This window comes from Salvelinus namaycush, chromosome 9 (assembly GCF_016432855.1).
Source record: "Salvelinus namaycush isolate Seneca chromosome 9, SaNama_1.0, whole genome shotgun sequence".
In the NCBI taxonomy this organism is placed as follows: Eukaryota; Metazoa; Chordata; class Actinopteri; order Salmoniformes; family Salmonidae; genus Salvelinus; species Salvelinus namaycush.
This window is the reverse complement of record NC_052315.1, coordinates 43,334,082-43,406,170: the sequence shown is the minus strand read 5'-3', so window position 1 is coordinate 43,406,170 and position 72,089 is coordinate 43,334,082. Positions and strand designations below refer to the sequence as shown.

Genomic DNA, 72,089 nt, shown 5'->3' with positions numbered 1-72,089 from the left:
TCAGGTAAAGGGAGTAAGCTAGTTGTCCTCCTCCTTTGTTCCTCGTCAAGCAGATTGTGTTTGGCCAGCATCATATGATCATTAAGAGGAGGAGTAAAGTTTACTGGGTAATGATGCCTTTCTTGGTAATCCACGAACACTAATCAGTGTCCATGTTTCACTGAGCTGAGATATCCCAGCTACAATTTACCTTGTGACACCTTTTATATTTGATAACTTATTGAATGTTTTACTACCAGTGCAGTATGAACAGTTCTGAACGGACATACCAATAATTTGATATCGTTATCTAAATTAGGAATACTATCTATATCTGAAGGTATATTTGATAATTAATGGTTGCATATTTATAATAAATGCAATCAATGTAATGTTTTGAAACTTGAGTAAAGAACATCTTGTGTTAGTACATATCATGTTGCATGTTATCACTGCTCCTCCTTGTCTACAGGTTTATTGTCTACATATCTGTATCTTTACTACTCTGGCCTCCACATGAACTCTCATACACAAACTTGCTACACCTTTCAGGGACATTAGCAGACTGTTCGTGAGGGACTCCTCCTTATGTTAGTACAGAGCACACTGAAGGTTTGAGTTTGTCTTTCTCTTGTGGTGGACGAAGGTACAGCAGACAAATTATATTTCTATTCTTCTGGAGGAAATGTTGGATTGGGTGCAGTGGAATCACAGTCCACATCAACATAATAATTCAGTTTGTGAAATATCAGAGAGTAACACAGAGCAATGACAAACACCTGAATGACCTATTTGTCCCCAGATTTCCTTTGCAACAGTTTGCAATTGCATATACAGTAACAGAGGACCTTTTGTGTTTTCATACTTTAGTTCATACTTAATACTGAAAGCATCTGAGATGATACTTTACCAAACTAGAGCAGTGAGCATGAGGAAGAAAGGCATGCCCACACCTTTTTTGGATGACACATTTTGTCTGTGTGTGTGTATGTGTCAATCATCCCCTCACATTTCCCAGCAGAGAGCTGGTACAATCTGTAAAAATTAACAATGTTTTAGTGTGTGTGTGTGTGTGTGTGTCAACTGTGCATAAGGAATTTCACAGAATGCGCATCTTATTTGAGTGACCCAGATTGGCTTGTGTGAGTGAGATGTGTCAAATTAATTTAATAGAATGTGTGTCTGTGATCATTAGCGAATTGATGTGCGTACCCTGTGTGTCTGATGCTATATCACACCTACATAGTCACCAACATAATCTAGACGTGCTATGAAAAGTCACTTGACTTTTTATAGCAGGGCCATCTGGGACTGCCTCCTGGAAGAATTCAGGTGTGTGAAGGCTACGCGTGCCCTGCATAACTTCATGAGGATGGACACGAGGACCAGGAGGGGATCTGCAGCTCGTCGCCATATGCCAGAGGAGAAGTCTGCTGCTCTGCAGGATGTTTCAAGAATGGGGTCCAACAACGCAGCAAGAGAGGCAATCTGTGTGTGGGAGATCTTCACCTCCTACTTCTTCGAAGAGGGTGCTGTTTCCTGGCAACACCATAGACTACACTATGCACAACCAAAGGCTCTTTTCAGAGCCATTCACATTGCAATACGAGTATTCTTCCCTTTACTTAGCTATGTCAACTGCAGTTATTCAATTCCCATTTTCTCTCACTTTGAATCCTACTTCTCAGGTGAGGGTGCTGTTTAGGTAAGGGTGTGATGTCTGTACAAAAACAAAACGGGCTATTTTAAACCATATTGAAAAAATGTAGAACAATTAGACACCCTATAACCCACACCTACACACTCATGTATCAATCTGATTGATGTATTGTGTTGTTCATTAAGCAGGCTCAGGTGTATAACTGTGGCTCCTTCCACTTTTAAAGAATAGGCAAGAGGGCCAACCATGGAGAACAGTAAGACACTTCATTATTTCCATAACTACGCTATATTGTTTGTCCTCGTGTGTCCATTCATGTTTTTCAGCATAAAGTACTCTGCAGCCACTTAGTGTGGTGGGGACACGAGGTGAGAACACACAAACAAATGAACTCTGTCTCTTTAACTACCTTATTTTCTCAATAACAGACTCTCTCCTTCACTTCATCCCTCTCTGTTCTCCCTAAATCCTCTAGGTTATATCAGCTGTGTCGGTGAACCCCTCCAAATCAAAATCAAATGTATTTATATAGCCCTTCTTACATCAGCTGAACTGGCTACATAGAGGGCACAGCATGATCAGAGGTGAGAGGTCACTTGGTCAGGTCAACAGGAAGTATTATTAAAGAGATGCTTTACATTGAAATACAGATAGAGATGCAGTAGTCCCAGAGTTAATGATCCAAGGTCAGTTTTGCATTTCACCTCCTGATTATTATGATGACCTACAATGTTAGAATAAAAACACAAGGCTTAAACATGCTCTCTTCCCTTCTGTCTCTCGTCTGCAGATATGTTTTGATGTGAGAGAGGATGCCAACCCCCAGTCCCATCACCGCCACCTCACCCACTTTTAAGATAATCTTCGGGCTGTCTAGAGACACTATTATGTAATTGTGATGAACTGAGAGAATATTTGAGTTGCACTGTGATTCATTAATCATATACTGCCTTGAAGTACAGATTGAACTTGTATTTATAATATTTATAATGCTTGTATTTATAACACTTGGATAAGGAACTTCTTTCAATAAAGCATTTCACATTTCCTACTGGTTGAAATTAAGTCTCTCATTTGATGAAATACTACACCTATCCTGTTTATCAGATCAATGCAGATGAAGGGCATTAGATATTAAGATGAACTGGTTTTAGAGTATTTACATGATGCATAGGAAGTGTAGTGTACTGTTTTTAAAAGTATATTTCTGTATATATGAATTACAAATCAGCCTTTATCTAGTTAAATCCTGTTTCTAGTCTATTAGTTACCATGTGTAACCTCTGATGTTCCAGGACCAAGATTGGTAAACACTGTTGAAGTGTAATTGTAATACATACATACAGACACAGCATCATACAAAGACTGGAATGTGATACTCCTGGTGGTATTGGATATGACTGAAAAGTAATCTTAAAGATATTCATACCTGAACTGCACCTTTATTTGCCAAGGTAGAGTACATGATCAATAAATATATTAAATGTACAGGCTACAATGTGGGGATCTCATGCATGGTAATATTTACATGTATATACGACTTGCATCCTTGGCACAAAGTTATATTATATTCTACTCAATCCATAGGCTTCATTAATGTCATTCAGACTTTTGAAGTTGATACAACTGGCTATGATAGCTGAGGTTCATAGCTAGGTTCTGAACTAATATGTATACCAAACATTTGGGTCCATACACAGATCTGCTAGATAGCTAGCTAGACATCCTAAGGCATACAGGTATTGTTATCCTCCACTGCACAATAAGCAAGAACATAGCTAGCTACATTATTTTATCTTTCTGCATTGCATGGCAAATATCAGCAAGGGAAGCTTACAAAATTGTACATTCAATTTGCAGTAAGCGCTTTAGCTAGCTAGATTCTTTGCATCCACTGTTTCACAAGACGACAACCTGGTTTGCTGGTTGTTTCAGGAGTCCCTAAAATAATTACAATTTCATACTCATCATGTCACAACACCCATAAAGCTAGCCAGCTAGCTTGTTAAATCTTGATTTTCGCAAATTAACTTTAATATAAAAAAATATGCATAATCATTTGTCTCTACATTAACTAACATATTCCTGTCAACTGTATATGTTTTGCATGATTTGTTATGACGTTATATTCACTGACATTTGCTTCCATCCTAGTATTTTTGTCAGCCATCTTTGCTGAAGAAAGTCTCCAGCCTTGGGTCGTATAGCATCAAATTCGTCATGGGAACCACTCGATATGATTGGTCATCTCCCAGCGGTCGCCGCTGGTGATTTGCATGAAGTTGGCAAAAGTTTACCTTTTTCACCGCCTCCCATGCCACCTTCGCTCTGCCCAAAGGTCCCCCGCCTTCTCCGCTTCTCACCGCTTTCCTTCCATTGAAATGAATGGGAAGCAGTGTTTCACCGAGCGGCAACCTGTGCTAGTGTATCATGAGGGTTCAAGGCACTGCATCTCAGTGCAAGAAGTGTCACTACAGTCCCTGGTTCGAATGCAGGCTGTATCACATCCAGCCATGACTGGGAGTCCCATAGGGCGGCATACAATTGGCCCAGCGTCGTCCGGGTTTGGCCAGGGTAGGCCGTCATTGTAAATAAGAATTTGTTCTTAAATGACTTACCTAGTTAAATAAAGGTTAAGCAAAATAAAAACTATTTCAACAATCATGTTCCATCTAGCTAGTTGGTCATCTAGATGTTACTAGCTATACATGTGTAGCTAGTAACATGTAGATGACCAACTAGCTAGATGGAATATGATTGTTGAAATTGTATTGCATTCGGAAAGTATTCAGACCCATTGACTTTTTCCACATTTTGTTACATTACAGCCTTGTTCTAAAATTGATTAAATCGTTTTTTCTCCTCATCAATCTACACACAATACCCCATAATGACAAAGCAAAAACAGGTTTTTAGAAATTTTTGCAAATGTATAATTTAAATTTACATAGGTATTCAGACCCTTTACTCAGTACCTTGCTGAAGCACCTTTGGCCGTGATTTCAGCCTCGCGTCTTCTTGGGTATGACGCTACAAGCTTGGCACACCTGTATTTGGGGAGTTTCTCCCATTCTTCTCTGCAGATCCCCTCAAGCTTCGTCAGGTTGGATGGGGAGCGTCGCTGCACAGCTATTTTCAGGTCTCTCCTGAGATGTTTGATCGGGTTCTAGTCCGTGCTCTGGCTGGGCCACTCAAGGACATTCAGAGACTTTTCCCGAAGCCACTCCTGTGTTGTCTTGGCTGTGTGCTTAGGGTCATTGTCCTGTTGGAAGGTGAACTTTCGCCCCCAGTCTGAGCGCTCTGGAGCAGATTTTCATCAAGGATCTCTCTGTACTTTGCTCCGTTCATCTTTCCCTCGATCCTGACTATTCTCCTTCAATGCTGCAGAACTTAATTGGTACCCTTCCCCAGATCTGTGCCTCGACACAATCCTTTCTCGGAGCGCTATGGACAATTCCTTCAACCTCATGGCTTGGTTTTTGCTCTGACATGCACTGTCAACTGTGGGACCTTTTAATATAGACAGGTGTGTGCCTTTCCAAATCATGTCCAATCAATTGAATTTACCACAGGTGGACTCCAATCAAGTTGTAGAAACATCTCAAGGATGATCAATGGAAACAGGATGCGCTTGAGCTCAATTTTGAGTCTCATAGTAAAGGGTCTGAATACTTATTTAAATAAGGTATCTGTTTTTTATTTTTAATACATTTTCAAAAATGTCTAAAAACCTGTTTTTGTTTTGTCATTATGGAGTATTGTGTTTAGATTGATGAGGGAAAAAATACATGTGGAAAACAAAATGTGGAAAAAGGGAAGGGGCCTGAATACTTTCCGAATGCACTGTATAATTGCATTTATTTCTGTTATCAATCAAGGTGAGACTGAACATCAACAAGTCACAGGGGAAACAGAAGAAGAGATACCGGAGGAGAATCAAGAAGGGGATCAAATGCTTCGACATCCGGGCAAATGACTTGGTTTGGAAGAAGGGCAAAAGGAAGGTGAGACCTGGGAATCCCCGCTGTTCTTTCACTCCTAGCTGGGGTCACCATCTTTTAAGATGAATATAAAAATCTCAGATAATAGATATTTGCATTTGCACACAAAATAACCTGAAGCTAGATTTAGTTTCCCTAACACTGATATTTTTCTCTTTGTCTTCCTAGAGTCGGAGCAGTTGGACGGTCGACCACTGAAAGCCCTGACGCCCTACACTTCGGTGAAGCCCAGTAGATAAAGTATGTTAAGCTTTGGTTGACATTTGAGAAAGCAAGAAATGGTAGTTATGCTGAGCTTATAAAAATATACCTCTTCAATTTACCTCTCCAAATGACTTTAGGACCATCGAATGTCCGAGCCACCCAGGAGGTGTCCCATCCACCAGAGCCAGTGGGTTCAGATCAGTCTGATTCTCTGTGTCGGAGTGGGACCAGCTTGAGTTACTTTATACCTTCAAAAACTGTTGAAAAGTGCTTGTCTGCCATTGATAACACCACACTAATCCATCAAGTTTTCTCACAGTAAAGTGTAACCTTGTTTACGTCTCGTTTCCTATACTGTTGCCTTTAACTCTGCTCCTGTTCTCCAGGACCTAGGGAGTTCTGCCTAACACCCAGACGTGGATCCACCGGATGTCCTCCATTACCAACCACCCTCCAACTTTTCATTGTATCATCTACAACACAGGAGGTTGGTGGTACCTTAATTGGGCAGGGCGGACTCATGGCAATGGCTGGAGTGGATTTGTATCAAAAAGTACATCAAACACATGGTTTCCATGTGCCGTCCTTCCCTCCGCAGCTTCCACTGAATTCTACAGCTACTGTTATTGTCATGTTGTCATTAACTGCAAAGAAAGTTATCTTGCTCTATCATACTGGACACATAATATGTGAGATACACAGATGAACTAAAAACATTAGCACTGCAAACACTCGGAACAAAGAGAGCAGCAGTGCCTGGACTTCGCAGTCTCCCTCTTCAAATTCCCCTTCCGAGACTGGCTGCTTGTTTTCTGAACAAGTGACAGAAGGAACCTCCCACCCACTTCCTCTATTTCACACACCAGAATTCAGTATTTCAGTCTATGAATGCTTTGTGAGTGTACAAATAATCTGTGGAAATGAATGTATGACACAACTGTACTAAAAAAAAGATAAAGGTTTATATATTTAAATCTTAAATATTGCCAGGTTGGTTTTAACAGCTGTTTCACAAGGTGTACATTGTTGTAAATTATAAGGTGTGTCTTGACTGGCCTGTGAGATATCTCTCCCTCCCACAGAAGGGGAGAGGTGTGGGAGGGGGGGTTTATGACCTCACGCCCATCGTAAACTATAAGAAGGTGGACCAACTCCATTCTGGTCTCTGGAATGTCTGTGTGCCTTGGGAAGACTTTACAGCCCAAAACTACAGAACATAAATTTAATGGACTTTGGGACAATATATTTCATCAGCCAAAATGGTGGTAACAATAATGGATGGGTAATGAAAATGAATGTCTATTTTATGTTATTAAAATTTGAATGAGGATGTTATAACAAAAACATTGTAACAAAGAGTTTTCATAATGTATATGTGATGTTTACATTCTTTGTTGTGTAGAGAATATCCAGATGAAAGAGAATGTTTTGGTGACGATAAGACTGTGATTTTAGTTGTCTAAATGAGATCATAGTAAATCCTAATACCTTGCCTTGTAACTAGCTACGCCCCAGGGAACCCAGAGAGTGTGTTATAAAGACAGAAATGCCCTTTCTACTCTGGGGTATAAAACATGTGAGTTAAGAATTTACATACTAGACTAAGTTGACCACTCGCCGCAGCCGAGGTCTACGACTAGTCGTGACCCCGAAACGCAACACGAGGTTGAAGACAAAGTAAATCTCTGAACAATCAAGTGTATGGTGGAGTAGCTATTCTAAGTGCTGTACCTAGGAAGGTGAATTTAAGCAGGACCCTCCGCATATTTTTTTAAAGTCATCGGTGGTCTATACGGCCCTCCTACCCACGCTTGGAGCGTCGACGCGGCTGATTAGCCTCCTCAGAAGCCCACTCTCACAGAACGTGTGCAAGGAAGCAGACAACTAAGAGAAAGGATATTGTGACATTGTGTGGACAATCAGAGACTTACACCCGGAAACGAAGGAGACGGCCATCGAAAGAACAAGGCGTCGGCCAAACCTTTCCCACTAAGCAGAACTCCGCCCATGAAGAGATATCCAACGGAGACCTTCAACGCGTAAATACATGCATTGCACTTTTTACCCATAAGAGCGGCAGTTCGGGGCAAGGTGTTAGGGCTAAAACTAAGCATAGATTACAAATGTATCCAAGTGTTGAATTTCTCTCTTGCTCTTTCTCTCTTTAAATCTCCATCTTGTGTAACACGTGTCATATTGTGTTGGTCTGCTAGGGACCTGTTGTCATTGTATTAAGTTCTAATCAATAGCCCAGACTGTGTGTGTTTTTGTGTATGTGTATATTATGTTATCATTTAGTTTGTTAGTAAATAAATAATTAACTCAATTGTTGTGGTACGGAATGATTAGTGAGACCCGGGTTTGTGCAGATTTACGAATTATGCGACGTTCAGAATGAGACTGATGAGGTAATAATGATAATTAATGGATGACTGGTATAACGAAATATTTATATATGTAGAGTTAATTCGGGAAGCGGTAACTCATTAAACAACCTTTTTCAGTGGTGCCCCAAGATTGCTAATGAGTTAATTTGTACATGAGTAATTGAATCATCGTAATAATTGAACATAGTTAATTGATATGATAAAATAATCGGCATTGCATTAGTGGTACCAACGTCACGACAGGGATCCCTTGATGGTATTTGTTAGTTCCACATTATTCATTGTTGTATCCTAGGACCTACAATAGATACATATATATTCAACCACAAGGGTGTAGTAATGAGCTATGAGAGATATATATTTTTCATCATAATAGAAGACTACTGAAATAATATTATTTCAGTGTAGCCATGGAAGGGTAGCTTAAAATAAAAACATGCCACCCAGACAAGCCAGTGTAGGAATCAAACGGACTTGCATATGAATGCAGTGGAAATTAGCTGGCTTTGTGATCTGTAAGGTAAGTAACTTTAATGTGCCAAGCAGACTACACATTTTCTTTGCTTTTCTGAAAAGTATCACATTTGAAGACATGGATTTCATGTTGTTGTAATGTTAACAAGGTTAAAGCAGTTACTGTACATACCATTTAAAATATTAACATGACATTAGATTTCATAACACTTTACAACACATTAAGTGTGTTCCCGCAGGCCAGTACGCTTCTATCACATATCTACAATACAAAATCCATGTGTACTTGTGTTTAGAGTGCATGTCTTATCATGTGTATGTGTGTCTGTGCATGTGTGTGTGTGTCTCTTCACAGTCCCGCTGTCCCATAAGGCATACTTTTATCTGTTTTTAAATCTGATTCTACCCCTTGCATCAGTTACCTGATGTGGAATAGAGTTCCATGTAGCCATGGCTCTATGTAGTACTGTGCGCCTCCCATAGTCTGTTCTTGGGGATTTTGAAGAGACCTTTGGTGGCATGTCTTGTGGAATATGCATGGGTTTCCGAGCTGTGTGCTAGTACATTAAACAGACACCTCTGTGAATTCAGCATGTCAACACTTCTTACAAAAAAATTGTAGTGATGAAGTCAATCTCTCCTCCACTTTGAGCCATGAGAAATGTACATGCATATTATTAATGTTAACTCTCTGTGTACATTTAAGGGCCAGCCGTGCTGCCCTTTTCTGAGCCAATTGTAATTTTCCGAGGTCCCTCTTTGTGGCACCTGACCACACGACTGAACAGTAGTCCAGGTGCGACAAAACTAGGGCCTGTAGGACCTGCCTTGTTGATAGTGTTGTTAAAAAGGCAGAGTAGCGCTTTATTATGAACAGACTTCTCCCCATCTTATCTACTGTTGTATCAACATGTTCTGACCATGACAGTTTACAATCCAGGGTTAATCCAAAAGTCTGGTTTTACTCAAAGCCAGTGGCATGTCATTAGTAAAGATTGAAAAAAGTAAGGGGTCTAGACAGCTGACCTGGGGAATTCCTGATTCTACCTGGATTATGTTGGAGAGGGTTCCATTAAATAACACCCTCTGTGTTCTGTTAGGCAACTCGTTATCCACAATATAGCAAAGTAAAGCCATAACACATATGTTTTTCCATCAGCAGACTATGATCGATAATGTCAAAAGCCGCACTTAAGTCTAACAAAACAGCCCCCACAATCTTTTATCATCAATTTCTCTCAGCCAATCATCAGTCATTTGTGTAAGCGCCGTGCTTGTTGAATGTCCTTTCTTATAACTGTGATAAGCAATTTCATAAATGTGTCAAGTGCAACGTCTGTTTGCTCCTCATTACACACCACGGACAAACAAATATTATTTACAAAAACAACATACAAATCACAACAAAAGTTATTGTATGACCTCTTATTCATTATATTAGGCCCAGCCTTTGGAACTTTGGTTTTCCTAGATATGGTTACTATATTGTGATCACTCCATCTGATGGAATTGGATACTGTTTTAAAGCAAATGTCTGCAGCATTAGTAAAGATGAGATCAATAAATGTTGATGATTCCATTCCTGTGCTGTTTGTAACTACCCTGGTAGGTTGACTGATAACCTGAACCAGGTTTCAGGCACTAGTTAAAGTTTTAAGCTTTTTCTTGAGTGGGGAGCTTGATGAAAGCCATTCAAATCATCCAGAAAATATACCTCTGTTGATATCAAATACATTATCAAGCATTTCACACATGTTATCCAGATACTGACTGTTAGCACTTGGTGGTCTATAGCAGCTTCCAACAAGAATGGGCCTTATGTGAGGCAGATTAACCGGTAGCCATATTACTTCAACAGTATTTAATGTGATATCCTCTCTAAGCTTTATAGGAATGTGGTTCTGAATGTAAACAGAAACGCCTCCACCATTGGCATTTTTGTATTTTCTGTAGATGATATAACCATATATTGCTACCACTGTATCATCAAAGGTATTATCTAAGTGAGTTTCAGAGATTTTCAGAATAGGAATGTCATCTGTTACTTTCAAATTATTGATTTCATTAACCTTGTTTCTTAAGATACATATGTTAACTTGCTCTATTTTGTCACACTTTTCTGGGATGCTTGATTGTTTTCATTGCTTTACTGGGAAGCTTAGAAGAAGTAGACATGCTCATGTTATTTAATTTCGTGCAGTGTGAGCTGCACACTGTGGACTTCCTACTAGGGCACACCACCTCTGTGCTAACAGTAGAACTGTCACGAGAATTTTGTTCTCGATGTTCATAAACCCAATTCAATTAACTACTCAGCCTGAAACCCAGAATTTGTAGGAAACTGGTTGAAATGAATCAGACGGAGGCCCAGCTACGATAGTCAGAAAATGTATTTACGAGAGCGCTCCTGTGCATATACAATGATGTTCCCTTTATAACATTCTCTTAACATACGCATATACATACACACTAACATTAGGAGAGCTTTCTTGGTCTCTACAATTCTCACCATAGTTGATCACTACCCAGCTGACAGTTCCAGTCCCCCCCCCAGATAAGGGAAACCTGGAGGGGCTCTCCCTGTCCTATCTTATCTCCCCAGAGTTATAGCCGGGTCGGTTCAAACATAGGTTAAGGAGTCTCTTTGCTTTCTTTCGGCACACACATACATTCCTCTCTTCCCAGTCCAACCTATTTGGACTTATGTTTATCAGCTTTAATTACTCCTTGTCTATGCTACATAACCTCTAATCCCTAATGGCTAAGTTTCCGGGTAGAATTATTTAATCATTTATCTTCAACCTTGATAGAATCTTTTAACAAGAACCCTAGTTCATATGCACATGATAACTGCATACAATTGCTGTCGGATCAGCAGAGACATTCAGGGCAGTTAGAGGGACATAAATTAGGTTACTTACATTGTGTCTTCCAACGCCGCTGGGATAATGTACATTTGTTGAAGCATTATGACAACTCAGCGACACAATAGGAAGGATTAACTGAGCTGGGCTTGGGTCATTGATAAGTCATTGTCTCAACGCAGCCTTATAATGCTGTGAAGGGATCCAGGAACCCAAATGATTTGGGTGGATACCATCCTCCTTATAAAACAAGCTTTGTTTCCAGAAAGTATCAAAATTGTCAATAAATGTTACACCCACAGCGCTGCAATAGTATCGTAGCCAGTTATGGAAGGCTAAAAGTCTGCTGAACCATTCAATGCCACGATTTAGGGAGGGCAAAGGGCCAGATATTATGGGGTGTTTGTTGGTGTCAAGCAGAGACCAAATCAGTTCTTTAAAATCCATCTTCAGCTGTTCTGAGCTGCCCTTCATAATGTCATTGAATCCCACATGAACTATGATAGACTCAATTTCTTGATGTAGGTTTAAAATGTTTGGGAGCAGCTTATTGATGTCCTGTACTCATGCTCCTGGATGGCACAATGTTTTTGCTCCACGGACTGAGACATTTCTAACCATTGAACTACCCAATACAACGGCCGGAGAAGGGGATGGAGAAATTCGTGGAACCTTTCACGGGCCCATGAGAAGCATGATAGCATACATTCGCAGCTCCCGGCAATAGGTCCAGACCTCCCACGGCAGGCAGTGCCCCGTCAGATCCAGAGAGAGGAAAAGGTGCTGGACTCGACAACGAATCCGCTGCTGGAGTCAGCGTGGTTGGAGTCAGCACAGCAGTCGCAGACACAGGCAGTCCCAGCGATGAAGGCGTAGGTAGATCAGGCACCAGGGCAGCAAAGCTATTCTTCATATCAATCTGCTCCGTACCTCTCACAGACCCTCCAGTCCTCCTGGCAGCATGCATCTGCCTTCGGTTTCCATGACTTGTGACATGGGACCAGCTGTCACGTTCTGACCTTTATTTCCTTTGTTTTGTCTTTATTTAGTATGGTCAGGGCGTGAGTTGGGGTGGGCAGTCTATGTGTGTTTTTCTATGTTGGGGTTTTGAGTTCGGCCTGGTATGGTTCTCAATCAGAGGCAGCTGTCAATCGTTGTCCCTGATTGAGAATCATACTTAGGTAGCCTGGGTTTCACTTTTGGTTTGTGGGTGTTTGTTTCCGTGTGAGTGTTTGTTGCCACACGGTACTGTTTCGGTTTCGTTCGTTTCACGTTTATTGTTTTGTATTTTCTAGTGTTCAGTTTATGTCTTTAAATAAACATTATGGACACTTACCACGCTGCATATTGGTCCTCCGATCCTTCTCGCTTCTCCTCGTCAGAAGAGGAGCCGTTACACCAGCGCTGATTGAAACAATCTGCTTGATGTTTTCTGTCTACTCCACTACGACTTCCGTGGCAGGCAAGTTCCAGGTAACACAGGCCATTCGGATAGGGACAGATGACAAGGCAGGGATACATCCATCAAGCCCGAGTGGCGTCCAGCCACAGGAGTTGAGAACGAAAAAGTTCCAATTTGATGCAACAATTCAAGTTTTTCTGTCATTGGCGAATGCTCTCAATTGGATTTGTAGCGGTGACGCCAAAATCCAAGTTGGCTTCCCTTGACACTTTTTTTGTGCGTCAGGACCATTCACAGTTGAGCTCCCTCAGTCTAGCTCAACACTGATTGGCTAACGTTTTATACTTTTTTTGTCAAGGGAGGCCAGACGAAATTTAATAAAGTTATCCTTTGCTACAGTTGAAGTGTTAACAAATTAGATGCACTGAAATGAAAGCAACTTCCGAAAATGAACACTCGGATTATAGTGATATTATGTCTACTCTTGCAAACAATGTAAAGTATGTATAGATAGGTGTAATCTAGAGCCAAGCGTGTTGATTTTTAATCTGAGAGTATCTTGCTATTGACACATATGTTAAATTATGCAACAGAACGTGACAACATCAATTAATGAGGCAGTCTCTCCCCACACACACACATTCTCTCTCACTTTCTCTCCGTCTTCTGTGTGCTCTCTCTTCTTTGCTCCCTTGTTGAGACTATTCACTCATAACTCAGAGGACCAAACATCGTCCAGAATGGAGCATGGCACCAGAGAAGGAAAGCGATGGTCTCAAAAACGACGCATTTGATGCGAGTATGAAAACATTCATTCCACTGCTGGAGGATTATGTTGACATTTTCTGCTGTGACTATGAGTAGAGATTGCTGTAATTGGGCATACAAATATTTACTGGATGTAAAACATAAACGCTAACATTTAGATATGTTTATATACATATTCAATAATAACAGTTTTCTTAGTATAGGAGATGCAAATTTGCGAGTACAACCTATTACAGGTAACTGGCAAAATAATGGAAACACTTGAGTAAATGAAGGTTACAAAGTATAATGAAAGCAGGTGCTTCCACACAGTTGTGGTTCCTGAGTTAATTAAGCAATTTAACATCCCATCATGCTTAGGGTCATGTATGAAAACACTGGGTAGACCATTATTTTGGCTACCATGGCTATGCCCCCATAGGATGACATTTCCCCAATCCACAGGGCACGAGTGGTCCCTGAATGGTTTGATGAGCATGAAAACAATGTAAACCATATGCCATGGCCATCTCAGTCACCAGATCTCAACCCAGTTTAACACTTATTGGAGATTCTAGAGCTGCGCCTGAGACAGCATTTTCCACCAACGTCAAGAAAACTTTCCACACCTGAATTGTGCAACATTTCCCCATTATTATTCTCAACATTCTCCAAGCTCTGGCAAATTGGCTGTTGATCATTGCTGGACTACCATTTTCAGGTCTTGCTAAGCAACTCGAGTGTAGATTTGGCCTTGGTGCTTATTGTTGACCTGGTTATTGTCCTGCTGAAAGGTAAATTCATCTCCCAGTGTCTGGTGGAAAGCAGGTTTTCCTCTAGAATTTTGCCTGTGCTTAGCTCCATTCTGTTGATTTTTTATCCTGAAAAATTCCCCAGTCCTTAACGATTAGAAGCATACCCATAACATGATGCAGCCACCACTATGCTATAAAATATGGAGAGTGGTACAAGGTATTGGGTTGTATTGGATTTGCCCAAAACATGACTGCATTCAGAACAAAAGTTAAATATTTGTTTTTGCAGTATTACTTTAGAATGCATGTTTTGGAATATTTTTATTCCGTTAAAACTTCTTATGGCTGCAGGGGCAGTATTGAGTAGCTTGGATGAAAGGTGCCCAGAGGTGCCCATAGTAAACTGCCTGCTCCTCAGTCCCAGTTGCTAATATATGCATAATATTAGTAGTATTGGATAGAAAACACTCTGATGTTTCTAAAACTGTTTGAATGATGTCTGTGAGTATAACAGAACTCATATGGCAGGCAAAAACCTGAGAAGAAATCCAAACAGGAAGTGGGAAATCTGAGGTTGGTCGATTTTCAACCCAGCCCCTATTGAATACACAGTGGGATATGGATCAGTTTGCACTTCCTACGGCTTCCACTAGATGTCAACAGTCTGTAGAACCTTGTCAGATGCCTCAACTGTGAAGTGGGGCCGAAGGAGACAGGAATGAGTCAGGTCTACCATGACCTGACCATGCTCTGACCATGCGCGTTCACATGAGAGGGAGCTCTGTTCCATCGCACATCTGAAGTCAATGGAATTCTCCGGTTGGAACGTTATTGAAGATTTATGTTAAAAACATTCTAAAGATTGATTCAACACATCGTTTGACATGTTTCTACTGACTGTTACGGAACTTTTTGACATTTTGTCTGCTTTTAGTGAACGCGCTTCCTGACTTTGGATTTGTTTACCAAACACGCTAACAAAAATAGCTATTTGGACATAAATGATGGACATTACCGAACAAAACGAACATTTCTTGTGGAAGTGGGAGTCCTGGGAGTGCATTCCGACAAAGATCAGCAAAGGTAAGTGAAGATTTATAATGCTATTTATGAGTTTTGTTGACTGCACAATTTGGCGGGTAACTGTATGGCTTCCTATTGTGGCTGAACGCTGTTCTCAGATTATTGAATATTGTGCTTTTGCCGTAAAGCTTTTTGAAATCTGACACAGCGGTTGCATTAAAAACAAGTGTATCTTTAATTCTATGTAAAACATGTATCTTTCATCAAAGTTTATGATGAGTATTTCTGTTATTTGACATGGCTCTCTGCAATTTCTCCGGATATTTTGGAGGCATTTCTGAACATGGCGCCAATGTAAACTGAGGTTTTTGGATATAAATATGAACTTTATCAAGCAAAACATTTATGTATTGTGTAACATGAAGTCCTATGAGTGTCATCTGATGAATATCATCAAAGGTTAGTGGTTCATTTTATCTCTATTTCTGCTTTTTGTGACTCCTGTCTTTGGATGGAAAAATGGCAGTGTTTTTCTGTGATTTTGCGGTGACCTAACATAATCGTTTGTGGTGCTTTCGCTGAAAAGCCTATTTGAAATCGGACACTTTGGTGGGATTAACAACAAGATTACCTTTAAAATGGTATAAGATACATGTATGTTTCAGGAATTTTAATTATGAGATTTCTGTTGTTTGAATTTGGAGCCCTGCCCTTTTACTGGCTGTTGTCATATCGATCCCGTTAACGGGATTGCAGCCATAAGAAGTTTTAAGGCTTCCTTCTTTTCACTCTGTCAGTTAGGTTAGTATTGTGGAGTAACTTCAATGTTGTTGATCCATCCTCAGTTTTCTACTATCACAGCCATTCAACTCTGTAACTGTTTTAAAGTCTATCCCATCTGGACAAGAGGAATACCGATGTAAAAATGCTATTCATTGACTACGGCTCACCCTTCAACACCATAGTACCCTTCAGACTTATCATTAAGCTCGGGGCCCTGGGTCTGAACCCCGCCCTGTGCAACTGGGTCCTGGACTTCCTGACGGGCTACCCCCAGGTGGTGAAGGTAGGCAACAACACCGCCACTACGCAGATCCTCAACACATAGGCCCCACAAGAGTGTGTGCTCAAAAGACAGCTTCTATGTCAAGGCCATCAGACTGTTAAATAATCACCACTAGCCGGCCTCCGCCCAGTACACTGCCCTGAACTTTAATCACTGTCACTTGCCGGCTACCACCCAGTTACTCAACCCTGCAGCTTAGAAGCTGGTGCCTATAGACATGGAACACTGGTCACTTTAAAAATGTTTACATACTGTTTTACTCACTTCATACGTATACAGTGCATTCGGAAAGTATTCAGACCCCTTCACTTTTTCCGAATTGTGTCATGTTACAGCCTTATTCTAAAATAGATTAAATACAATCTACACACAATACCACATAATGACAAAGTGAAAACAGTTATTTTAATGTTTGGAAATATATTAAAAATAAAAAGACAGAAATACCTTATTTACATAAGTATTCATACCCTTTGCTATGAGACTTGAAATTGAGCTCATGTGCATCCTTTCCATTGATCATCCTTGAGATGTTTCTAGTACTTGAGTCCACATGTGGTAAATTCAATTGATTGGACATGAATTGGAAAGGCTGTCTGTATGAGGTCCCACAGTTGACAGTGCATGTGAAAGCAAAAAACAAGCCATGAGGTCGAAGGAATTGTCTGTAGAGCTCCGAGAAAGGATTGTGTCGAGGCACAGATCTGGGGAAGGGTACCAAAAAATGTCTGCAGCATTGAAGGTCCCCAAGAACACAGAGGTCTCCATCATTCTTAAATGGAAGAAGTTTGGAACCACAAAGACTCTTCCTAGAGCTGGCCGCCTGGCCAAACTGAGCAATCGGGGGAGAAGGACCTTGGTCAGGGAGGTGAACAAGAACCCATTGGTCACTCTGACAGAGCTCCAAAGATCCTCTGTGGAGATGGGAGAACCTTCCAGAAGGACAACCATCTCTGCAGCACTCCACCAATCAGGCCATTATGGTAGAGTGGCCAGACGGAAGCAACTCCTCAGTAAAAGGCACATGACAGACTGCTTGGAGTTTGCCAAAAAGGCATCTAAATGACTCTCAGACCATGAGAAACAAGATTCTCTGGTCTGATGAAACCAAGATTGAACTCTTTGGCCTGAATGCCAAGCGTCACGTCTGGAGGAAACCTGGCACCAGCCCTACGGCAAAGCATGGTAGTGGCAGCATCATGCCGTGGGGATGTTTTTCAGTGGCAGGGACTGGGAGACTAGTCAGGATCGAGGGAAAGATGAACGAAGCAAAATAGTAAAAATAAAGATCACCCTTGAAATAGTAGGTGTGTCCAAATATATTTTAGATTCTTCAAAGTAGCCACCCTTTGCCTTGATGGCAGCTTTGCACACTCTTGGCATTCTCTCAACCAGCTTCATGAGGAACGCTTTTACAACAGTCTTGAAGGAGTTCCCACATATGCTGAGCACTTGTTGGCTGCTTTTCCTTCACTCTACGGTCCAACTCATCTCAAACCATCTCAATTGGGTTGAGGTCAGGTGATTGTGGAGGCCAGGTCATCTGATGCAGCACTCCATCACACTCCTTGGTCAAATTGCCCTTACACAGGCTGGAGGTGTGTTGGGTCATTGTCCTGTTGAAAAACAAATGATAGTCATACTAAGCGCAAACCAGATAGAATGGCGTATCGCTGCAGAATGCTGTGGTAGCCATGCTGGTTAAGTGTGCCTTGAATTCTAAATCAATCACTGACATTGTCACCAGCAAAGCACACCCATACCATTACACTTCCTCCTCCATGCTTCACGGTGGGAACCACACATGCAGAGATCATCCGTTCACCTACTCTGCGTCTCACAAAAACACAGAGGTTGGAACCAAGAATCTCAAATTTGGACTTCAGCAATTCGACCATGAAGGCCTGATTCACACAGTCTCCTCTGAACAGTTGATGTTGAGATGTGTCTGTTACTTGAACTCCGTGAAGCATTTATTTGGGGTGCAATCTGAGGTGCAGTTAACTCTAATGAACTTATCCTCTGCAGCAGAGGTAACTCTGGGTCTTCCTTTTCTGCGGTGGTTCTCATGAGAGACAGTTTCATCATAGCGCTTGATGGTTTTTGCGACTGCACACAAAGTTCTTGAAATTTTCCGTATTGACTTACCTTCAAGTCTTAACCCTTGTATTGTCTTAAGGATCAAAAATTACCCACCGCTATGTTGAACAGCAGAGAAAACCCCCTAAATGATATTTTTTCAACTTGAAATTTGATTACTTTTCCTAGAGTGACCCCAACATTAGAAAAAGTGAAACATCGCCTTTGTTCATATTTCCATGAAAGCTGTACACCACCAGGGTACAAAGATTGTCTTTGGGTCATTTTTGACCCGGCAGTTATAAAATCCTTTACACATAACAAAAACCACAAAGACACACACACACAATGAGAAATTGAGATTATGTGTGCTACTGATTGAACTCAGCCAGCAGCTCCTAAAGAGGAAGATCACCATGGTTGGCACAGTTAGAACGAACAAGCCAGAGTTCCCCCTTCCACTCCTCGTAACAAGGGGGAGAGAGGCCTTCTCATCAAAGTTTGCCTTCACCCCATCACCACTCTAGTTTCTTACCTCACAAAGAGGAACAGGAATGTGGTCCTCCTGAGCACATCAGTAATCGTGAGGACAGGAAGCCAGCCATCATCCTGGACTACGACCACAACAAAGGAGATGTGGACAACCTGGACAAGGTGATTGGAACTTACAGCTGCAAGAGGATGACTGCCCGCTGGCCCCTGGTCATCTTCCATAATATCTTTGATGTGTCCTTATACAATTCCTTCGTGATATGGAACAAGATTAACCCCACCTGAATGCCTGATAAGCGGAACAAGAGGAGGGTGTTCCTGGAGCAGCTGGGAAAGGCACTTGTAACCCCACACATTCAAAGAAGGGAGCGCCTCCCCCGCACAGCAGCCTCTGCAGCGCTTGTGAAAGCTGTTCAGGGGGCTGAATCTTGTCCTGATCCACCTGAGGCTGCAACTGGGGGAGGCAAGAGGAGGAGATGCCAATTCTGCCCCCCCAAAGAAGGACTGTAAAACAAATATTATGTGCTGTGAGAAATACATTGGCAAAGTCCATGCACACATACTTGCATACTGTCCTACATGTGCTAATTAGAGTTGATTGATTTATGTTCTTCAAACTTTTGTTGTATCTATTATCTTATTTTATTCTTATTTATTGTTGTTGTTTATACACCTTGTGGGTGTAGGCAATGGTTAAAAAAATGGGGGAAGACTAGTATTTTGTAGTTGAAAATTAACAAATGTACAGAAAGACCAGTGCGAAGGCCAAATTACAGAGGAAGAACTTTTTGAGGCTATTAAATCCTTTCAGTCTGGAAAAACCCCAGGGCTTGATGGCATACCGGTAGAGGTATATCAAGTATTTTTTGATATACTAAAAGCTCCATTGTTAGATTGTTTTAACTACTCCTATAGAAATGGTAGTCTGTCAGGTACTCAGCAGGAAGGGCTGATTTCTCTATTATTAAAACAAGACCCAGATGGAAAATATAAAGACCCAGTCTATCTAAAAAAACTGGAGGCCCCTTACACTTTAATGTTGTGATGCAAAAATACTAGCAAAATGCATAGTACTCAGAATTAAAAGGGTTTTACCAGGTATTGTTCATCCTGATCAGACAGGTTTTTTACATGGATGATACATTGAAGATAATATATGACAAGTACAAGAATAATAGAACATCATGAAACATATAAGAAGCCAGGAATGGTATTGGTATAGGTACAGCATGGTATAGCGGATTTTGAAAAAGCATTTGATAAAGTAAGACTGGATTTTATTTATAAATGCCTGGATTTTTTCAATTTCGGTAATTCTCTTATAAAATAGGTAAAAATAATGTATAGCAACCCCAGGTGTAAAATAGTAAATAACGGCTACTTCTCAGAGAGTTTTGAATTGTCAAGAGGACTTAACCTTTCTAGCGCAGGCGTTCCGCTAGCGGAACCCCTCGACAACATTCTGCTGAAAAGGTAGCACGTGAAATTCAATTTTTTTTTTTTTTAATATGTAACTTTCACACATTAACAAGTCCAATACAGCAAATGAAAGATAAACATCTTGTTAATCTACCCATCGTGTCCGATTTCAAAAAGGCTTTACAGCAAAAGCACAACATATGATTATGTTAGTTCAGAGCCAAGTCAACAAAAACACACAGCCATTTTCCAGCCAAAGATAGGAGTCACAAAAAGCAGAAATATAGATAAAATTCATCACTAACCTTTGATGATCTTCATCAGATGACACTCATAGGACATCATGTTACACAATACATGTATGTTTTGTTCGATAATGTGCATATTTATATCCAAAAATCTCAGTTTACATTGGCGCGTTACGTGCAGTAATGTTTTGATTCCAAAACATCCGGTGATCTTGCAGATAGCCACAGAAATACTCATAATAAACATCGATAAAAGATACAAGTGTTATTCACAGAATTAAAGATAGACTTCTCCTTAATGCAACCACTGTGTCAGATTTAAAAAAAACTTGACGGAAAAAGCATAATCTGAGTACGGCTCTGAGCCCAATCCAGCCAAAGAAATTTCAGCCATGTTGGAGTCAACAGAAGTTAGAAATAACATAATAAATATTCACTTACCTTTGATGATCTTCATCAGAATGCACTCCCAGGAATCCCAGTTCGACAATAAATGACTGATTTGTTCCATAAAGTTCCATAAAGTCGATCATTTATGTCCAAATAGCCAATAGTTGTTAGCGTGTTCAGCACTAGGTCCAGACAAAAACTCGAAAAGTTCCGTTACAGGTCGTAGAAACATATCAAACGATGTATGGAATCAATCTTTAGGATGTGTTTAACATAAATCAACAATAATGTTCCAACCAGAGAATTCTATCGTCTGTAGAAAAGCACTGGAACGAGAGCTAACTCTGTCGGGAGCGCGCGTCACGAGCCTGAGACACTCTGCCAGACCACTGACTCATTCAGCTCCCATTCCCCCCTCCTTTATAGCAGGAGCCTTAAACAAGTTTCTAAAGACGGTTGACATCTAGTGGAAGCCTTAGGAAGTGCAACTTAACCCCATAGACACTGTGTATTCGGTAGGCCAAGCTTTGAAAAACTACAAACCTCAGATTTCCCACTTCCTGGTTGGATTTTTCTCAGTTTTTCGCCTGCCATATGAGTTCTGTTATACTCACAGACATCATTCAAACAGTTTTAGAAACTTCAGAGTGTTTTTTATCCAATACTACTAATAATATGCATATATTAGCATCTGGGACAGAGTAGCAGGCAGTTTACTCTGGGCACGCATTTCATGCAAAAGTGAAAATGCTGCCCCCTATCCCAAACAGGTTTTAAACAACGTTGTCCGCTGTCACCATATCTATTTGTTATTGCAATCGAAATGCTAGATATTAAAATCAGATCCAATAACAACATTAGAGGATTAGAAATCCAAGGCTTAAAAACAAAGGTGTCCATGTATGCCGATGACTCAAGTTTCATTTTAAGTCCACAAGCTAGATCCCTGCAATGTCTCATTGAAGATCTAGATAACTTTTCTGTACTCTCTGGACTAAAACCTAATTATGATAAGTGTACAATATTACGTATTGGATCCTTAAAAAATACAACTTTTACATTACCCTGCAGCTTACCTATAAAATGGGCTAATGGTGAAGTAGACATACTCGGTATTCATATCACAAAATATATAAATAAGCTCTCCACAATGAATTTCAATAGAAAACTTGTAAAAATAGACAAGATCCTGCAACCATGGAGAGGTAAATACCTGTCTATTTATGGAAAAATTGCCCTGATTAACTCCTTATTCATATCTCAGTTTACTCACTTACTTATGGAGCTGCCTACTCCTGATGATTCGTTTTTCAAATCATTTGAGCAAAAAATATTTTGCTTTATCTGGGACGCTAAACCAGACAAAATAAAATGAGCCTATCTATATAACGAATATGAATTGGGTGTGTTGAGATTATTAAATATAAAAGCACTAAACCTCTCTCTAAAAGCTTCACTCATTCAAAAGTTTTATTTGAACTCAACATGGTTCTCAAGTAGATTACTAAGAAAAGCTCATCCATTGTTTAAAAATGTCCTTTTTGCCTTTGTGCAGATTGCCATGTCTCATTTTCGATTAATTGAAATTATACTTTTTTCAAAGTAACTGTCTTTTTCAAACAAGCATTGCAGAGCTGGCTACAATTTCAATTTCACCCCCCTGAAAAGATAGAACAAATATTACCACAAATATTATGGCTGAACTCAAATGTGCTGGCTGATAAAATACCTGAATTTATGGGAAAGATGTTTGAAAAGGGTATTTTGTTCTTAAATTATATTGTAAATTGTAATGGTAGAGTTATGTCCTTCATGGAGTTATCAGAATTGTACGGGAAGGTCTGTTTAATCCAAGAGTACAACCAATTGATTACAGCATTGCCCCAAAATGGAGCAGACGGGTGGCAGCGGGAGGAGGTTGGGAACTGGTCTGTCTGCCCAATATAAAGGATCAAAACTGGCGGAGGAATAAAAATAGCATAAATAGGAAAGTATACCAGTTTCAATTGAGGACCAGGATGTTGACAACTATGCCATACAGATTGCAAAATAGTTGGGAAAAGATTTTTGATGTACCAATTCCATGGTACAGGGTGTATGATTTGATATATAAAACAACGTAAGATTCAAGACTTTGTGCTTTTCAGCTAATATTATTATATAGAATTCTTGCCACCAACAAAATGTTGAATATTTGGGGCATAAAATCATCGAAGCTCTGCAGATTTTGTTGTGAGGATACAGAATCAATAGACCATTTATTTTGGTATTGCTCTCAGGTAGCCTGTTTCTGGTCTCAGGTTCAGGAATGGATGAAAATGCATAGCATTGATCTAAAATATAATTTTCATGAAATCACAAGTCCAATACAGCAAATGAAAGATAAACATCTTGTGAATCCAGCCATCATTTCCGATTTTTTTAAATGTTTTACAGCGAAAACACAATATGTATTTCTATTAGCTAACCACAATAGCAAAAGACTCAACCGCATATTCTCACAATTTTTCATAGGTAGCTATCACAAAACCGACCAAATAGAGATATAATTAGTCACTAATCAAGAAACAACTTCATCAGATGACAGTCTTATAACATGTTATACAATAAATGTATGTTTTGTTCGAAAATGTGCATATTTGAGGTATAAATCATAGTTTTACATTGCAGCTACCATCAAAAATATCACCAAAGCAGCCAGAATAATTACAGAGAGCAACGTGAAATACCTAAATACTCATCATAAAACATTTATGAAAAATACATGGTGTACAGCAAATGAAAGATAAACATCTTGTGAATCCAGCCAATATTTACAATTTTTTAAGTGTTTTACAGCGAAAACACAATATAGCATTATATTAGCTTACCACAATAGCCAAACACACAACCGCATTTATTCACCGCATAGATAGCATTCGCAAAAACCAGCAAAAGATATAAAATTAATCACTAACCTTGACCAACTATAAGACCGACAGTCTTATAACATCAGGTTATACAATACACTTATGTTTTGTTCAAAAATGTGCATATTTAGAGCTGCAAACCGTGGTTATACATTGTGAATATGTAGCATCGATTCACCAAATTGTCCGGAGATATTTTGGACACTCACCTAATCTGACCAAAGAACTCATCATAAACTTTACTAAAAAATATATGTTGGACAGCAAATGAAAGGTACACTAGTTCTTAATGCAACTGCCGTGTTAGATTTTTAAAAATAACTTTACCATAACAAACAGCTTACGTTATAGCGAGACAGCGCACGCAAAACGGGCGAATAATAGGACTCAACATTTTCCACAGAAATACGAAATAACATCATAAATTGTTCTTACTTTTGCTGAGCTTCCATCAGAATCTTGTACAAGGAGTCCTAGGTCCAGAATAAATCGTTGTTTGGTTTTATAATGTCCTTCTCTCCCTTCGAATTCGCTCCACAAGGCTAGCCATGTGGCGCGAACATGCCCATCTTCTCTTGACGCATAGAACGGAAAACTCCAAAAGTCCCATTAAACGTTGAATAAACTGATGAAACTCGGTTGAAAAAACCTACTTTATGATGTTTTTCTAATATCTATCAAATAAAAACAGAGCCGGAGATATTAGCCGTGTATACCGAACGCTTATCATCAGACAACATGGAGGTACTTCCCGCGCCTAGGTAGAGAAAGGAAATTCTGGTCACGTCATTCCAAGAGCTCTTGTTCAACCTCAGATCAAGCTAGACACCCCATTCCACCTTCCACTGCCTGTTGACATCTAGTGGAAGGCGTATGCAGTGCATGCATATCCATAAATATTAGGCAATTGAATAGGCAGGCCCTGGAACAGAGCATCGTTTTCAGATTTTTCACTTCCTGTCTGGAAGTTTGCTGCAAAATGAGTTCTGTTTTACTCACAGATATAATTCAAACAGTTTTAGAAACTTGAGAGTGTTTTCTATCCAATAGTAATAATAATATGCATATTGTACGATCTAGAAAAGAGTACGAGGCCGTTTAAATTGGGCACAATTTTTCCCCAAAGTGAAAACAGCGCCCCCTATTCACAAGACGTTTTAAACATCATAGCATAGTTGAAAGATATGTGTTGCGTAGGAACACGAAGTGGGTGGCCAGCAGAGATAGATGGGATGGGCTGAGGGAAGATGAGGGTTGGTATGTGGAATTGGAGACAAGTGGGAGTGGTGTTGCTGTGTGAGAGAGAGAATGACGGTCAAAAGATAAAGGTGGAAAAAAAGGTCAAAATGAACATAATAAAAGTACATTTGAATGACACTAAGTGGCAGTGTTTTTACAACTAATGCCGGTTTGCCTGAGGCTGATGCCGTGCAGGTGTTTTTACACATGCATATTCACACACTCTCATTCAAATAAACACATACAAGAACACACACATACATGTAATAGTGCCAGACATGCACACAAACATATACAGTTGGCATTGTTATGATTTCAGTTGTCCTTGATGTCCTTTGTTTTAAATGTATTATTTTTTAATATATTTTTTGCATTGTTGTTTGCTGTTTACTTCTGTCTTTTCCTTTTTTCTCTTTAGTTCATTCTCTTGGTTGTTGGTGCATTGGGGGGTTCTTGGGGTGGGGAATGGAATTATATATATATTTTTTTTTTCCGGGGGGGGGACTGTGGGAGGGGTCTCGAATGGTTGATGGACAGCTATTGGGGAACTGTGGGGGGATCTTGGAGGGTTCGGGTTTCACAAGATAGTGATCATGAAAAACGAAACTGTGACATATATTTTATATCACAATCATGCACACGCACCCTCACACATAATGATGGCTCTGTTGTGGAAAGACTGATACATGTTTGATAGTGTCTTGATGCTGTATTGTTTGTCCTTCATGTTCTAATACTTTAATGTTACTCCTTCCTTGTGTTTTTTGTAATAAATATATTTTTTAAGTCATTTAAAAATGACCAACTCTTCCCCACTGGTATCAGTCCCACATATAAAACTATTAAAAATGATGTTCTGACAGTCTGCAGGTAGTGAGGAATTCTTCTTCCGTTTCACTGGTTGCACTTCACCGGTGATCTTGTATCGTTTCAGGTACTGGTCAATGGATATTGCTGCAGCCTCAGACAATAGATTCTCATAACCTGTAACGAAGGAAACAAAAAAGTTAAAGTAACATGTCCTGGTTTCAAGAGAAATCGATATTTCATATAGATTTCCCTAAGTAAGCATGTCCCAATTTTCAGGAAAGAATTTGACATTTCCCCTAGATGTCCCTAATGTCATGACATGAATTGGCTAGCAGAGATGTGAACAATCCCCCCTCTCCTGTTAGGAGGGGGGGGGGGGCAGTTTTACAACTTAACCCCCACGTCATAAATTCCGTAAAGAGACTCTCTCTGGCCATGCAGTATGGAGAGAGAGTTTCACAGTAAGACAAAGTGATCCTCCCGCCCAATTCTACTCCATCCCAGAATTTGAGAACTGAACAATATTCCTATTTTGGAGAATGTGTAAACTGTCGGTGGAGAAGCCAGCTACGAAGGGCTAATTCTAATGTCAACCTACAGGCCAGGAAACGTGGGAGCTTGCTCTACACGTGAAATGGTATGAACTCTGAACTATTGATCACTCAAGAAGAAGTGAGTCCTAGATGACAGCCTAACAGACTGCAGCTGAAAAGGTAGCAAATCTAGTAGGAGAACACTGACCAACATGGACCAATCTCCAGAGTGAGATGAACCTCTCAGACCATGTGACCACACGACGACCCGGAAGATTCCACAAAGGACAGGGCAAACCAGAGCCTCACATCATCAGCTTCATGTAAATAAAATGCATTGCTTTTCCGAATGAGCGATCGTTAGTGGCATATGTAGTTATGTGAGAATAGCTTCCCAGGTCCGATAAAGACCACTGTACCTTAATCTTCCTTCCAAAACCCCCTTCTCTTCTCTCTTAATCTATCGTGTTTGTAACGTCCTGACCAGAGTTCTTATGTGTTTTGCTTGTTTAGTGTTGGTCAGGACATGAGCTGGGTGGGAATTCTATGTTGTGTGTCTAGTTCGTCTGTTTCTGTGTTCAGCCTAATGTGGTTCTCAATCAGAGACAGCTGTCAATCGTTGTCCCTGATTGAGAATCATATATAGGTGGCTTGTTTTGTGTTGGGGATTGTGGGTGGTTGTTTCCTGTCTCTGTGTTTGTATTCTGCACCAGATAGGACTGTCTCGGTTTGCCACATTTTGTTATTTTGTTCGTTGTAAGTGTTCACTGTTTTTTGTTGAATTAAACATGTTGAGCACTGGCTACGCTGCGTGTTGGTCCGATCCCTGTTTCACCCTCTCTTATAGTGAAGAGAGGGAAGGCTGCCATTACAGAACCACCCACCAAACTCGGACCAAGCAGCGTAGCAACGGGCAGCAGCGGCAGCAGCAGCAGCAGCGGGACCAGGAGAAATGGACTTGGGAGGACGTATTGGACGGAAAGGGTTGCTACACATGGGAGGAGATCCTGGCTGGTAAGGATCGCCTTCCATGGGAACAGGTGGAGGCAGCTAGGAGAGCGAAAGCAGCTGAGAAGGGGAACCGGTGTTATGAGGGAACACGGCTGGCCAGGAAGCCCGAGAAGAAATCCCCAAAATTTCTTGGGGGGGGCTAAAGGGTAGTGTGGTGAAGGTAGGTAGGAAACCTGCGCCCACTTCCCATGCTTACCGTGGAGAGCGGGAGTACGGGCAGACACCGTGTTATGCGGAAGAGCGCACGGTGTCTCCTGTACGTGTGCATAGCCCGGTGCGGGTTATTCCACCTCCCCGCACTGGGCGGGCTAGATTGAGCATTGAGCCAAGTGCCATGAAGCCGGCTCAACATATCTGGCCTCCAGTACGTCTCCTCGGGCCGGTGTACATGGCACCAGCCTTACGTATGGTGTCCCCGGTTCGCCAACACAGCCCAGTGCGGGTTATTCCACCTCCCCGCACTGGACGGGCTACGGGGAGCATTCAACCAGGTAAGGTTGGGCAGGCTCGGTGCTCAAGGGAGCCAGTACGCCTGCACGGTCCGGTATATCCGGCGCCACCTTCCCGCCCCAGCCCAGTACCACCAGTGCCTACACCACGCACCAGGCTTCCTGTGCGTCTCCAGAGCCCTGTTCCTCCTCCAAGCACTCTCCCTGAGGTGCGTGTCTCCAGCCCAGTACCTCCAGTTCCGGCACCACGCACCAAGCCTCCTGTGCGTCTCCAGAGCCCTGTACTCACTGTTCCTTCTCCCCGCACTCGCCCTGAGGTGCGTGCCTTCAGCCCGGTACCACCAGTGCCGGTACCACGCACCAGGCCTATAGTGCGCCTCGAGAGTCCAGTGTGCCCTGTTCCTGCTCCCCGCACTCGCCCTGAGGTGCGTGTCTCCAGTCCGGTACCACCAGTTCCGGCACCACGCACCAGGCCTACTGTGCGCCTCAGCAGGTCAGAGTCGGCCGTCTGCCCAACGCCGCCTGCACTGCTCGTCTGCCTAGCGCCGTCTGCACTGCCTGCCTGCCCAGCGCCGTCTGAGCTGCCTGTCTGCCCAGCGCCGTCTGAGCCATCCGTCTGCCCAGCGCCGTCTGAGCCATCCGTCTGCCCAGCGCCGTCTGAGCCATCCGTCTGCCCAGCGCCGTCTGAGCCATCCGTCTGCCCAGCGCCGTCTGAGCCATCCGTCTGCCCAGCGCCGTCTGAGCCATCCGTCTGCCCAGCGCCGTCTGAGCCATCCGTCTGCCACGAGCCTTCAGAGCCGCCCGTCTGTCCCGAGCCATTAGAGCCGTCCGTCAGTCAGGAGCCGCTAGAGCCGTCCGTCAGTCAGGAGACGCCAGAGCCGCCAGCCAGTCAGGAGCCGCCAGAGCCGCCAGCCAGTCAGGAGCCGCCAGAGCCGCCAGCCAGTCAGGGGCCGCCAGAGCCGCCAGCCAGTCAGGAGTCGCCAGAGCCGCCAGCCAGTCAGGAGCCGCCAGAGCCGCCAGCCAGTCAGGAGCCGCCAGAGCCGCCAGCCAGTCAGGAGCCGCCAGAGCCGCCAGCCAGTCAGGAGCCGCCAGAGCCGCCAGCCAGTCAGGAGCCGCCAGAGCCGCCAGCCAGTCAGGAGCCGCCAGAGCCGCCAGCCAGTCAGGAGCCGCCAGAGCCGCCAGCCAGTCATGAGCTGCCTTCCAGTCATGAGCTGCCCTCCAGTCATGAGCTGCCTTCCAGTCATGAGCTGCCGTCCAGTCATGAGCTGCCTTCCAGTCATGAGCGGCCTTCCAGTCATGAGCTGCCCTACAGTCATGAGCTGCCCTCCAGTCATGAGCTGCCCTCCAGTCATGAGCTGCCCTCCAGTCATGAGCTGCCCTCCAGTCATGAGCTGCCACTCAGTCCGGAGCTGCCACTCAGTCCGGTGCTGCCACTCAGTCCGGAGCTGCCTCTCTGTCCGGAGTTGCCCCTCTGTCCTGAGCTACCTCTCTGTCCTGAGCTACCTCTCTGTCCTGAGCTACCTCTCTGTCCTGAGCTACCTCTCTTTCCTGAGCTACCTCCTAAATCATGTGGGGGCCTTGGGGAGGATTCTTAGGCCAAGGTCGTGGGCGAGGGTCGCCACTCAAAGGACGCTAAGGAGGGGGACAAAGACAGTGGTGGAGTGGTGTCCTCGTCCACCGCCGGAGCCGCCACCGCGGACAGATGCCCACCCAGACCCTCCCCTTGAGTTTTAGGGGTGCGTTCGGAGTCCGCACCTCAGGGGGGGGGGTACTGTAACGTCCTGACCAGAGTTCTTATGTGTTTTGCTTGTTTAGTGTTGGTCAGGACGTGAGCTGGGTGGGAATTCTATGTTGTGTGTCTAGTTCGTCTGTTTCTGTGTTCAGCCTAATATGGTTCTCAATCAGAGACAGCTGTCAATCGTTGTCCCTGATTGAGAATCATATATAGGTGGCTTGTTTTGTGTTGGGGATTGTGGGTGGTTGTTTCCTGTCTCTGTGTTTGTATTCTGCACCAGATAGGACTGTTTCGGTTTGCCACATTTTGTTATTTTGTTCGTTGTAAGTGTTCACTGTTTTTGTTGAATTAAACATGTTGAGCACTGGCTACGCTGCGTGTTGGTCCGATCCCTGTTTCACCCTCTCTTATAGTGAAGAGAGGGAAGGCTGCCGTTACAGTGTTATAACCAAGCTGTTTTTGTTTAGTCCACTAGGGACGGTATAATGTTATTATGTATTGTATATTCTGTAATATATTCGGAAAATTATAACTTGGTAATCTGAAGATTTTCCGTGGTACCCTGACTTCCTAGTTAATTAAATTTACATGATTCGTTTAATAACCTAATAATAATTACAGAGAATTGATTTGATAATAACAGTCTTCACCATTAATGATACTAAAGACACGACACTAATACAACGACTGCAGTATACAACATAGAAGCTCATCAGGTTTCTGATCGTCTTACTATGCTTCTTCACCCGAGATTGGCCCCCGATTGCCAATCAATCAGTTCTTTATTCTCCAGGCTCCGCTTTGTCATCAAAATGGACAACCTTGCAATGAATGACATCCTTGCAATGAATGACATGTATCCATCGTGATTTTCTCTGAACTTTTACTGCTGACCTCGTTATGAGCAAAACTTGATAAGGACCTTCCCATTTTGGTTATAATGTGTCTATCACATATTATTTTACCATCACCCACTGTCCTGGCACTGCGTCATGTCCCCCCTTGGGAGTTATTCCCCATTAGAGAGTTGTATGCAATAGTTTGTGTCACTCAAAGTGAACGTCTGCTTTTTCAAATCTAACGTCCCTGGTATTATCACATTGTCCATTGTTGTAACTACCCAGTAACTACCCATGCCCAGCCTACCTTCCTCACACCCCCCTCCACAATGCTTGAACCGTCTGTGTATAAGATAAACTCAGGGTTTTCCAACGAATGACTCTATAAATCGTTCAGAGAGCTGATCCAAAACAACTCGTAACAGTCGTGTTCAAGTAATGTGGTATCTGTAGGATACATCAGAGTAGCTGGATTACATGGTGTCTTTTCAACTATACCCATGTCCCATAGATCTTTACTCACTACTTTACTTCCTTGCTAATGGGATATTGTTTTGTGCAAGGTGGAGCAACACCTGTCAAGCACATTGATTAGAAAAAATTCCCTGTCTTAGGTCAGTTAGGATCAGCACTTTATTTTAAGAATGTCAGAATAAATGTCAGAATAATAGTAGAGAGAATGATTTATTTCAGCTTTTATTTCTTTCATCACATTCCCAATGGGTCAGAAGTTTACATACACTCAATTAGTATTTGGTAGCATTGCCTTTAAATTGTTTAACTTGGGTCAAATGTTTCAGGTAGCCTTCCATAAGCTTCCCACAATAATTTGGGTGAATTTTGACCCATTCCTCCTGACAGAGCTGGTGTAACTGAGTCAGGTTTGTAGCCCTTCTTGCTCGCACACGCTTTTTCAGTTCTGCCCACACATTTTCTATAGGATTGAGGTCAGGGCTTTGTGATGGCCACTCAATACCTTGACTTTGTTGTCCTTAAGCCATTTTGCCACAACTTTGGAAGTATGTGTCACGCCCTGACCGTAGATTGCTTTGTATGTTTCTATTTTTGGTTTGGTCAGGGTGTGATGTGGGTGGGTATTCTATGTTGTAGGTCTAGGTTTTCTGTTTCTGTGTGTTTGGCCTGGTGTGGTTCCCAAACAGGTAGCCTGTTTTCCCACTTTTGTTGGTGGGTGGTTATTTTCTGTTTAGTGTTTTTCGTCACCTTACAGGACTGTTCGTTTATCGTTTTTGTTGTTTTGTTCAGTGTTCAGTTGTTTATTAAAATAATGAACACTTACCACGCTGCACCTTGGTCCTCCTCTCCTTCTCCCGACGACGTTCGTTACAGTATGCTTGGGGTCATTGTCCATTTGGAAGACCCATTTGCGACCAAGCTTTAACTTCCTGACTGATGTCTTGAGATGTTGCTTCAATATATCCACATAATTTTCTTGCTTCATGATGCCATCTATTTTGTGAAGTGCACCAGTCCCTCTTGCCACAAAGCACCCCCACAACATGATGCTGCCACCCCGTGCTTCACGGTTGGGATGGTGTTCTTCGGCTTGCAAGCCTCCCCCTTTTTCCTCCAAACATAACGATGGTCATTATGGCCAAACAGTTCTATTTTTGTTTCCTCAGACCAGAGGACATTTCTCCAAAAAGTACGATCTTTGTCCCCATGTGCAGTTACAAACCGTAGTCTGGCTTTTTTATAGCGGTTCTGGAGCAGTGGCTTCTTCCTTGCTGAGCGGCCTTTCAGGTTATGTCGTTTTACTGTGGATATAGATACTTTAGTACCTGTTTCCTCCAGCATCTTCACAAGGTCCTTTGCTGTTGTTCTGGGATTGATTTGCACTTTTCGAACCAAAATACATTCATCTCTAGGAGACAGAACACGTCTCCTTCCTGAGCGGTATGACGGCTGCGTGGTCCCATGGTGTTTATACTTGTGTACTGTTGTTTGTACAGATGAATGTGGTACCTTCAGGCATTTGTAAATTGCTCCCAAGGATGAACCAGACTTGTGGAGGTCTACAATTTCTTGGTCTTGGCTGATTTCTTTTGATTTTCCCGTGATGTCAAGCAAAGAGGCACTGAGTTTGAAGGTAGCCCTTGAAATACATCCACAGGTACACCACACTTCTAAAGCCATGACATCATTTGGAATTTTCCAAGCTGTTTAAAGACACAGTCAACTTAGTGTATGTAACCTTCTGACCCACTGGAATTGTGATACAGGGAATTATAAGTGAAATAATCTGTCTTTAAACAATTGTTAGAAAAATTACTTGTGTCATGCACAAAGTAGATGTCCTAACCGACTCGCCAAAACTATAGTTTGTTAACAAGAAATTTGTGGAGTGGTTGAAAAACGAGTTTTCGTTTATATATACAATACCAGTTAAAAGTTTAGACACACCTACTCATTCAAGGGTTTTTCTTTATTTTTACAATTGTACATTGTAGAATAATAGTGAAGACATCAAAAAGTGTTAAACAAATCGAAATATATTTTAGATTCTTCAAAGTAGCCACCCTTTGCCTTTAAGACAGCTTTGCACACATACACACAGACCCGTCATGCCCATAGGGGGCACAGGGGCACGTGCCCCCTTATATTTGTCTTGTAAAATAATAAAAAATATGTTGTTGTTGTTTCTATTGTATGTAATACTACTAACAACCTAGCAATTTTCTGAAGTTGGCGACACCATTCTTCCAAGAGAAATTCCATAATTTGGTGTTTTGTTGATGGAAAATGCTGTCTCAGGCGCCGCTCCAGAATCTCCCATAAGTGTTCAATTGGGTTGAGATCTGATGACTGACACCCGCCATGGCTTACATCGTTTTCATGCTCATCAAACCATTCAGTGACCACTCGTGCCCTGTGGATAGGGGCATGGCCATCCTATGGGGGCATAGCCAAGGTAACCAAAATAATGGCCTGCCCAGCATTTTTATACATGACCCTAAGCATGATGGTATGTTAATTGCTTAATTAACTCAGGAACCATGTGTGGAAGCACCTGCTTTCAATATGCTTTGTATCCTTCATTTACTCAAGTGTTTCCATTATTTTGGCAGTTACCTGTATTTTAGCTGCAGTGGCGGATTTAGGTATAGGCGGGTGCGGCACGGGGCGCCCGCACAAAAAAATGTGGAGTGGTGAAATTTGCACGATCGGTTTTCTATCGCTCATTTATACATCATGTCAATGATATCATGTCACCATGTGGGACTGTGGTTCAATTAACCTTGTCGGAGTGGACGACCTGATTGTAGTTTGTGAGCTAGGCAGGCTACTGCCTGGGAAGGTCTCCCACTCAGAAGTACGAGATGGGGAGGGGGCGGGGGTCGGTTGACCTCAGGTCTCCCCACTGGAAGCCCGAGGTAGGGGGAGCGGGGGAATCTATCAAATACTTTGTACAGTTCTAATGCAATTAGTAAAATCAGTCACACTATGAAATGCTACCAAAAAACCCCACTATTCATTCATAATAGTGTGAATATATAGTTTCACAGACATATTGTTGCATTTTTTTCTGGTTTGTGCGAAATCGTTAAGAATAATATAAATCCACCAAGGTGAATTGGTTTAGTCTTGACTCTTGGTTGACAGTGTTGGGGGGATGGGTAATGTATTGATGCTCGAGTGCCAAATCAACACACATTTGTTTTTGTCTTTCTGAGTCTTATTTTTGTATGTATTTTTAGGTTTTATATAGTTTTAAATGTTATGATTACTTATTTGTGCTGTTCCAAATGTCTGAATAAAAATGACAGTTAGTGCAGAATGGTGGATTTAGACAGATCAAGAGGTATGCTTAGATACACAGAAAAATATACATATTTTGGACATTATGGCTCTAGATTCCAGGAAAAAGCTAAATTCTACTGCTTTGAATATACTTTGTATCCCTCATTTACTCAAATGTTTCCTTTATTTTGGCACTTACATGTACATAAGATTCTATGACAATCACATGCCATACTGAAATTAGCTACTACACACTAGTTTATCTGCTACACATTAGCTACAGACTAGTTCAGGGATTAAACGCATGTCAGGGTCAAGGGACACTGCACCAACACTTGAAGAGCTTCGTGCTATCCTACAAAAACTATAGTTTAGTTTCCTGTCAAGTCAAACAGCAGTTACTTAGCCATCTTCCATTACTGCACTGCTTTTGTCAACTCAACTGAGAGAGAAGTCACGCTGTTCAGTGTTCCCTCGCTGCATCTGCGCTCTCCATAGCTCTACCTTCGCGCCTGCTCCAAGGCGTCCGCATGGTCCTAAACCACCCGCTGAACTTCGAGAACAAACACACTCTCTTTTCTCTCCAATCTGAGCAAGATTGACAGCGCTCTGAATAAATGAGGATGGGGAGGAGGGGCTATTAAGGGTGGCCAGTCATATTTTATATACCTGGCCAGATAAATAATTATCTTCAAGTGATTATCACTGAAGTGAAAGAAGAGAGCCAACAGAGACACAACTAGAGGCCAACACACGGTCAGGTGAGTGGACAGGTTTATTTACAAAGGGGACATTTCTTAACACTTGGATAGAAATGTAATGCATTGAGCAGACATAACTATCTTTTGTAGATAAATTGGGGCAGTTCTACAATACATTATACTGTACAAATGGGTACTACAGTAGAGTGTTTACGGATCCAATGTCTCTTATTGTGTTATTGTTTCCAATAGTTACCATTGTGAGAGACAGAGAAAGAGAGGTCGAGGTAGTACACTTCTTGTTGAGACTTTTCACTCATAACTCACAGGACCCAGCATCCTAGCTGAGTCCAGACTGGAGCCATGTCTCCAGAGAAGGAAAGCAATGGTCTCGAAAACGACACATTTGCTGTGAGTATGTACACGTTTATTCCACTTCTGGAGGATTATGTTGACATTTTCTGCTGTGGTTATGAGTAGAGGTTATTTTGTTATTGGACCTATGGACATTTACTGGCTTTAAGGCTGGAACTTTTAGAGATGTTTATCTACACAAATATTACATTTTGGGCTACATAAGTTTGCAAGTGCAGCCTATTACATGTATAGGCAGGATTGAGTAGGTTACTTTCTAAATGGAATCCGTAACAGTTACTAGTTACCTGTCCAAAATTGTAATCAGTCATTTAACTTTTGCATTACCCAAACTCGGTAACGTAAACTGATTACATTCACTTACTTTTAGATTACTTTCCCCTCTAGAGGCATTAGAAGAAGACAAAAATGTATGTTACCAATTGAACCACATCTATTGAAGGATAAATCAATGTTAAAGTTTACATAGCTGGTCATATATGGATGTTACATTTTACTTTATGGGTTGGTTATGTAGGTTTCTTCCAACCCATCACATTCAACTACATATAATAATACGATTAAATTATATCTTTACTTTAAAAACCATAGTCTATCAGAATTCCAGTCATTCCAATAAATGTTATACCCCTTGATATTCAAGAATAGGACTTGGAAATATGGAAGTATAGATTAGCCAAATTGTTTAACTTGAGCATAACCCCAAAACGAAGGATTTATTAGCCAGCCCTACACTGTTGTTTACTATTTTATTGTCATGATTCCGCTTATTTTACTGATTGCGCTTATTGATTTGAGTTGTAGAAAAAATGCTGTGCTCATGGAATGACATGCTTTGAGAGCTAATGAAAAGTGCTATTTACATGTGAAAAATGAATGCCATATGCTGCATTTTCTGTAGGCCTATTGTTTATCTTTTTGTTGGTGACACTTTGATATATTGATAATATACAGCTGTTTAAAGGGCAAATCCACATATGAAACAATAACAAAATGGTTGCCCCGTCTCCGTTTTGGTAAAAAGCTGACGGGTAGGCCTGGAGAAATGTAACCACTCTCAGATTAATAGACAGAGCTATGGATGCAAGGACTGACCATCCATGATATCAACATTATTGTTTTAACCATGCTATGAAGCTATACAGTCTTTGTTTACATTTACAATGTTTACAAACAATGGAGAAAAACAAGCTTATATTTTGGGTTCTCTTGGAGTGTGACAGTTGAACTAAGCTCATGAGGCATTTATAAGTCCAAAAATGGATGCAGCAACTACAGATTGTCCCTTTAAGTCTATAGAAAGTGTAAGAGTTTGAACATGTGTCCATTAGGCCTATTGTATGGATTACATTTTTTTATCAGTAATAATTAGATTGAGCAATAAAAGCCTCACTTTTATTCCATAGGCTAGGATCTGCACTGTGCAGCTGTTGCAAGAGCGCATTTTTCGCTGGCTGTCCACTGGTTTCAAAAGCAATGATTGATAGGCACCTTAGACTTCTTGAATTCAACCATTATTGGGTTAAAATACACATTTAGATTTGTGAACAGCCATCCATAACAACCACAATCCCTAAGGCGCAAATAGCTAAATGAGAGAGCAGCATTGTGATTCACATCAATGCGCTAAGTAGATAACAATAATAAGTGATATCCATATCGCCGTAGACTACACCACTGCTGTCATCCCTACCTCCAAGTGTTTATTCAAGTAGGATAATCTTTGGATGCCGACAGCAGTCGAACCATTGCAAGACATGGACTGTAGCCTACAAAAGCCTATTCCTGATCTTTTCCCATGAACAATCCAACACATTTGGTGTCATAGTGGTCATAGTGGTCTCTGACTTCTGGTCAGACTCGCTCAGGTGGAACAAACTTAAACTTGCGCCTTTTTTCAATGCTGATTTGAATGTAATTGAAAAAACAGCGACGTGTCAAAGATTATTTTTTCGCAAACCTCCTTTCTGAATTTAAAAGTAATCTTCGAAGTAATATTCTACTTTTTCAAAAGTATCTGTAATCTGAGTACAATATTTTTGCTGGTAACATAACAGAATACAGTTAACGTTTTTTTTGTAATCCCTTACATGTAACGGATTACATGTGATCCGTTACTCCCCAAACCTGTGTATAGGTTTTGACATAGATTAATGTGTAAACTCAAACAAAGAAACAAATTCCCTGTGATTTTCAGCCTTGGTAATATATTGATCTCCAAACCACATAGCATAACACAGGTGGTGCTCTCCAGATTGCGTAGGCCTACCGTTGTAAAAAACGATCTAGAATAGTCATCATTTCACAGAAGTCAGGGTGAATTCATAAGAACTGAATGACTTGAGCACCTTTGAATGGGGCTTGTTTACATGCATGCTATTTCAACCCAACAGTCACATGTATATTTTGAAATGAAAGAATTTGTACTCTAGGATGGGTCTGGTGAAGCAGAATGAAGCTGCTCATTCTTAGTAGGCTGAGAAGAGTTGTTTACTTATGGTACAGCCTTGATGATCACCTGAGCCTCAACATTCCAGCCCCTCATGTGTAACTAACATACTGTACGGCTCTCTGGTGCAAATCATTGACTGTGAAAAGTGTTGTCTTATTCAAACATTAGAAGTCATGTCTTATTGGCCAATTATTTGCTAATACCTTAAAATAAACTGTTACTGCTAACGCATGCCAACAGTCTACATGCATCTGAGGCAATCTATTCAGCTAACACTGATAGGCTAGCGTTGGTGCACAGCTACTTTACGTGACATGGGTTTCCAGAATGTCTTAATGTTGACTGTAAACAAACACACTTTCAGTAAATCATTGAAAACCCCTTTGGGTTTTATGCTATATTATGTCTGTGTTATGAGTGATATCATGCCTGTGTTATGAGTTATATTATGCCTGTATTATGGATTATATTATTGCTGTATTATGAGTGTTATTGATAATAGCCTATTATGCCTGTGTTATGTTTGCTATTATGCCTGCGTTATGGGTAATATTATGCATGTGTTATGGGTGATATTATGTCTGTGTAATGGGTAATATTATGCCTGTGTTATGGGTGATATTATGCCTGTGTTATGGGTGATATTATGCCTGTGTTATGGGTAAGGTTGCAAACGGAGGGTATATTACTGTAAACTACCAGCATTTTGATAACTTTCAAGGATTGTATTTAATTTATCACAAGACATCTAGTGGCCCTTTTAGGTACTTCAGATTATCACAGGTGTCTGTAATTATCTCTGGTCCTCTGTTTTATATATTTTACATGTGACAAGGCCACACAATCAAATAAGATTATAAAAAATGTAATAATAGAATGACAAAGCTGGAAAACATTATCCAAAATATAAACCATCAACTTAGTGAATACCATTGGTGTTCACAGCACTGTTTCAGCAACATTGAAGGTTTTAAATGACATCCACTGTGCTCTTGATAAGAAGTTACATTGTGTGTCTGTTTTTATTGATTTGTCGAAGGCTTTTGACACCGTGGACCATGCTGTGTTAGTGCAAAGGTTAAAATGTTGTGGAATTACTGGTCATGCTCTAGATTGGTTTATAAATTACCTATCAAATCGTGCACAATGTGTAATGGCGGATGGTTGTAAATCTGAGTCCATAGAGGTGTGCTCAGGTGTTCCGCAAGGTTCTATTTTGGGCCCACTGTTGTTCATTTTGTATATCAACAACATTGGGGATCTTATTGAAACAGTGGATGTTCATTTTTATGCAGATGATACTGTTTTTTATTCAAGTGGTAGTAGTTTCTTTAGCTTTTGAAAATGCCCAAAGAGCATTTAACATCATACAACAGAATCTGTATGATTTAAAGCTGATTCTAAATTCGGGTAAAACAAAATGCATGGTATTTTCAAATGCCAGGCATGTTACAAATCATGTCATTGCTACATTGGCTGGACATACTATAGAGCAAGTTAAAGTGTACAAATATTTGGGTGTGTGGGTTGATGATAAGCTGAGCTTCACTGTGCATGTAGAGAACTTGATAAGGAAGCTCAAGCTGAAAATAGGATTTTATTACCAGCATAAGGCTTGTTATTCTTTTGAGGCCAGGAAGGAGCTGGTACGATGTACATTACTGTCGGTTTTAGATTTTAGTGATGTTATATATATGCAGGCCTCAGCCACTACCCTGAGAGCACTTGATTCAGTGTATCATGCAGCCCTCAGGTCCATTTCAAATCAGAAACGTCTAACACATCATTGTGATCTCTACAGCGCTGTTGGCTGGTCGTCATTGACCTTGCGTAGGCTTAAACACTGGTATACACTGATTTATAAGGCCATATTGGGTAAAATGCCATTTTATCTCTGTTCTTTTTTAGTCAGGTCAGTAAATAAATATAAATAAATATAAATCTGATCTGCTTCTAACAGTACCAAAAATTAGAACAGGACATGGTAGAAATAGTTTTAGTTACTTAGCTCCGTGGTCCTGTAATTCTGTCATGAACATTTTAAAATGTGATGATCTAGTTTCGTTGGTGGAGTTTAAACACTTGATCAAAGTATATATCATAGAAGAGTGTAATTGTTTTTAGGCCAGCTGTTTTTGTTGTACTGTATGTGTGTTTATAGTTTTGTTTAATGTTGTGTTAGTGTATGTAAGTTGTTTTGTCTGAAACGTTGTTCCCTCTGCTGCTATTGGACCAGGTCTCTCTTGGAAAGAGATGTTATCACAATGAGAAAAAACCTGTATAAATAAAGGTAAAAAAAATACATTAAAAAAAATATATAAAAATAATAATAATAATAATAACATGAGGGTTTCAGCATGACATATCCTTTATATTTTTTTTACACACTTTTATTTATTTTACTAAGTCAATATGTCTTTGTTGTAAATGTTTTGCTGCCAAACTTGTGGCAGGTGAAACAAATCAAGAGTTTGCCATTGTTGATTAGATGTTTATTTTCATTAATTAGGCTATTTTCTCTTGAATTTAAGTGTGAAAAACCAAAATTACCATAGATTACCTGCTAATTGACCTTTTGCTATGTCCCACCTCAGAATTGTGGGCAACCAATTGCTGTGCTCCAATGGATAGCAACTGTCGTCGAGTCCGACACCTCGCACAAGCTCACGTTTAAATCACATGAAAGCCAGGCCGTGGCAAAAACAGTTTTCTTCAAAAAAATAAATATTGAAATGGCAAATATAATTTAACAGTGCACCACTGCCTGTTGAGGGAGTATTTTGAAAATTGTAGAATTATAATTTTGTTACATTGTTCGCTAGCTCTCAGTCTCATTGACCACCAAACGTTGCTAACGCTAGCTAGCTACAGTAGCTAGCCACTTAATATAACTTGTTTTCTCAAAATGTATGTTAGCTAGTTAATGTTATGAATACAACTACCATCTGCTGTCGACATCAGGATACGATTTGAGGGTACCAGTTGGCTACAAAAATGGATTCAGTGAATTCAGAGCCATTCAATGACTAACTACACTTACGTTACAAACATATTTTTACCAGGTTCCCGTGACGCAATTGTAATAACAGTCCACCACAGCATATCCAAGAGTTTCCTGTGGTTAAATGGGGAACTGGTCTTCCCGGGAATATGTTCGAAGTTGCAACAGTAATTACTAAAGATTTCGTTAACTTTGGTCAATTACTGGTGGCTTTGTAACCCTAGTTATGAGTGATATTACGCTTTTGTTCTAGGTGATATTATGCCTGTATAATTGGTAATTTTATTCCTGTAGTATGGGTAATGTTATGCCTGTGAGTCAGCCCATTTAGGATTAAACAGAAGAAAATGCATGGAAACAGGGAGGGACTACCTGGATTAGCCAATAAGAGACGCACATTTTCCTATTCCGTTGCAGAATGAAATGTTTTCCATTGTCCTAATGAATGAGACCTTGCTATCTGTCGTGTAGATTCATGGGAATTTCTGTGAGCTGGAGAATGATGGAGAGGGCTCCGACCTCTCTGAGGAGGATGACAAGAACAAGCTGTCCTACTGTGTCACAGACGTCCCAGCCTGGTACCTATGCATAATCCTGGGCATCCAGGTAAATCCAATCCCTACTCCGTTTTATTGGAGGCAGCAGGGTTCCCTTCTCACTGGTTGAGGTTGGAGAGGTTGGGCCTCCTTGGGATTCCATTGCTTTGATCAGCCAATGTAATCAATTGGATGAACAGTCAAACTAACCTAGTTTTCCAGGATGAATTTAGCTGCAAATGAAAAACAAAATCACAAATGTCACATGAGGGCCTCAAGAATAAAATATTAAGAGATTCAACTGTGTGAGTTTTTTTGAGGTTGATGGCAAATACTGTTCCTGTACCTGTGATTTCATCTGCTTATCTTGGCCTCAGTATCTCTTCTTCCTCTCTTACATCCATCTCCCCTCTCCTCAGCATTTACTGACAGCGTTTGGGGGGATAATCGCCATCCCTCTGATCCTGTCTCAGGGTCTGTGTCTGCAGCACGATGGCCTGACCCAGGGTCACCTCATCAGCACCATCTTCTTTGTGTCAGGCATGTGCACCCTGCTGCAGGTCACCTTCGGAATCAGGTGAGTGAAGCTGTGGTTGGTTTGATATGGCTTTGGACAAATTATTCAACAGCAACAGAGTGTCTGTGAACATAAATGGGGCCAAAAGCAGGGAGAACAAGGTACAAGGGAGTCAAATGTTTATTTGGTCAATAAATATTGACCTTGATAAGATATCCTGGGCAATATCAAGGTGGAGCCATCCAACCATGACACCTTATAAGGGAATCTACTAGTCATGAATTGCCAGACATCAAAGGGGCAAGGCGTCTCTTTGTTGTATTGTCATGTTGGAATCAAAACAAAGTACAATAAAATCCATTGCAATTTCTTGGAATTTTACTTAAGGCTAAACACAATATCTGATTTGGTTGTCATGCTTTCCAGGAGATCCAGCAGTAGACTATCGTTTATTGTAAAGATTGATTTTGCTGAAGCGTCTGATTAGCTAGGTTGTACAGTATGAGCTCTCATGTCTCTTTCTAAGCCTCTGTTGATATTCGGAGCCAGTTTTTCAGGTCAGTGTGCTGCATTAGCCTCACACCATAGCATATTCTCGACTGGGCACTGGGTCTTTGTGAAATTAAAGCCATCAAGAGCTGAATCTCTAACTGAAGAACTGGTACTGGAGCTCAGCTCCCCCACTCGTACAATTCCAGGTCATTGAGCCTGAATTGGCATGGGGTCAATAGAAGAGATTTGCTTGGTCATATGCAGGATGAGTGGTGAAGTATACAGTGCCTTCAGAAAGTATTCACACCCCTGTACTTTTTCCATATTTTGTTGTTACAGCCTGAATTTTAAATTGATTAAATTTAGATTTTGTGTCATTGATCTACACACAATACCCCATAATGTCAACATGGAATTATGTTTTTGAACATTTCTACAAATTAATAAAAAATGAAAAGCTGAATAAATATTCAACCTCTTTGTTATGACAAGCCTAAACAACTTTGGGAGTAAAAATGTGCTCGACAAGTCAGATAATACCGTAAATTGCATGGATTAACTCTGTGTGCAATAATGGTGTTTAACATGTTTTTTGAATGACTACCCCCATCTATGTGCCTTGCAAAGAAGGGCACCTCTTGGTAGATGAGTAAAAATGTAATAAAAAGCAGACGTTGAATATCCCTTTGAGCATGGTGAAGTTACTAATTACACTTTAGATGGTGTATCAATACACCCAGTCACTACAAAGATACAGCCGTCTTTCCTAACTCAGTTGATGGAGAGGACGGAAACCGCTCAGGGATTTCAGCATGAGGCCAATGGTGATTTTAAACCAATTACAGAGTTAACTGGCTGTGATAGGAGAAAACTGAGGATGGCTCAACGACATTGTAGTTACTCCACAGTACTAACCTAAATGTCGAAGTGAAAAGAAGGAAACTTGTATAGAATAAAAATATTCAAAAACATGCATCCTGTTTGCAATAAAGCACTAAAGTAATACTGCAAAAAATGTGGCAAAGCATTATGTTTGGGGCAGATCCAACACAACACATCACTGAGTACCACTCTTTATAATATGAAGAATATATTTTCAAGTATGGTTGTGGTTGCATCATGTTATGAGTTTGCTTGTCATCGGCAAGGGCTAGGGAGTTTTTTGGGGATAAAAAGAAAAGGAATATACTGTAGCTAAGCACAGGCAAAGTCCTAGTAGAAAACCTGGTTCAGTCTGCTTTCCAACAGACACTGGGAGACAAATCCACCTTTCAGCAAGACAATAACCTAAAATGCATGGCCAAATACACATTGGAGTTACTTACCAAGATGACATTTAATGTTCCTGAGTGGCCTAGTTACAGTTTTGATTTAAATCGTCTTGAAATTTTCTGGCAAGACATGAAAATGACTGTCTAATAATGATCAACAACCAACTTGACAGAGCTTTAATCATTTTTTAAGAATAATGGGCAAATATTGTACAATCCAGATTTGCTAAGCTCTTACAAATTTACCCAGAAAAACTCACAGATGTAATTGCTTCCAAATGTGATTCTAATGTATGTATTGACTCAGGGGTTTAATACTAATGAAATCAAAATATATTAGTGTTTTATTTTCCATTAAAAATAGATGATAGAATGTTTGTTCCACTTTGACATTGGAGTATTTTGTGTAGATCGTTGAATTGTTTTCTTTACAATTAAATCCATGTTAATCCCACTTTGTATCACAACAAAATGTTGAAAAAGTCAAGTTGGTGTGACTACTTTCTGAAAGCACTGTAGTCGTCAAGCTTGTGTAGGTTAGGTTAACTGCTGTAATTACTGTAGGTGGTGGTTTGTTTTTATGTCATCTATGTAATCTATGTCCAGACCATGATGAGCTGAAATCATCTGATAATACACTATCAAGAATATACTGAATGGGTGGTTCTTCATTTTTGGTGGCATTTGGGCATTTTAGAAAACATGTACTTAACTTTCTGTATTTGTAATTTGAATGTACATCTTCCCATTCTAAATCAACTCATATGGCAGCTTAATGACTTTAAATAATTGTGACCATTATGATAACACTGTGCCAGCAGTAGGAGTAGTAACGATGGTAACACCAATGACACATTTGAGGTAATTGAGGCTTTTCTTAATTTGAGGCCTAATGTGATTTCGTTAAGAATTTTGCTCACAATGCAATTTGCGTTCATTTAAATTGAGTAACACCAATGACACTTTGAATTTAGACACCCCATATCATCAATGGAATCCTGAAATGTATGACATACTAAAAAGGTGTGATTAGCTAATCATTTTCTTTAATATAGACCCCTCCCGCAATAACCGTTTGCCACTTCAGGGAATGCTCAAGGTCCTGGTAAATCCTTGTAATGAGTGATCTTCAAGGTGGTAACACCAATTACATAAAACTAAGGGACACATATTATATTTGTAAAACAAATATGTATTGTAGTAGCCTTCTTTGTTTTATTGATCTATACAATATATTAAATAAGTTTGTTTACTTTCCACCATTCAAAATAATAGATATGTCTAAATCCCCAAAATGTCACTACAACTCTACTGGGTCAGTACTGGGACAAGTCAATTTGCTTGCCCTAACTACTTCAAACAATGCATAAACATCATGTTTTGCAGTATAAAGGACTTGCATTATGTTTTATCATTGATAAACAGTTCAATATAAACAAAAACACATGATGTGTTACTATTTGTAATTAGGGGTTTTCAAAAAGAAATTGTGATACAAAGTGGGATTAACATGGATTAAATTGTAAACAAAACAATTCAACGATCTACACAAAGTACTCCAATGTCAAAGTGGAACAAACATTCTATCATCTTTTTAGGGGTTCACAGCAAAGCTGAAATGGTCAAATAACTCAGGCAAAGATGATTAATTTAGTCTGAGAAAACTAAGGGATTGGATGAGTAATTGATAAATAAGGAAATCTGATTTTACGTGTCCATTTAAACCCTTTGTAACTCCACTCCACAAAGGCTTACAGATGTAGGATCTTAATTTGATCTCTCTATTATTTTCCTGCTGTAGCAAACTGGCTTAAATTAAGATCCTACATCTGTATGTAATGCTAATGCTCAAAATCATCTGCAATCATCTTCTCCTCATGAACCATAAATCAGATTCACTCCATAACATAAGTTGCTGCTTGAAATATGGCCGCACTGTATTTGCATGCTAATGCTAAAAATACTTAAAAATTATTCTCATGAACCACAAATCAGATTGACAAAATTAGAAACCGGAAATCCTGTCCGTTGCGCAGTCAGCACATTACAGCTGTGAGATATTATTGAAGTATTTTGGAACTGAGATTTAAATCATTTACACAAATAGATTGACAAAACAAAGTCCCAGAATTCAAAGATGATCGCAATATACCAGTACACTAATGTTGAAAATATTTAACAAATCTTAACATATTTAGTCAAATTTAGATTATATCAGATATGCGCTTACCGACACCTGCATAGCAGATGTTTTGGCAGTGTCAGAGGTAGAACTGTGTTAAAACGATCAAATCCACAAGCAGGACCTGGTATTATACCGAAAGCGGACATTGCATTGGCTGCACGGAGTCACATTAAGAGAAATCCCATGCGAACACTGGAATGTGATATGTAGGCTAGCCTTATTTACAACTCGATTAGGCTAATATAATTCCTCATAATTTAATTTAATGATTTTCTATTTTTGTGTCACAATAATTCTCTATAACCTACACTTTCTCATTCTGAATTTATAATGCGAGTGAGACGGGTGTGGCTTCATGTTCAATAACCCCACGAGCAGCCACTCCAGTGTTTTTCATGGTTGCAAAAGACAAAGGATGCAAATGCCACCACAATTCAAGATCGACCCATATACAGTGCATTCGGAAAGTATTCAGACCCTTTGACCTTTTCTTCATTTTGTTACGTTACAGCCTTATTCTAAAATGGATTAAATCGTTTCCCCCCCCTCATCAATCTACACACAATACCCCGTAATGACATAGCAAAAACAGGGTTTTAGAAAGTTTTGTATAAACTTGTATAAAAAAAAATATAAAAAAAGAAAAAACTGATATCAAATTTACATAAGTATTCAGACCCTTTACTCAGTACTTTGTGGAAGCACCTTTGACATCGATTACAGCCTTCAGTTTTCTTGGGTATGACGCTACAAGCTTGGCACACCTGTATTTTGGGAGTTTCTCCCAATCTTCTCTGCAGATCCTCTCAAGCTCTGTCAGGTTGGATGGGGAGCGTTGCTGCACAGCTATTTTCAGGTCTCTCCAGAGATGTTCGATAAGGTTCAAGTCCGGGCTCTGGCTGGGCCACTCAAGGACATTCAGAGACTTGTCCCGAAACCACTCCTGCGTTGTCTTGGCTGTGTGCTTAGGGTCATTGTCCTGTTGGAAGGTGAAGCTTTGCCCCAGTCTGAGGTCCCGAGCGCTCTGGAGCAGGTTTTCATTAACTTCTACTTGGTACTCATCCCGGATCCGGGAGCACCCTCATCAGTAAAAAAGCTGACTAGCATAGCCTAGCATAGCGCCACAAGTAAATACTAGCATCTAAATATCATGAAATCACAAGTCCAAGACACCAGATGAAAGATACACATCTTGTGAATCCAGCCATCATTTCCGATTTTTAAAATGTTTTACAGGGAAAACACAATATGTATTTCTATTAGCTAACCACGATAGCAAAAGACCCAACCGCATATTTCCACCATTTTTTTTACTGCATAGGTAGCTATCACAAATTCGACCAAATAAAGATATAAATAGTCACTAACCAAGAAACAACTTCATCAGATGACAGTCTGATAACATATTTATTGTATAGCATATGTTTTGTTCGAAAAATGTGCATATTTCGGGTATAAATCATAGTTTTACATTGCAGCCACCATCACAAAATCCCACCAAAGCAGCTAGAATATAACTACAGAGACCAACGTGAATTACCTAAATACTCATCATAAAACATTTATGAAAAATACACAGTGTACAGCAAATGAAAGACAAACATCTTGTGAATCCAGCCAATATTTCAGATTTTTTAAGTGTTTTACAGCGAAAACACAATATAGCATTATATTAGCTTACTACAATAGCCTACCACACAGCCCCATTCATTCAACATAACGTTAGCGATAGCGAATAAACCAGCAAGAGATATAAATTTTTTCACTAACCTTCTCAAACTCCATCAGATGACAGTCCTATAACATCATATTACACAATACATATATGGTTTGTTCGAAAATGTGCATATTTAGCGGCACAAATCGTGGTTGAACAATGTGAATAGTAGCCAAACTGCAAACAAAATGTCGGGAGAAATCTTGGAGAGGCACCTAATCTAATCAATAACTAATCATAAACTTGACTAAAAAATACAGGTTGGACAGCAAATTAAAGATACACTAGTTCTTAATGCAACCGCTGTGTTAGATTTTTAAAATTAACGTTACTACGACATACAGCTTACGTTATAGCGAGACCGGGCCGAAATTAATGGCGAAATATTAGTCTACACAATTTCGACAGAAATACGAAATAACATCATAAATTGTTCCTACTATTTGATGAGCTTCCATCAGAATCTTTTACAAGTTGTCCTTTGTCCAGAATAATCGTTGTTTGGTTGTAGAAGGTCGTCTTCAACTGTGTAATTAGCAGCAAACGTTAGCCATGAGGCGCAGATGTGTCCAACTCAGCATAACACAGAACAAAGAAAATACCGAAAATCGCAATATACTGATATAAACTGATATAACTCGGTTTAAAATAACTACATTATGATATTTTTAACACATATATCAAATTAAATCAGAGCCGGAGATATCTAACTTATAAAACGAAAGCTTTTCAGAGCGCAATGCAAGACGTCCATCTTGCGTCAGGCCAGACGATGAAAAGACCAGTCCTTCCGTTCCAAGAAGTCTTGTTCGACCTCAGATCTAGCTAGACACCCCATTCCAACTCTCACTGCTTACTGACATCTAGGGGAAGGCGTATGCAGTGCATGTAGACCCATAGATTCCATGCAAATTAATAAACTGACCCTGGAACAGAGCCCCCGATTTCAGATTTCTCAGCTCCTGACAGGAAGTTTGCTGCAAAATGAGTTCTGTTTTACTCACAGATATAATTCAAACTGTTTTAGAAACTAGAGAGTGTTTTCTATCCAATAGTAATAATAATATGCATATTGTACGAGCAAGAATTGAGTACGAGGCAGTTTAATTTGGGAACAATTTTTTACAAAGTCGAAATGGCGCCCCCCCTATTGAGAAAAGGTTTTAAGGATCTCTCTATCTTTCCCTCGATCCTGACTAGTCTCCCAGTCCCTGCCGCTGAATAACATCCCCCAATGTATGATGCTGACACCACCATGCTTCACCGTAGGGATGGTGCAAGTTTTCTTCCAGATGTGATGCTTGGCATTCAGACCAAAGAGTTCAATCTTGGTTTCATCAGACCACAGAATCTTGTTTCTCATAGTCTGAGAGTGCTTTAGGTGCCTGTTGGCAAACTCCAAGCGGGGTGTCATGTGCCTTTTACTGAGGAGTGGCTTCTGTCTGGCCAGAGATGGTTGTCCTTCTGGAAGGTTTTCCCATCTCCACAGAGGAACTCTAGAGCTCTGTCAGAGTGATCATCGGGTTCTTGTTCACTTCCCTGACCAAGGCCCTTCTCCCCCGATTGCTCAGTTTGGCCAGGCGGCCAGCTCTAGGAAGTGTCTTGGTGGTTCCAAACTTCTTCCATTTAAGAATGATAAAGGCCACTGTGTTCTTGGGGAACTTCAATGCTGCAGACATTTTTTGCTACCAGATCTGTGCCTCGACACAATCCTTTCTCGGCTCACTACGGACAATTCCTTCAACCTCATGCCTTGGATTTTGCTCTGACAAGCACTGTCAATCTGTTTTATACAGGAAATCTGAAAACTTATGTAAATAAGGTATTTCTGTTTTTAAATTTAATAAATGTGCAAAAATGTCTGAAAGCCTGTTTTCGCTTTGTCATTATGGGTTATTGTGTGTAGATTGATGAGGATTTTTTAAAACATTGTATCCATTTTAGAATGAGGTTGTAACGTAACAAAATGTGGAAAAAGGGAAGGGGTCTGAATACTTTCCCGAATGTATTGTACACTACATGACCAAAAGTATGTGCACACCTTCTTGTCGAACATCTCATTACAAAACCTTGGGCATATTGTCACACCCTGGCCTTAGTTATCTTTGTTTTCATTATTTCTTTTAGTTAGGTCAGGGTGTGACATGGGGAATGTTTGTGTTTTGTCTCGTATTGGGTGGTTATATGGTAAAGGGGGTGTTGGGTTTAGTGTATGGGTTTGTGTTCAGTGTATGTTTCTAGGTATGTCTATGGTTGCCTGAGTGGTTCTCAATCAGAGACAGATGTCTTTCATTTGTCTCTGATTGGGAGCCATATTTTAGGCAGCCATGGGCATCATGTGTTTGTGGGTAATTGTCTATGTTGTATGTTTGTAGCTTGTGTTTGCACTTACGTCTTTAGCTTCACGATCGTTTGTTGGTTTGTTTCATTTTGTAATAGTGTTCGTTGCGTGTTTTTCCCTCTTCTAAATAAAAGAGATGTATTTTGCACACGCTGCGCCTTGGTCTACTCTCTCTCACGAAGACGATCGTGACACATATATATGGAGTTGGTCCCCCCTTTGCTGCTATAATAGCCTCCACTCTTCTAGGAAGGTGTTCCACTAGAAGTTGGAACAAAAACAGCCCCAGACTATTATTCCTCCTCCACCGAACTTTACAGTTGGCACTATGCATTCAGGCAGGTAGCGTTCTCTTGGTATCCGCCAAACCCAGATTCGTCCGTTGGACTGTCAGATGGTGAAGTGTGATTCATCACTCCAGAGAACGCGTTCCCACTGCTCCAGAGTCCAGTGGCGGTGAGCGTTACACCACTCCAGCTGACGCTTGGCATTGCGCATGGTAATCTTCGGCTTGTGTGTGGCTGCTTGGCCATGGAAACCCATTTCATGAAGCTCCCGATTAACAGTTATTGTGCTGACGTTGCTTCCAGAGGCAGTTTGGAACTCAGTAGTGAGTGTTGCAACTGAAGACAGAACATTTTTACACGCTACACACTTCAGCACTCGGCGGTCCCGTTCTTTGAGCTTGTGTGGCCTACCACTTCATGGCTGAGCCGTTGTTGCTCCTAGATGTTTCCACTTCAAAATAACAGCACTTACAGTTGATCAAGGCAGCTCTAGCAGGGCAGAAATTTCATGAACTAACTTGTTGAAAAGGTGACATCCTGAGACCGTGCTATGTTGAAAGTCACTGAGCTCTTCAGTAAGGCCTTTCTACTGCCAGTCTTTGTCTATGGATATTGTATGGCTGTGTGCTTGATTGTATATACCTGTCAACAACGGGTGTGGCTAAAATAGCTGAATCCACTCATTTGAAGGGTATGTACTTTATTTAAGTTTATTTTGGACATAAATGTTGCAAACGCTCTCTCCTTTCCTCACTTATTTTATGGATAGGAGCAATTCTGATGACCCAAAGTGATAGTAAGGTATATGGAGCAAAAGCTGAGAGACCTTACACAGAGCACAGGTCACCTGAATCCATAATCATGCAGGCAAATGCTTGATGAATCATTATTCAGAAAAGCCAAGCATCAACCTAGTCCCAGATCTGTGTAGAACATGAAGATGGCAAAAGAGCCAGTGTTGCTGTTTCATCTCTGGTCCAACCTGACCAACCATAACCTCCAACTACTACTTCACAAGACAAGTCGGTTTCTGATTATACTACAAAGGGGAAGAATTCCTTATGTAATAGTCTAAAGATTCTAGCCAGAACATCTAATCTCTGCAATTTGTGATTTCAGGTATCTGTCTTACTCTCCCCTCTATCTCCCATCTCTCTCTATCCCTCAGACTGCCCATTGTTCAGGGGGGTACCTTTGCCTTTCTAGCCCCCTCCATGGCTATGCTGTCAATGCCAGAGTGGACATGCCCTGCCTGGACCCAGAACGCTTCCTTGGTCAACACCACCTCTCCTGAGTACATAGATGTGTGGCAGAGCCGCATGCGAGAGGTGATTTTTTTTTTTTAACTAGGCAAGTCAGTTAAGAAGAAATTCTTATTTACAATGACGGCCTACCAGGGAACAGTTGGTTAATTGCCTTGTTCAGAATGACAGATTTTTGCCTTGTCAGCTTGGGGATTCAATCCAGCAACTTTTCGGTTACAGGCCCACTGCTCTAACCACTAGGCTACCTGCCGCCTTTTAGTAATGTGATTGACAAATATAGTGTCTCCTAAATGACTATAATGTAAATGTAAAGAAAGAAAGAGAACAAGTTTACCATGTTTGATCACTTTTTGATAACCCTTGATACCAGTATCTAAACTCAGCAAAAAAAGAAACGTCCTTTTTTCAGGACCCTGTCTTTCAAAGATAATTCGTAAAAATCCAAATAACTTCACAGATCTTCATTGTAAAGGGTTTAAACATTGTTTCCCATGCTTGTTCAATGAACCATAAACAAGGAATGAACATGCACCTGTGGTACGGTTGTTAAGACACTAACATCTTACAGATGGTAGGCAATTAAGGTCACGGTTATGAATACTTAGGACACTAAAGGGGCCTTTCTACTGACTCTGAAAAACACCAAAAGAAAGATGCCCAGGGTCCCTGCTCATCTGCGTGACCGTGCCTTAGGCATGCTGCAAGGAGGCATGAGGACTGCAGATGTAGCCAGGGCAATAAATTGCATTGCCCGTACTGTGAGACGTCTAAGACAGCGCTACAGGCAGACAGGACGGACAGCTGATCATCCTTGCAGGGGCAGACCACGTGTAACAACACCTGCACAGGAACGGTACATCCAAACATCACACCTGCGGGACAGGTACAGGATGGGAACAACAACTGCCCGAGTTACACCAGGAACGCACAATCCCTCTATCAGTGCTCAGACTGTCCGCAATAGGCTGAGAGAGGCTGGACTGAGGGCTTGTAGGCCTGTTGTAAGGCAGGTCCTCACCAGACATCACCGGCAACAATGTTGCCTATGGGCACAAACCCACCATCGCTGGACCAGACCGGACTGGCAAAAAGGGCTCTTCAGTGACGAGTCACGGTTTTGTCTCACCAGGGGGGATGGTCAGATTCGCGTTTATCGTCGAAGGAATGAGCGTTACACCGAGGCCTGTACTCTGGAGCGGGATCGATTTGGAGGTGGAGGGTCCATGTGACAGCATCATCGGACTGAGCCTGTTGTCTTGCAGGCAATCTCAACGCTGTGCGTTACAGGGAAGACATCCTCCTCCCTCATGTGGTACCATTCCTGCAGGCTCATCCTGACATGACCCTCCAGCATAACAATGCCACCAGCCATACTGCTCGTTCTGTGCATTATTTCCAGCAAGACAGATATGTCAGTGTTCTGCCATGGCCAGAGAAGAGCCCGGATCTCAATTCCATTGAGCACGTCTGGGACCTGTTGGATCGGAGGGTGAGGGCTAGGGCCATTCCCCCCAGAAATGTCCGGGAACTTGCAGGTGCCTTGGTGGAAGAGTGGGGTAACATCTCACAGCAAGAACTGGCAAATCTGGTGCAGTCCATGAGGAGGAGATGCACTGCAGTACTTAATGCAGCTGGTGGCCACACCAGATACTGACTGTTACTTTTGATTTTGACCCCCCTTTTGTTCAGGGACACATTACTCCATTTCTGTTAGTCACATGTCTGTGGAACTTGTTCAGTTTATGTCTCAGTTGTTGAATCTTGTTATGTTCATACAAATATTTACACATGTTAAGTTTGCTGAAAATAAACGCAGTTGACAGTGAGAGGACGTTTCACATTAATGTGGTTCACATGAAATATGATGAAATACTATTACTCGTGTTTATTGATGTGTATTTGCTCATTTGGTGTGTTTGTATTCCTCTACAGCTGCAGGGCTCCATCATGGTGGGCTCTTTGTTCCAGGTGCTGGTGGGTTTCTCTGGCCTCATCGGTTTCTTCATGCGTTTTATTGGCCCCCTCACCATCGCACCCACCATCTCTCTGATTGGCCTGTCCCTGTATGACTCGGCTGGAATGAGCGCAGGGAACCACTGGGGCATCTCCACTATGTGTGTACCTCTCAATATGGTTTCACTCGAAACTCCCCACAAGCCTGTAGTTATCAACTGTTGAACTGGGCCCATATCCACAAAGCGTCTCAGAGTAGAAGACTTGTCATAAGTCCTGAGAAGAGAGACATTTTACTCCTACTCTTATGGGTAAAAAGCTATGCGTGAAGCCTCTTTAGTCATAAGAGTCCCACCTAGTCGACAGATATTTAGGAGACCTCATGAGAAAAATCCACTCAAAAACGATATTTTTGTATTTTTTTTTCATAAGTCCACTGTTACGTGTAAGCAGTCAAGTTTTCAAGATAATGGACTTTCAATTAGCAAAGTGTCACTTTCCACATCATCATGATGATGTGACACTTGACATTTTGGGACTGTATCAGCAGTGGACTAATGAAAACAATACCAAAAGAGTGGATTGAGAGCGGATTATGAGTGGGTACTAGAAAAATGCAGAGATTCAGTGGCTCCTGCTCCACATGCAATTACTTTGGAGTTGTTAAAATAGTGTTGTGATATTTATGTTTTGATATGATCAAGCCATAAACCTACCTGCGACAGTATCTCTTGCGCTTGACATGCCTAAGTACTTATAATATAAATAAACACTTTTTTCTTTTGATTATTTATTTACCTACATCATGTTACTCCAAGTTATCCCTTTAGAGTGCAGCATCACATTGTTAAGAAATATGCCTACATTGGGCATGCCTATAAGCTGGGCAATTGAAGGCCTCTAGGGCTAATGTTAACTTTGATTGTGTTTGATGAAAGTGATAGACCTTTCAAACTTTGTATGCAACATTATATATTATATTATATATAACATTATATATATATACCAGCTAATTTGCCCAGGTGGACTAGACAAAGAAAACCGAAATCCTAACTACCTATCTAATGCAAGGGACACAAACTAATAACCCAGTGAGAGCAGTGAAAGGCTTCTCCAACTATCTGCAAGATACAAACAATAATTATAACCTTGGCTCACTTCCAAAAAATAAATATTAAAACTTCAATAGTTAAGAATCGGTTCACAATACCATGTTATATCTTTAAGGTTCCCGGGCCATAGCCTGTTCCCGGGCTATACCCTGAACCCTTTGACGACAGTGGTCCCGACCGGACCACCTCTGTTTCTCTAAATGGGCCCTTTTGGGACGTTGAACAGAAACATGCTATGTGTTCTACCTGGTCACACCTGAAACAAATAGGTTCACCATCTGGATTCCTGTCAAATCTGGAGGATAGATCACTGTTTGATGCCTCATTTGAGGACCCAAGTGTCTTCACTAGAAGCTCTAGCTGGCTTTGCTGGGTTTAAATGAGGGCTTTTAACTCCGAGTGTTCAGACTGGTTTGCACCTGTACCTTCACAAGAGGCCTGAGCCTGAACCACACTATACACAATTGAGGACTGATTATACTTGGGCTTAAACAAGCGGTTCTCACACTGTGCCACACTGGATGGCGTCTTAGAAGTACCAAGACATTTTAGGTAAAAACCTGGTAGTCTCTGCCAGGAGGCTGACACTTGTCCGCAAGTGGATCTTCCAGCAAGACAATAACACCAAGCCCACATCAAAATCCACAAAGAAATTGTTAATTGACCACAAAATCTACATTTTGCAATGGCTATCTCAGTTTCTGAAATTGAACCCCATTGAAAACCTGTTGTTTGAATTGAAGAGGGAAGTCCATAAGCACAGACGAAGGATCAAGGATCTGGAAAGATTCTGTATGGTCTAAGATCCCTCCCCAATGTGTTCTCCAATCTCATAAAACATGTTTGAAAAATGCTCAGCTCCCAATATCTTTTCAAGGGGTGGGTGCTGGAGTATTGACAACAACGATGGCAGTAATTATGACACCTATCTTTTTGCGATTTATCTTTATTGCTTGTATTGCTTGTACAAAATGTATTTCTCTGAGCAATTGTATTAGTATAAAATATTATAATTTTGCATACAGTATAGCTCAGTATTTGTATTATAGTATTTTTTACTGATCTTTATAAAGCATGCCAATCATTTTTGACCTGACTGTAGGCTACATACATACTGTATGAAGATTCTTACCCATTCTAAATGCTTCTGGATAGCTCATTCTGCTTTGTGAACAGAGTTTTTCTCTTTCCTACAGGACGACTGCTCTGATCATCCTGTTCTCCCAGTACCTCCGACACATCCCTGTACCATTCCCCACATACAACAAGACCAAAAAACTCCACACCTCCAGGATCTACATCTTCCAGCTTCTACCTGTACGTCCATTGGAAAATAAAGGGCTAGATTCTATCAGATCCGCACTAGCCAACATCTGCACAGCGGTTGTTTTGGAGGTGTCGGCGGTGGAAAGGCGTTAGAGCTGTCAAATCCACAAGTGGCTCCCTGCGTGACCTTATCTCTGACACTGCTATTGGATGAAAAACTACACCCGACTTTATAACCGACAAATCCCATGCAGCCATGTTAGAAGTTCATGAAGCTGCGCTACAAGTTCAACCACTCAAATGCGTGATGTTCTATTGTCTACACCGCAATTAGACTGATAGGTTATAAATCCCCCCCCGTCCACATTAACATGAAAACATGCATTAGCCTGTCATAATTTCGATAATCGACAGAGCTAACTCTCTCTTTCACCGTTTTGAACTTCTAACGCGGTAGGGATAATAAGGAAGGGAGTGGTTGGTGTCACACAAGAGCAGATTTGTCAGCTCATACTGCAGTTACACCTCCAACAGCGCAAAAATATCTACTACGCTCGAGCTGATTGAATCGAGGCCAAAGACTCAAAGGTGTTCGTTGTTCACTTATGGACCTTATATAGCCCAAAGTTTTCCCTGGTCAGTTCCTGTGGTCTGGAAACACTCCTGGTCCTGATAATGACTGGTGTAATATTTGCATGTACATTACTGTGTGTGACTTCTTCCTCAGGTGCTCCTTGGCATCACACTGTCATGGCTGATCTGTTACATCTTCACCATCACTAATGTCCTGCCCTCAGAGCCGGAGCAGTACGGCTACCTGGCTCGCACAGACCTGAAGGGGGATGTCATAGGCCAGACCCCCTGGTTCAGATTCCCATATCCAGGTACGAAGCACAGCTGCTCAGTGGGATCATAAGCAACAACTCCATAACCTGATATTCAAGTTTTTCCTGGTACGGTCACATGGTCAGAAAAAACTCTGGGCTTATCACAATCCTAACCCAACCTTTAGTAGATAGTGCTGTATGGGTAACTAATATGTATGGTTTATCGATATGGACAGTGCCTTCCGAAATTATTCAGATCCCTTGACTTTTTCCATATTTTGTTATGTTACAGCCTTATTCTAAAATGGATTTTTAAAAATCCTCAGCAATCTACACACAATACCCCATAATGACAAAGCGTACACAGATTTTTTTGAATTATTTGCTAATTTACTCAAAATAAAAAACATAAATACCTTATTTACATGAGACTCGAAATTGAGCTCAGGTGCATCCTGTTAACATTGATCATCCTTGAGATGTTTCTACAACTTGATTGGAGTCCACCTGTGGTAAAACTGATTTGGAAAGGCACCCTCCTGTCTATATAAGGTCCAACAGTTGACGGTGCATGTCAGAGCAAAAACCAAGCCATGAGGTCGAAGCAATTGTCCGTAGAGCTCAGAGACAGGATTGTGTCGAGGCACAGATCTGGGGAAGGGTACCAAAAAATGTCTGTAGCATTGAAGGTCCCCAAGAACACAGTGGCCTCCATCACTCTTAAATGGAAGAAGTTTGGGAGCACCAGCCAAAGCCCAGCCAAACTGAGCAATCGGGGGAGAAGGGCCTTGGTCAGGGAGGTGAACAAGAATCCGATGGTCACTCTGACAGAGCTCCAGAGATCCTCTGTGGAGATGGGAGAACCTTCCAGAAGGACAACCATCTCTGCAGCATTCCAACAATCAGGCCTTTGTGGTAGAGTGGCCAGACGGAAGCCACTCCTCAGTAAAAGGCGCATGACAGCCCGCTTGGAGTTTGCCAACGGGCACCTAAAGACCCTCAGATCATGAGAAACAAGATTCTCTGATCTGATGAAACCAAGATTGAACTCTATGGCCTGAATGCCAAGCGTCACGCCTGACACCATCCCTATGGTGAAGTATGGTGGTGGCAGCATCATGCTGTGGGTATGTTTTTCAGCAGTAGGGACTGGGACTAATCAGGATCTAGGCAAAGATGAATGGAGCAAAGTACGGAGATATCCATGATGAAAACCTGCTCCAGAGCGCTCAGGACCTCAGACTGGGGCGAAGGTTCACCTTCCAACAGGACAACGACCCTAAGCACACAGCCAAGACAACACAGGAGTGGCTTCGGGACAAGTCTCTGAATGTCCTTAAGTGGTCCAGCCAGAGCCCGGACTAGAACCCGATCTAACATCTCTGGAGAGACCTGAAAGTAGCTGTGCAGCAACCTGACAGGGCTTGAGAGGGTCTGCAGAGAAGAATGGGAGAAAATCCCAAAATACAGGTGTGCCAATCTTATAGTGTCATACCCAAGAAGACTTGAGGCTGTCATCGCTGCCAAATGTGCTTCAACAAAGCACTGAGTAAAGGGTGTGAATACTTATGTAAATGTGATATTTCATTTATATTTTTTATAAATTAGCAAACATTTCTAAAAGCCTGTTTTTGCTTTGTCATTATAGGGTATTGTGTGTAGATTGATGAGGGGAAAAAACGATTAAATCAATTTTAGAATAAGGCTGTAACCTAACAAAGTGGAAAAAGTAAAGGGGTCGAATACTTTCGAAGACACTGTATATGAATAGAAATACAATACATTTGGGTATGTTAACTGGAACCCCTTATTCTGATTCCAATCTCAGGTCAGTGGGGTTTGCCAACTGTGAGCCTGGCGGGAGTGGTCGGGATCTTGGCTGGGGTGTTATCCTCCATGATAGAGTCGGTGGGGGACTACCATGCCTGTGCCAGGCTATCAGGGGCCCCTCCACCCCCTAAGCATGCAATCAACAGAGGCATTGGCATTGAGGGGATTGGCTGTCTGCTGGCTGGGGCCTGGGGCACGGGCAACGGAACCACCTCCTATAGTGAGAATGTGGGTGCACTGGGCATCACCAAGGTGAGATGGGCTAGAGGCTATTTTTCATTATTACGATCTGTTTTTAGATTTAGACTGCAATACAATTTTGAGCATATTATAGATAAATCAATGCTTTTTGGAATATGGAAGTTATACAAGCTATTGGCTGTTATACAGTCTCAACAGACATGGTTATTTCTTTCTCTCTCAGGTGGGCAGTCGCATGGTGATTGTTGCTGGTGGGGTATTGATGATCATCATGGGACTTTTCTGTAAAATTGGAGCCATTTTCACCACCATCCCCACACCTGTGATTGGAGGAATGTTCTTGGTCATGTTTGGGGTCATTTCTGCAGCTGGAGTTTCAAATCTGCAGGTAAACGCAGTTGTCTAGATTTATTTACACGTTGAATAGTACAATGGCCACTATAGAGACATTTTACATATGAAGGCTTTTTCAGCCATGTCTTACCTGTTATGTCTTACTTTTCAGTTAAATTACCAGCAAAAATATAATAATCAGATTACTTTTAAATTCAGAAAGGATGTTTGTAAAAAAAAATGCATTGTTTTCTCAATGACATTCAATTCACCATTGAAGAAAGGCGGAAGTTTAAATTTGTTCCACCTGAGCGAGTCTGATCACAAGTCAGAGACCACTATTCTGACACATCAAATGAGTTTGATGGATTGTATTTGTCTTCTAATGCCGCTTAAGGTAAAGGTAATCCAAAAGTAACTCAAGGTAATCAGATTGCATTACTCAGGTTGGGTCATTCAAAAGTTATGCTAGAAATTACAATTTTGGACAAGTAACTAGTAACTAACAAATTCAATTTAGAAAGTAACCTACCCAACTCTGCTTGTAGGGTTGCAAAATTGTTGCAAAGTTCAGGTAGCTAATTTCAAAATAAGCAAGAAATCTGTGAATACGTTTTTGGTACAATGTTTTGAAAGTTATTAGAATTAAAACAACCCTAATGACTTTGTGGCGTTTCTCTGTCAACTCTTTTCTGCTTAACATTTGACAGTATGCAGACATGAACTCCTCCCGGAACGTGTTTATCTTTGGATTTTCCATGTTTTCCGGGCTTGTCATTCCAAACTGGATATTCAAGAACCCGGATGCCATAGCAACAGGTATCAGAGCAGATAACGCATGAAACACTATGACAAAAAAAATTCACAATTCCTTACAAAAAAGCTGGGTGGAAAAAGCTCAGCAGAAGAACAAAATAGAGGGCAAGTGGAGGTCATGTTGCTGAGATCTGAGATTCCTCTAGTATGTGACTTGGCCCAGTGTGATGAACTGTATTCTCTTTGTCAGGTGTGGTCGAGCTGGACCAACTGCTGCAGGTGCTTCTAACAACCAGCATGTTTATTGGAGGCTTCTTTGGGGTCTTCCTTGACAACACCATTCCAGGTAAGCTTCCACCCAGGAAGACCAGCCTGGTTTCATAGACTAGATGAAAAATCTGGGACACTCAAGTTAGTATGATATGCTACGTTTGGTATGATTACACAAGACGAATGGTTACTTAACGCAAAAATAAATGTATAGCAACGCGAAGGTTGCATGTTCAAATCTCATCATGGACAATTTTAGCTAATTAGCAACTTCGCAACTACTTACTACTTTTTAGCTACCTTGCAACTACTCGAATCTCATCACGGACAACTTTAGCATTTTATGGAGGTTTTAACAAATGAAACAACAAAGAATATGATCTACATGATCAGTGTAAAATAAAGTGCTTAATGTGAACCTAACTCACAGCAAAAACATTTAAAGAAAGCAACCCAATGTTATTTGTTGCCTAGACTTTACTGCAAATGACACTCAAGTCTTGAGAAAAAACAATATACTAATATTGCAGTTAGCCATGACAACCTTTATAATAGAATGCTAATGACCACACACATCTAAATATTGCACTTGGGATTTTTTTTATTTAACTTGGCAAGTCAGTTAAGAACAAATTCTTATTTACAATGACGGCCTACACCGGCCAAGCCCGGACGATGCTGGACCAATTGTGCGCCACCCTATGGGCCCCTCAACCACGGCCGGTTGTGATACAGCCTGGATTTGAATCAGGGTGTCTGTAGTGACACCTCTAGCACTGAGATACAGTGCCTTAGACCGCTGCGCCACTCAGGAGCTGTAAAAATAAAATGAAACAAACAGGCATTCTATTTTTTCTCTATTATAGTGGCCACTATAGTAGGGAAAGGAAAGGGGGATACCTAGTCAGTTGTACAACTGAATGCATTCAACTGAAATGTGTCTTCCGCACTTAACCCAACCCCTCTGAATCAGAGTAGACATAGATCAAGTGCACAAGGCTACATGTGTGCAAAAATAACGTTCACTGAGTAAAACATTTAATAATCCCCCCTCACTCACACACAAGTGTTACTGTCAAGTTCAACACAACAAAAGCAATAACTTTGGGCTACACTGCACATTATTATGTTGTACACTTTCTGTCTGTAGACATCTGTTCTACAATGCGCCAGCAGAGCATGATACCTTTTGTTGGCATAATTGAACTCTTTCAGGCTGAGAGTATACCTGGCATACCCCTTTTTATCCACTGTATTAACAAAAAGTGAGAGAGGGAAAGTGTGGTGTTCCTTTCAGCTCTATAGTGGCATCTAGTTTAAGCCAGGCCCAGCTACAGCTACACTTAACGGTTTAACAAGCAACGCCTTATTTTCACCTAATTCTCTCATTCTGAAAATTAACCACATACTGTGGAGGGGAAACATGAGTTCACAAATAGTTGTTAGTTAACAATTCATTAAGATTGCCAGGGTCCAGTAAGCAACTAACGCGTTATAACTTAAGGAACGGCAAGGAGTCATATAACGTTACCAGTTAATACTATAGTGAAATGCTTAGGTTACTAATGTTAGCGCATCTGATGTTGTAACGTTGTCTGACTTTATTAGCCAGCTAATTTTCACACCATAAACTCAATTATTTGATCAGTTAACTTGGCTAATGTTGCTCAACATTTCTCTGGCTAGCTAACGGATAATTCGATCCAGCAAGCAAGCTACTTAACAATGCTAACAATACTGGTTCCACCACACTTTCTCCCTCCCTTCAAACTTTCCAAATGCCAGTTTTTTGGTTACTTTTCTGGTTACTTTTCTCATCAGATCTACACGAATCACGTAGGTCACCTATTTAGGATTCAAAATTACGATTGACGCCGCAAGGTGACTAGTTTGCATCCCTGAAATACTTAGAATGTTAGCTAACCCAACCTCTAACCTAAACTTTATCCTAACCTTAACCACTAACCCTAATGTTAGCCACCTAGATAATTAATACATACAGTACCATACACACGTAACATTTCACACTCATTTGAGTATCCCGGATTTGACAAAATTACGTCTCCAGTATGGGAGGATGGGGAACACTGTATCTATCCAACTGTTTTACATAGAGTAAAATGCACTAGTCCTCCTCTTTCATGTCTACAATATCATAGCCTGTACTCAGTCTCTGTTATGGATGAGTTGAAGCATTCTACTCCCCTGCTTTGGGCCATGCAGGCACCCTGCGGGAGCGGGGCATCATTGACTGGAACAAGATCCCCCTTGATGACTCCAGCAACACTTTGGAGAGCAGTGAGGTGTACAACCTTCCATTTGGAATTAGCTCTTGTCTCTCCTCCTTCTCCTGGGTTCGATATGTGCCGTTCCTCCCTCCAAATCCACCAAGCTCACAGGACGAGGCCAAGGTGGACTCTTTGGCGACCAAGCAGCAGCCTGTGAAGCCAGAGCTTATCAGATCAGTGGCCCTATGAACACTGTGCAGGACCAGACACGGGCTAAAACAACAACAATACGAGAGGCAGCTCTCGTGACATGGTCCTCCCGTTCTGTTCTATTTTGTCTAATATTTTATACTCATATCTTGTAAAGATTTGATTATGCATTTTCTAAATGAACTTTTGGCAGGATCATTTTGGCATTTGTGTGTGTAAATACATTTTTGTTGTGATGCATCTTTTTTTTACAGTAAAGTATATATATACATTAAATATATATATATATATATATTTTAATGGAACTTGTATTTTACTGATAACACACTATAGGAACCATATAATAATTTGACAAAAATCCCTTTTTAAAGATAAAAAAATATATACAGATTTTTTCAGAACTACATTTCAAGTGTGTTCAGAGTAGCACTAGTAATAAACCTTTCCAAGAGTTTTAAATAATAACAAAAATCGAAAAACTGAAATATGATTAAAATGTATCTCAAACTGTAATTTTGATTCTGTGATACGATAGTACAAGGGTAGCCAATGAAATCATTCTTGACACTACCTATAATGATTAATAGAAAAGTTTTGAGAAATGGAGACCAATGGAGCCCTGGAAATGAAGACAACAATAAGTATCAGTATAGTATCAATCCCACAACATAGAGCTATCATTTATCTGTGAGTTTTTTCCTCAGCTGTCACTGTCAGGTCCTGCTTGATGGCTCTGTACAAGCTGAGAAAGAACTCTGCCAGTGGTCAACACAGTGCACTCAAAGTCCTCCAGGCGCAGGTGGCCCATGTGATTGGAAAGATCAGAGGTCCGGAGACAGATATCTAAGGAAAAATGTCTCACCTCAAAGAGTAAATTTACATCCTCTATAGCGTTCTGAAAGGTGGGGTTCACCATTGATGCCATCTCTCTCTTCACTCTAACAGCTGATGGGTAAAGGGCTGAATGAGGGACAGAGAGAAAGAATGTTAACTATTTTCTCTCTAAGTCTTGCCAAAGGTTTCATCATGTGATGTGCTGCAGACCATGTGGCTTGAACCATATTTATTGCATATTAAGATTTGTCTAGAAAAGGCTAATAACATACAGCGTATGTCATACTCTATACATGGTTTATAAACATAGTGTGTTATTCTCACAGGGGAAATACAAAGAAATGGGTTGCTTTGTGTCACACTCCAATTCAAAGAGTTGCCAAATTGAATGTGGTTTCACCTCTTAGCCCTATTAGTAATACCTCAGTCTATGTGAGGATGTGAAATTCTTTCTATATGAGTGAATCTCGTGAAATGTTATTCATGTAAAGGGGGAGAAGGTGGTTGTCTTTTTGCTGTTTGAATAAAAGTCAGCCATTTCCAAATAGACCTAGCTGTGTCCTTAATGTAGAAAGTATCAAATCAAATCAAATTTGATTTGTCACATACACATGGTTAGCAGATGTTAATGCGAGTGTAGCGAAATGCTTGTGCTTCTAGTTCCGACAATGCAGTAATAACCAACGAGTAATCTAACCTAACAATTCCACAACTACTACCTTATACACACAAGTGTAAAGGGATAAAGAATATGTACATAAAGATATATGAACGAGTGATGGTACAGAACGGCACAGGCAAGATGCAGTAGATGGTATAGAGTACAGTATATACATATGAGATGAATAATGTAGGGTATATAAACATAAAGTGGCATAGTTCAAAGTGGTTAGTGATACATGTATTACATAAAGATGGCAAGATGCAGTAGATACTTAACAATGTAGTACTTAAGTTGAAAAACTAAAATATGTGAGGAACGTTTATCAGGACATGCCTAAGTACTGACAGAACTATAGAACTGTAGGCAACAAAACCATAAGGGGGAAACATATGGTTCTCACTATCACATCTAGAACAAACCCTTAAATCATTATGATGAATCAATGTGTTATCTAAGGAACTTTTCATGGAAGCACAGTTGTAAGGCCAGGGTCACTGTTTCTTGTCCACATTTTCACCCAGCTCGGGCACGTCTACTGTCAGGCACGCTGTTTGAGCCTCTCTGCTTTTATCCTCTACTGAAGCAGTCTCCCCTGACATACTGTTACCATTAAGTAGCGACACAGTTATAGAAATCTTTGGGAGCGAGCGACCAGGTTAAGGTTAAGAACGGAATCAGCTTCAGTGTCCTACTGCAATGTGCCAGAAGATGGCAGTCTTCTCAAACTAATGCCAGATGCCTCCCAGTCAATTCTAATACTGCCAGTCAAGAATTAACTAAGTTAACTGTTCTCCTTTAGGGTTTGTTTGAAAATGTACTGAGACCATCAATGCTACCTTCAAATGTCCACTAGACGACAGTAGACAACATAATATAACCTTTCAAGTTAATTCCCTCAACTACAATTGCCACGGATCATCTGTTGCTTCACATGAATGCATAAAGCAATAGCACACAAATAGAAGGACAGTACAGTGAGTATATTTTCAAGATGAGAAAATATGATTCTCTATGAAAAATCGCATTTAGTTGACTGTTTTGGGAATAATATACCTAAACCAATTAAGAACAGCATACTATAACTTAAAGTAAACCAATATAACTCATAATTATCCTGTAGTGATGCTTCATGGTGGGCTGAAAACTGCATGTCAGCACATCTTATCATAGCTACAGTACACACTAGTCACTTCCCAATCTGGCTCCAGAGAGATCATCCTCTCTTCAGATGCCATCTGTCGTCATTACAGTACTCTATGCTTCGGATAAATTCAGTTGGTGAAACCCTCCTACCCCTTTTTAAACCCTACCAACTCCCATCACTGAATTTTTGGACTGAACAAATGTCCCCTTATGTACTCACACTTCACCAAGCATGACCATCAAACCCATTGTCCATCTGTTCTTCATAGACAGCAGAATGATCACTGTAATTAGCCGCACGAAGCAATAAAGAAAATCCCCACAGTCTCCGGTAGAAACGTGACTTTCTAGGACAAGCCATATTTGCTGTATCAAATCTGCACCGAAAATAGCACTGTGGAAATATGCTGGATCCTGCGCTTACTGAGCAAAATTACTCTGACAAATGACTTGTTTTTTCCATAATGGTTTTACTCGCTACAATACTAAATCCCCTGCAGACTGAACAACAACATTTCTGTATTAAACCTAGGAGAATACATGTGTCCAAAACAATATTCCATTGTGGCCAGATTAGTCAAATATGTACAATACTCAATTCAGATTACTCCAATAATGACTTTCCTCCATATCTACTGAGGGAAATATTAAATATTTGGTGTGGATGGATGATAATGTTATATGTTGTTTCTGTCATTCTAGGTTATGAGATGACTTCATCTCACACAGAGCTCCTCAGCCTCTGTACAAGCATTTCCGTCGAAGGGAACATATTTTACACAAAGGTTCTCAGAGGTTAAACCGTTACGAGATACCAAATATTTGTGATTTGTGAACAATATTATATTGATTTAGTCTTCATTTATATGGTTCCCATCCACATGTGTACTGTAAATACTTTCCTTTCCTTTGTATTTCATTTAAAACAGGAGACTTCAAAGGGGGAATTTTGGGGAAATTCTGAGAGCTACGCTGAATTGTCTCCCCTTTCCACCGTGAAGCTCTCCAAAACATTTCAATCCAAAGATACACAGCCAAACCCTAATAAAGTTTGCTCAACATCCTGGTCTGATCGTTACACAGTTCTCCTCCTCCTCCTCTGTTTCTGCTGCAGTGCCAGAGGTTCCACAAGGTTCCAGCCTCTCTCACCCCCTCTCAGCACACAGGACACCAGGGCCCGTATTCATAAAGCGCCTCTGAGTAGGAGTACTGATCTAGGATCAGAACCCCCCCCCACACACACACCTGTGCATTTATTGTAATCCTATATCAGCACTCCTATTCTGAGAAACTTGATGGATATGTGTCCAGACCTCCAGCCAGCCAGACCTTCTGTCCTTTATTTAGTAAGGTCCAAGGTCTCCTCCTACTCCTCTCTTCTTGGATCCTCCTCTGCTCTGTCCCAACTTTCACGCCTTCCTCTCATCCACCTGGGCCTGCATTCTGTTGTCTTGCTTCCTGAGAGTGAGATTAAGGGACAAATAAGAGAGATAGATAGGAAGAGAAAGAGATAGAGACAGAAAGAGACGCAGAGAGGGACATTACACCATACCCAAGGTGACAGGCAAGAAAAAAATAAAAACAGTGTCATTTGTTTTCCTTTACCTCTTCAATGTCATGTTTAAATTTATGGCCCGTTCAAATCTATCACTTCAACTTAGTCCTGAACTCATCCTTTTCCTAGTTAAGCGTATTAACAACTAAAGCCTGTGAGACTGTCCTTGAAGCACTATTATAGGCTGTGATGTCTCAGTCCAAGGCCATTACTTTGAATACGACTACATCTCCTGCTGGGATCTGGGACTTGGGCCTGTTTCCTGGCACGCTGGCCAAGGAGGAAATCCCTATTTTAATGGCCAAACAGAGCATTATCACATAGAACCTGGGTGATATGGCCAGATCAGCCGTTATGCACACACGCACATAAGCGCACACATTCACATGCACACTGCACACACATACACATGCACACTGCAAACGCAATGCCAGTTATTTGACAAACAGTGATTTGCATAGATGCAATATTGTCAGTAATCAATATTCTTAAAGGTTGTCACTGAAATTACATTTAAATGGTTCTGCCTTTCTGTAATTTACTTCACATGACTTTTGAGATCTCTCTCTCACTCTCTCTCTCAGTGGCGGACCCACATTTTTTGGGGTAGGGGGCTTTCCTGCTTTGCATGTTATTTTGGCATTAATACGTGTCACATATCAGTTTGCAAACAATGTAAAAATATATATATTTATATCACTGAGTTAATAAAGCAAGGCAGCTCCAAAATGCAGGTGTTTCAACCTAGCTCAGTGCTTTCTGTGGTGGTGGGGCAAGCCAGCAAAAAATATGAAGCGTTGCGCTGTGATTGGCTCAGTGTTCTGTCACTCATTGGGACACTACGTCACCGCTAAGTTTAAGGGTAGAGCTAGAAAATTCAAGCCCCTTGGGTGCTGCCATAGAGTTACATTAGAAGTGCCCATCAAAGAAGGCTCAAAGTTATTGGCCACAGATAACATGACGTCAAATAACATTATATCTACAGTAGCTTTGATTGGACTGACTTTCAAAATCTTAGCTAGCAGTCATCGTCATGAATCAAGTTGACAATCTACTGGCAAATCCTTTTTAATCCTTGTCATATGAAGATAAATAATAAAGAAAAATGATAGATAAAACGTATCGGTGCCCACGAAGGACCGCAGCACCACCTTCCTGTTCAAGTGAGCACAGCGAGTCCAAAAATGTATTATATGCTGCTGCATAAATTATGTAATATGCCAGGGAGATATGTATACTGGAGCTAAGAAAGTAATACTAAGTGTATGTTGTGTAGTAAGCTGTTAGTAGCCCATGTGCCTCACCCTAATAATTTGTTCTATTTTCACCTCTTAATTTTGACTACTGTTCTGATTTGGTGGTGCACATGTAGCCTATAACCGGTTTTTGAGAAATGTAATCATCGAATATTGTAAGAGCTTTCAGTGTCTGCTTATATGGCGCCTTTATTTATCCTATGGTTCTGACTTGGTGTACAGGGAGAACACTGTAAGAACGGCCCATGTTCTGAATTCTGTTGCTGTACATTTCAAAAGTTCTGAACAAATCGTTATATTGACTACGTTCATCCTAGCTTGCTCATTAATGTCTTAATTGAAATTACGGATTGCCTCATCTGTTTGTCGTCCCCTTTTGCCATAGTTTGTACATCTCAATTTGTTTGAGCAAGTATATCAGCTATGTTTTTTAAAAGGCAGTAAATGAGGCTGAATTAACTGTTTTGCTGCCAGACAAGGCTCCGCTGATAGCCAGGTGTAGCAGTGGTAAGGTGTTGGGACTCTGCTGTTGGGACTCTACTGTTGGGACAGCTTTATGTAGGCCCTAACAGTTTGTGGGCACCGTTTGTCACCGTCCAATTAATGTAGTGGCTTTGCTGGCATGCATCCCACAATTCGTTTTTTTTTTTGAACCCACCAAGATTTATTTACAAGCTAAAATCGCCACTGCTCTCTCTCTCTCTCTCTGACAGGTGTTCTCTGACCAGTCTGGACCAGTCTTATCATATCTGTCTCCATCTGATGATCCGCTCAGTCTCTGTAGTTCCAAAGCCTACACCAGTACACAGACACAGGACCCCAAATGTCAAATGATTTCAAGATCTTAAATTGGGAAATACATGTAAAATTATTGTTTTCACAGCTGTGCACTTGGCGCCAACGCTTTAGGCTGGAGTAAATGGTATGTGTCAGGCAAACACAGTCCAAGAGAGGGATAGACTTTATGAGGAGGCCGTTAGTACGGATGGATGGTGTGTTGGGCAGGTTGAGTTGGTGAGGAGCCGAGATGAGAGGGGAGGTTAGGAGGAGATTGATGTGGATGCTTGCACTGTCATCGATTTGTGGCCTCGTAGACGTCTGAGTTGTTTATATCGTAGACGTCTGAGTCATTTATATCAAATAAAGCATCAGTAATGAAATCTTAGTCCGGTGCTAAATGTTAGGATTTCTTTGAGGCTCTAATGCAGTTTGAGTAATGATGTTAGTGCTGGCTCCAAGTCTAATGTCCCCATACGAGGAGAGGAATTCCCTATGTGGAACCCAGAGGTTGAGAGAAGTATCTCATGCAAAACCTCAAAGCGCGTATTATTTGAGACACAGCATTGATGAAGAAATGAAATATGCTTGTTTCTCTTGTCATGTCCTCTGATCTCCACCATCGCTGTAGTATTGTTATCTCTTTCTGCCATTCAGAGAAACAAAGACATCTAGCAGGTCAACACAGTCCCGCCACCAGCTTAGGTTGAGGGCTTTGTGTGTTACATTATGAAAAATAAGTCTAGACAAAATATGCAACATACCGTAAGTCCAGACATTCATATATTCTGAAATTCACCATTACAAGAGCCACTTGTTACACAGCACTCAACATAACGTATAATACTGTGTCCTGCATAAGTATAGAGTGGTTATACTGTAGCCTGATTTATGAAATAGCACATGGCATCTGTTGTTATTCCCACTAAGGCATGGAAACAAAACACTCAGGTTTGAGTGAGAGCATAATAAAGTCGAGTAAGTGTGCGACGCCTTTCGAACAAGAAAGTGAATGAAAAAAATCTTCACGTTCACTGAGTATTATATTATAAACTTAGGCAATGGATACTTGTGGCAACACTGGCTGATTAAATGCTGACAAACTGATTTGGTAACAGTCAACTCACGCCATGGCTCAAGAGTTTCGGGAAGGAGACTTGTATCATATCGAGGATCATTCTGAAGTCACATGCAATAGTGGTTCAATCAAAACAACTTTTCTGTGGTTTGGGAATCTTGAGCTACTCACTGCCCTGTGGTCGGGTCTCACCACTGACTCCCTGACTCACTGCTTCACAGACATTAGGAGATGATTGTTAGAAGGTAGGCCCCTCCCTTTGCAGTGAACTTCAATAGACCCCTTCAAAACAAGCATCCATAGTATTCCATGGTTAAAGAGGGTCAATTAGTCGTCGTTATTTCGCTTTTGCAGGTTATAAGATCTATTTCATTATGAACTAACAAGTCAACGTACCCTGTCTATTATCAGCAGACTGTAATTACTTAACCAAATAACGTTTTATAATTGAACTTTTAAATGTGAAATCAATTGATGTTAGTGAATATGCCGACATTAAAAGGACACAACATTTTTGTGGCCGAAAACCGTCAGATTGTCATATGAGTCTTGCTTGGCTAAGGTGAAAAACAAGGAAATGAGCAATAGGATGTGCTTAAATATAGGTTTCTGACTGTCCTTGTATTCCAGTTACACTGTGTTGACTGTCTAAGGTTTACTGGAAAATGTGGGTAAAGGTGCATTCTGCCCTGCTGACTCAATGGGAAAGGCATCAAACGCATCAAGGGCATCACACCAGCTCCAATGTGTAGCTTACCCACCAAACAGTGGGTAAATGATCTACGGGCATTACCAAGCATTCTGTATTCATCTCTCTGCTGCCACTTAACCACATCAAGACATCAATGCTTTTACAGTGAAATGCAATGTAATCCAAATTATTCTAAAAAGGAAAATGTTAGTCTCATATACCCTTGGCTGGCTATGCCGTGATTCAATACATTGTTTAGTTAAATCGATTAACATTCTGTGGTGAACCGAACATTTCCTTTTCAAGTTATTTACACAAACATTAGCAGCTCAGAGAGAGTGTGGTATTGAAAGGTGATCTGGGAGGCCAGCTGTATGGTCTCCAGGGCTGGCGTCCCTCTCTCCCAGCCTGTTGGGGATGAGTAGTGTGGATATGCATTACAGAGAACACTCTGGACAATCATTTATCTCATAAATCTACGTGAGCATTAATACCAGCCACACTGCTGAAGTTCACCGGCTCAGCCTTTCTGAGGGGAAACTTTCACTGTGTTTTCTTTACTTAAGTCTCACTTTTATTTGTGTTTGGACTCTTTATGTGAGCATTCAAAGGCCCAGGAGATGTTTCCCCCTGTTTGATTAATGAGGAAGGTCGAATCAGCCAAAGCAAACACGCAAATCAGTTCATTAGTCACAGAGGGATCTGTGTGTGCGTGTGTGTGTGTGTGTGTGTGTGTGTGTGTGTGTGCGTGTGTGTGTGTGTACAGTATGACTGTGAACACGTGTGAAGTGGATTAAGTGTGTGTCAGCGTGTTGGCATGTACACTACATGTATAACTTGTATGTATATTTACTTTAGGTGCCACAAATTCAGCCATTAAAAACCTGTTATAAGGAACGGCTTTGCAATACTAGTGTCAGATCAACCATAATCCAAACCAGACCTCATCCTGTTTTATGAGCGTGACATTAAACTTTGACACATTTACAGAACCAACAAGGACTTTTCCATTGTGAGTGTAAACAACCCCCATCACTCTAGCAGAAACAATAGCATAACCACATGACAGAGATCTGGGACCGATGTGGTTGCCAATGTTACAGATCTGTGTTGTGAAGAAGATGCTTTATGGAAAAATAAATGCTTTTTAATTCATGGTTTGTCAATGAGAAGTTGGAAATGGGTGTGTGAAACTATCAGAAAGGCTGTCTGAATATAGTTTACGCAGTACAACTAGGGACCATTTAGAGCTGTGTGGCTTTACATTGCACCCATTGGGCCTGAGTAGGGTAGCATTTGTAGCTTGTCCTCCAGGTCACAGCATCAGAGGACATTTTTACAAACACCTCTGAAAATCCACAGCAGTCTAAAACAGACCCCAGCTGGATTGGTTTATAGAGTTAACCAGAGCAGGGGCATGAGTTGGCAGGCAGTTAGCAGTATACATCATTCAGGGAAACATATTCTTTATAAAACATTATTACAATGCCT

At 41.0% G+C, this 72,089-nt stretch overlaps 1 protein-coding gene across 2 annotated transcripts; it reads left to right on the top strand.

Moving 5' to 3' along the window:
* The first annotated feature begins 35,036 nt into the window (after positions 1-35,036).
* zgc:110789 (Xan_ur_permease domain-containing protein) lies at positions 35,037-63,979 on the top strand. Of its 2 annotated transcripts, none has more exons than XM_039001482.1 (13): positions 35,037-35,235; positions 35,505-35,586; positions 41,475-41,609; positions 41,959-42,116; positions 51,518-51,677; positions 53,547-53,728; positions 55,876-55,996; positions 56,673-56,829; positions 58,601-58,854; positions 59,027-59,191; positions 59,847-59,955; positions 60,143-60,238; positions 62,386-63,979. In XM_039001482.1, exons 2-13 carry the CDS (start codon positions 35,539-35,541, stop codon positions 62,637-62,639), a joined length of 1,839 nt encoding a protein of 612 aa, XP_038857410.1. In that variant the 5' UTR covers positions 35,037-35,235; positions 35,505-35,538; the 3' UTR covers positions 62,640-63,979. The 2 variants fall into 2 exon arrangements, with proteins under 2 accessions (XP_038857410.1, XP_038857411.1); XM_039001483.1 differs by having other exon boundaries at positions 35,428-35,586.
* The last annotated feature ends 8,110 nt before the right edge of the window (positions 63,980-72,089 follow it).

Coding starts and splice junctions, on each gene's coding strand:
- zgc:110789 (XM_039001482.1), top strand. CDS start 35,539: ATGTCTCCAGAGAAGGAAAGCAATGGTCTCGAAAACGACACATTTGCT. Junction 59,956..60,142: donor CCCGGATGCCATAGCAACAG/GTATCAGAGCAG, acceptor TCTCTTTGTCAG/GTGTGGTCGAGCTGGACCAA. Junction 60,239..62,385: donor CCTTGACAACACCATTCCAG/GTAAGCTTCCAC, acceptor TGGGCCATGCAG/GCACCCTGCGGGAGCGGGGC.